This window comes from Grammomys surdaster, unplaced genomic scaffold, assembly GCF_004785775.1.
Source record: "Grammomys surdaster isolate TR1022 unplaced genomic scaffold, NIH_TR_1.0 126546, whole genome shotgun sequence".
In the NCBI taxonomy this organism is placed as follows: domain Eukaryota; kingdom Metazoa; phylum Chordata; class Mammalia; order Rodentia; family Muridae; genus Grammomys; species Grammomys surdaster.
The window spans coordinates 8,002,861-8,074,329 of NW_021621338.1; the positions used below are offsets into that span (position 1 = coordinate 8,002,861).

A 71,469-nucleotide genomic window follows, 5' to 3' on the forward strand; every position below is an offset into this window, starting at 1 on the left:
TGTCACAATTTCTAAATCAAAGGAAAAAACAAACATATTGGTCCGAATGAAGAACATGAAATATTGCTAGACTAAGCATTTCAGAAGACAGCAGGGACTTGGTTGCTTGCCCAATAGATATTTTCACCTTCATAGCTAGTGGCTAGGAATGGACCTTGATTTTTATTTGAGTTGGCACTGTGTGTTTGTGTTTTCCAGTTTCTTTAGATGTGCTAATATTCTAGTCAATGAGACTTAAGGCAAAGCCGGGGGAGAGAGGCCTCTAAGGGGGCTATTAGACACTGAGTCCCTATTGTATGTTTCTGTCCCCCCCTCCTCTCCATGCAGATATATTGGCTGGCTCTCCAGCAGCTATTGTATAACTCTGAGTATGATGTTGCACACTGAGAATGAAAAACCAGGAAGGAAGATATGTTTTAGGTTTCTGGTGATTCTGTGGTACTAGTCAACAGTTATGAATCTGGGATTCCTTTTGTGTGTCCCTCCGCTCCTTTTAAACCACTATTAATTTTAAACTTAATTACAGGCAGTCATAATATAGACATAAGTTTGCTATATATTTATATCTTCTCGTCTTCTTCTTTTTTTTTTTTTGTTTTTTTTTTGAGACAGGGTTTCTCTGTGTAGCCCTGGCTGTCCTGGAACTCACTCTGTAGAGCAGGCTGGCCTTGAACTCAGAAATCCGCCTGCCTCTGCCTCCCAAGTGCTGGGATTAAAGGCGTGCGCCACCACCGCCCGGCTATGTCTTCTCTTCTTTAATCAAATATATTAAATCTGCTCTAGAAAAGATTATTTTTTAAATAGGGTTTCTTGTAGATCAGGCTGGCCTCTAACTTGCTGTGTAGTTGAAGCTGACTTTGAACTTCTGATCTTCCTCCTTCCACCTGCCAAGGGCTAGAGTTACAGGTGTGCACTGCCATACCCACCTCAGAAGGTCTTAATAAGAAACTGAACTACGTTGGAGAGTTAACTGTAACTGCTTGAATACTGGGTTCCTTATATGAAACAGACTGTAGATTAAGAAGTTACAGAGAAGATAAAAAACAACCATGTTCTTAAAGACTCACAGGATCTCTGACAACTCTAAGTTGTAGTTCATGACTGATAATTGTCAAAGCAGGAACTTGAAGGCAGGACTGCTTGCTGTAGCACACAGCAGGACCTCCAACTAAGGAATTTACTTCGCTGCCAAGAAATACAGCAGCCATTAAGAGGATGTTGTTTGCTAGCTGGCTCACATGCTGGCTCATGCACAGCTAGCTTTCTTAGACAGGTCAGGAGTGTAGGGTTGGTGCTGCCCACAGTGGTTAACAATCAAACCATCCCCTCAGATAGGTCAAAGGTAGATGTAGCTTCTCAATTGAGATTCTCCTCTCAGATGACCCTAGGTTGTATTAAGATGACAATTAAAGCCACCCAGAATGGTTTTGTGTGTGGAACAAACTGGTTTGAACTTACAGCAGCAGGTAGATGCTCTGCCTTGGATTCCAAAGTTTTGGAACTGTTTGCCTGTATAATTATTTGTCCTTGCCCTGCCTTTTGAGACCTCCTTATGTCAGACCATAGTGGGTTTTTTAAAAATTTATTTTATTTATTTAGTTTTTTAGACAGGGTCTTGCTACACATAGCTCTGGCTGTCCTGGAACCTGCTATATAGACTAGGCTACCTTTGAACTCAGAGAGATCCACCTGCCTCTGTCTCCCAAGTGTAGAATTAAAGGCTTGGGCTGCCATGCCAGGCTGTATAAGTGACATTTTAAAGTTGCTTTTTGTTGAATTCTGCTCCTTGGAGTCAGAGCCTTCTTCATTCACACAGCATCATGTGCTATATTCACATCCACCCAAGCACCGGCAGTGAAACAAAAACATTCCTGTTAAAACACTAGATACCAACTGGTCCTGCTGTCGTATCATAACGGGAAATGTAGTTTCTGTGATATAGTTACAGTCTCTCTATATGATCCTTCACAGGAAAAAGACCATTACATGTTTATATCAATTATAGACAATTCCCCTTAATGTCACTGTAAATTGGAAACATATCAGAATGGCAAAAGAGACTGCCGTGCTCCTGTTCAAGATTTCATGCAGTTGACCCTCAACAGTCTCTGATGTGAAGTTTTACAAAAAAGAAGGAAAATGTAATCAAAATTCGATACCCCTCCAAGCTCTGAACACATACAGAAATTCATTCTAAGAGAAAAGCAAATGTGTCGTGTGTGTCCCCCCCCCCACCCCCCGCCCCCCGCCTGTTATTCTGAGAGAGAGTTTCACGCTGGCAACTCACTGTGTAGCCCAAGCTAGTGCCAATGTCACAGCAGCAGCCCTCTTGCCTCAGCATCTTTAGTGCTGGGATCACTGTGCCCAGTTGTGTTTTTGCTTTTTCTTCTTATTATATTCATTTTGTGTATGTGCACATGTATCCCATGGTGCTTTCAGGGGAGGTCAAAGGGCAGCTTTTCAGAGTCAGTGTTCTTTTTTTCTTTTTTTTTTTTTCTTTTTTTTGGTTTTTCGAGATAGGGTTTCTCTGTATAACCTGTGCTGTCCTGGAACTCACTCTGTAGACCAGGCTAGCCTCGAACTCAGAAATCCTTCTGCCTCTGCCTCCCAAGTGCTGGGACTAAAGGTGTGCACCACCACCGCCCGGCCAGAGTCAGTTTTCTTCTTTCACAATGTGAGTTCAGGAATTGAACTCAGGTTACCAAGCTTTGCACTAAGCCCATTTAACCCTCTGAGTCACCTTGCCATATATATATATATATATATATATATATATATATATATATATATTCTATCTATCTATCTATCTATCTATCTATCTATCTATCTATCTATCTATCTAGATGATTTCAAAAAAAGACCTTCTGGCTGTCCTGAACCTTACTAAGTAGGCCTCATTCCTAGAGATCTATCTGCCTTTGCCTTCCAAGTACTAAGATTAAAGTTGTGTGTCATCACACCCTGCTGTTTTTAAAACAACAACAACAATAATAAATAAACCTAGGTGAGGCAAGAAGATTGTCTGGAGTCCAAGGTTAGCCTGTGGGCATAGCATAAGGGCCTGATACCAGGCATAAACAAATCCCAAAGCGGTGTATCACGTCTGTAATCCTAGAATCACTTGCATTCTAGGCCACTCTGGTCTACACAGTAAAATCCAGGCCTGTCTGAGCTACATGAGGAGGTCTTGACTCCCACTCTCCCACAAAGAACTAAACAACCATACAAAGAAGCCCAGTGAATAGAAACACAACAACTTCTGTTTAACTAGTATTAAACAGCAAACAATATTCCAATTCAGCATTTGAATTTCAAGAGCATTTTTTGTTAAATATAAATACATGCCCACACAATATTGTTTAGCCTATAAAGAGATAAGGAAGAAAGATGTCCCTGGAATTCTACAGTGTTTTATGTCTGTTAACTGGGGAAGAAGGTTCAGTATTAGTTTTCCTGTCTTGAAGTTGTTTGGTTTTTCTCGAGGTCTGCAGTTCTGAATTACCACTTCTAAGGTATATATCCCTCTGTAGACTGGAAATTCTGCATTCCATTTATTGGCAGTGTTTCCTTGGGAAGATTAAGAGCCACAGAAATGTGGCATTCCTAGGAAGAACAGGGTGCCTGAGTCAAACACTGTCTGCTCTTTCAGGCAGTTAGACTGGCCAGTGGCCCAAGGTGAGTGAGTGAGCTGGCTTTGTAGGGTGCATCATGGCTCCACCTAGCTCAAGTTCTGGCGGCTTCCCGAGTGTTTTTATACTGTCTTGGGAAGTGAGCCTCTCTCTGCCTTAGCTTGAGGCTAGCTCACCTTTCACCTACTTAAAGAAAAGTTCACAGGCCAACTAAGTAATAGGTTGGGTTAAGAAAAAAAACAACTCTGCTAGGAACAATCTCTTTCTAATATTACACTGCAGTGGATGATTTAGTCATTTGTGTTTTGCTGGGTGTATGTTTTGTTTGAATGGGGTTGGGGGAGGCAGTTGTAAAATAAATGCCTACATCCTGGTGTAGTGTCCAAAAGGATATATACAATGGCAAACTAAACACACACACACAGACACACACACAGACACACACACTTCTCGTTCATAAGGAATAAGGATTATTTTTGAGTAAAGTTTCATCCTTTGGAAACATGAAACGTGGTGTATACTATGATTTAGGAGTAAACGGGATACAGGCTACATTAAACGAAGCCCATGCAAGAGAAATAATACAGGGCATGCTTTGAGCTTTTGAGCCTTTTCCCTCCACAAACATTTCCAAACGTCATTTTTTTTTCCTTGCAAGATTTTCTAGAAATTCGTGTTCAAACTAGGAGTTCAGTCTAGGGAAGAATGAAGAAAAAAAAAAAACCAAACAAGCAGGCTCTTTCTTGCTTTATATTGAGATTTATGCATCGCGGCAGTGAAGGCGGGTTTTGCAGTTCTCGGCGGGAGCACCCTGGACGCCTCTGGTCCTCCCGCGCAACGCCCCCAGCCCAGCTCCCCTCTGCAGCTGTGGTAGCCGCCGGTCTGTCCAGCCGCTCCCCTCCCCAAGGGCTCCATTCCCCGCCCTGCGCCGGCCCCAGCCGGGTCCAGCCGACGGCGGCTCCGCAGAATGACCCATAGTAACCTCGTCCCGCCCCTGCCGCCAGCGCCGCGCTCCCCAGGCCGGCATTTGATAGGCTGAACCCCGCACGCGCCACCGCCCGCGGGCCAATGGGCGGCGGTCTCTTTGCATATGCAACGAGTGCCAGCCCGGGGTGCGCGTCCTGGACTGCGGCTCAACAGACGCTGCTCAGCCGGCGCCTGCGGAACGTCTCTGCGGTTGTGGCTGCGGCCGCGGGCTCGGACGAGGAGGCGGCAGCAGAGCGGGAGGCTGAGCCGGCGGCGGGCGGTCGTCCCGGTCTCGCAGGGCAGCCCCGGCAGCTGCGTCAGGGTACTGAGGAGGTGGCGCTGAGTGGGAGTCGCTCCGGGGAGCAGCCAGGCCTGCGTGGGTCGGAGCCCGTGGTGAGTGTGCGCAGCGCCCGTTGTGAGGCGATGAGGGTCGCGGGATGGCGGCCAGGCCTTCCTCCCCCCCCACCTACTCAGCGTGCATGCGGCTCGCCGGTGCCTGAGGGGACGCCTGGGCCGCGGGGTGCTGGGCCGTGGCGGGGGTCGGGGAAGGGGAGTTGGTGGAAGGTGAGTGGTGAGTAGGGCGTCCACGCGGGTTCGGGGAAACCGCCGGCGTGGAGCTGTGGGCGCGGGAGGAAGGATGCACCGCGGCCTTCGCCGCGGGCGCGGGCACGTGGGTGGGGTCGTCCGGCTCCACACAGCCGCGCGGCGTCCGTGGGAGGAACCAGCACCCAGCGGGCCCCGAAAACTGCGGGCATGGGGCAGACTGCGGGTGCGGGGCGCTGGGACTGGCGCGGGGGAACCTCTTTTCCTTCTCTAAGTGCGTTTTAGTCTCATGTGAGGCACACACAGGCAGCCCTGGGGTGTGATTGAGTGAAGGGATGTCACAGATGAAGATCCAACTGTATGGTCCTTCTGGTTCTAGAACAGATATTCCGATCCCTTGTACATAGAGCCCCTCAAATTAGAAAGGGCAGGACAATTTTTTTTTTTTTATTTGAAATCCTGTAGAAATTAGAGAGAGGGCAGGCTTGATGATAGTAACTGCCTAGAATGACAGAGCTGGCTTTTATTGAGCTTTTGTTAAAGGCCACATACCAAGAACTTTGTGCATGGCTATGTTTACATTGTTAGTCCACCGGGACGAGTGCATATTCTCAATTTTACAGCGAGAGAACCTGCACTGTGAACACATTAACTTAGCCCAGATCTGAGTTAGTAGGAGAAGCTGGAGCCCCAGGAGGGCCTGTCTGAATCCAGAACACTTACATCTGATGGCTTTAGTAGCATGCATCTCTCTGTTTGCTGTTCCACCGTGGCTTTGGGTTTCTAGGTTCTTTTGGGTCTTAGGGACTCTGCAGAGCTGTAGGTGGGTGGTGTTTTAGCTGTTTGGTTTAGACTGTTTTGTATGCCTACGGTGGTCTGAAAGTTGTTGAAGGGTGCTGCTGAGTTGGCCCTATAAGCGCATGAAAAGCTTATTGCAGAAAGGGAAGTGTTAGGACTTCAGAGTGCACTTTCTGGTGACTCCCTGTGCATGCCTCACATGTAGAGTTGAAGACTGAAACTTAGGCTCTGATTCTTCTGTCAGAAAGTGCGTTGACCGCAGTGTGGCCACAGGAGAGGGTCACCTGGTGTCTTTGGAGTCCAGTTACTGGATTTGTAGGACATTTGGGCCGAGAGTGACAGGTACCTTGTGAGTCCCAAGATGTCCTCCTTGAAGAAGGCAAAGAAAGAAGGACACACTGAAGGACGTTGTGAGAGGGAGGGGGGGGGACACCACTAGCGCCTTCCTGATTCAGTTAATTAATTGTTCACTGAGAGCCTTCTCATTGAGTCATGTCAGGCATATTAGCAGGTGCTGGGAAACATAGGTTGATGTGTGCCTGTGCCCTTGGGCTGGAATTAGACAACATACTGTTGATCTTGTAGATAAATGGGTGATTGCAAGCTATGTTATATGCAATAAAGGTGAGGTATTGAATGATTGAAGATTATAATAAGTGTTACGACTTACATGGAAATCCAGGGAGCTGCTTTTTAAAAATGGATTATGTGAGATTTTTTCCCCCTAGATGTCAAATTTGTCTTCTGAGGCTGTAGTTAAATGTACATAGAACAAGAGCTTCAGAACTTTTTGAGCAACTATAATTTAATTTTTTTTTTTAAATTTCAATGTTTCCCACCAAATTGTTATTTCAGCTCAAGTTGCAAAGTATCTGAATGAGATAGGGAATATTCCCAAGCAGTCATTCTGCCTGCCTTTAGGGTACTTAAAGTTTAAATATTCCTGTAGAACTTGGATTTTTGCCTGATAAATAGTTCAGAAGCAAGAATCTTTTATATGTACCGTGGATTTGAAGGTATGATTTAGAAATTCCCACCTCACAAAACTCACCCCACCCCCAGCTTGACCCTCAGTGATAAGCTTTTCTGATTTTCAGTAGGTATCATTATTTTTTTAAGTATTCATTGTAGTTTATATTTTACTCAGTAACTTAACATAAAAAATTAAGCTCTAAGCCGAGTTTGGTGGCTCACCTTTTATCCCGGCACTTAGAAGCCAGAGGCAAATAGGTGGGTCTTTGAGTTCGAGGCCAGACTGTTTCACATAGTTCCAGGACAGTCAGAACCACATAATGAGACCCTGTCTCAAAAACCAAAAACTAAATAAACAACGTTCAGTTCTTAGGAAGCAAGAAAAACCATGCATGAATTGGGAAACTGTTAACTATATAACTATTTATTCAAACACTTATGAAGGCAATATAGCTAATTGTAATACTTTTATTGGATATTAGCTGTATGCAAATATTGTCCTTTTGTGCATACTATATACAATAAGTGCAAAGATGTGCTTAAGAGAGTCCCTGCTTTGAAAATTTCATATTAACACTGGTTTTTCTCGTAGCACTATCCTATGCTAGATTAGCTGAGCCTTTATTTAAAGAGATTAATATGATGAACAGAAATTCAAGAAAGTGGAGATGTTAAACGTACAGCTGTCATGGCATGTCGATGAGTATGAGCTGAGAAGAGAAGGTACTGTTTCAGACCCAGGCAACCGGAGGGCTGGCATGTACTGTTCTCTGAGCTGAGGCTCATTGTGAAGGAACTAGGTATTGAATGTGGGAGAAAAAGTTTCTAGGTTTAGAAGTGGGAGTGGCCTTCTTTTTAGGGTACTGGTTTAGTGTTCAGAAGTAGAGAATGCCATTTTGGGGCCTTTTTTTGTACAGATGACAGAATCTAAAACTGTGCATGTCAGGCTGCCTGTGGAGGAATAAGAGCAAAGGAGGTAGGAAGAGTGGCATATTAGTTACCTCAGTGTTATTGTGACAAAAATTCTTGATCAATGAAGGCAAGAAAAGATTTCTTTTGGCTCATAGTTTCCAAGATGTCATTCCGTTTTAGTGGGGGAAGGCTTGTTGAAAGAGCACTTCAGCTAGGCAGTGGTGGCGCATGCCTTTAATCCCAGCACTTGGGAGGCAGAGGCAGGTGGATTTCTGAGTTCGAGGGCAGCCTGGTCTACAGAGTGAGTTCCAGGACAGCCAGGACTACACAGAGAAACCCTGTCTTGAAAAACCGAAAGGAAGAAAGAGAGAGAGAGAGAGAGAGAGAGAGAGAGAGAGAGAGAGAAAGAATGCATTTCATTTCAAGGTGGCCAGGGAGTACGGAAAGGGAAATATAGGCAGGTTTTTAGGGTAAGATCAAACCCTAAGAATATCCCACTAGTGATTTACTTCCTCCAGAGACTCAACCTCCCAATAATGCTGTTCTGTGTATCTCAAGGGGTTAGCGCATGGATTAGGCTAGCACTCTGTGTTCTAATTGTCTCTGGAAATGCCTTCACAGACCCTTGCTTTACTAATGTCCTAGGCATTTATTAATCCAGGTAAGTTAACAATCTGGATTAACCATTTCAGGACACTGTGGAGATAGTCGGAAGTAGTCACTGCAGGGGAGGCAGTCAGTTCTGTGGAGTGGTCCTGTGAGAACTCTTTGATCCTTGCTGGTGTATGGTAGAATAGGTCAAGCCCAGAGGTGAGGAAATGGAGACATGTACATAGGAAGGACTTCCCAGAGGTTTTTTAAATTGTAGTTTTGAGGGAGGATCTTTCTATGTAGTCCTGGCTGATCTCCAGACTGGTCTTGCTTCCCTTCTCAGAGATCTTCCTGCCTCTGCATCTGGAGTGCTGGGATTAAAAGGATACACCACCATGCCCATTGTTAACAAGGTTTTGTTTATTTTTCAAGGTAGAGCTTCTCTGTGTAGCCCTGGTTGTTCTGTAACTTACTATGTAGACTATTCTGGCTTTGAACTCTGAGATCCACCTGCATCAGCCTCCCAAACACTATGGGATTAAAGGCTTATACTACCACTCAACTGCCCAGCTCCCCCTCTCCTAACAGAGGTTTGATCTTATATTTTTAATGTTGAAGGAGGCTTTGTAGAGAGGGTGTTGGAATACAGATGAGCAAGGGTTACTTACTTGATTAAGTTTCTGGGGCACGGGAAGGGTTGGTGATTTTGCCTTTATAATCAGTATAAAAATTCTGGTAGATACTTTTCCTTGAAGGCTCTTTTTTTTTTCTTTTCTTTTAATTAACATAGCTTCACTTTCTTTTTTTCTAGTTTTCAAAATCTTTAGTATTTTACGTTTGTGTATATCTTAATTATTTCACAAACACTGTAGGGAAAATTCACAAACACTCTTTCCCTTGAGTGATTTCTTCTTTGTGAGTACTAGTAGTCATTTCGCCAATTCTGTGCATTAGGACTTGCTTCTTGCAAGAATTTCCCTGTAAAGTGTAGCACCCCTATCCTGCCTATTGTGATTTGATGGTAGAAACATGAGTCTGGAACTAGGAGTGTTTGGGTTTGAATCTTTTTACCTGGATGACTCCTTTGGCAGCCTATTTGACTTTTCTGGGCCTCAGTTTCTTTACTGAATGGTGGTAATACTAGAACCAATTGTTCACTGTAGTGAGATTTTAAATAATGTCTGCAGTATTGTCAATAAACATGAGTCAAGAGCCAATTTATTTGTTTTTAGAGAATGTAGAAGGTTTTTCATATTTTACTGCCCTCCACTGTTTGGTTTTTCAAGACAGGGTCTCTGTATAGTGCTGACTATTTTAGAAAGTGCTCTGTAGACCATGCTGGCCTCAAACTCAATAGAGGTCTGCCTGTCTCTGCCTCCTGAGTGCTGGGATTAAAGGTGTACATCACCATTGCCTGGCTTTACCTTCTCTAATGAAGTAGTATCATCAGGTTTCTGTATACAGTCCCACCTTAAAGAAGTATCTTATGTATTAGGAACCTTTTTAGTAGAGTTTGAGATATTGTATGTAAATAGAAAACTGTAAATTGGGAAAATTAACTAGAATTTTTTTATTATTTAAAAAATTATGTGTGTGTTCGCTCGCTCGCTCGCTCGCTCGCTCACGCATGCCGTGTGTGCATTGGAGCCCTTGAGAGTCCTTCTGATTTCATGTCACAATATACAGGTGAAGGTCAGGACAGCATTGGAGTTAGTTCTTTTTTGACTTTATGTGGGTTCTGGGGATTGAACTCAGTTCACAGGCTTCAGTGGCAAGCCTTTACTCATTGACCCATCTTACTGACCACATCCCTTGGTTTTATTCTGTTTTAGTTAATATTAGTTAACTTGGACTTGGGCTTTAGATTTCTTGGGAAAATTGAATTTCTACATTAGCACATTGCAAGCAGGCTAACATTGTGGTGTTCTTATTCAGATAACAGGCATCTGCTTTTATTACTACTTAGACAAGGCTTATGTCATATGACATGAATTCAAGGTGCATTTTTTTTTTTTTTTTTGAAACAGGGTCTTACTGTTAACTCCAAGCTGACCTTGAACTTGCTGTGAGGCTCAGGTTGGCCTTGAACTTGAGATCCATCTGCCTTAGTCTTAGCCTCCTGAGTGGCATATCACCAACTTTGGGTTGCTGAGTGGATTGCCATCCGTGTATATAAAACTTGGTATGTAAATTGGGAGTCAGTCACTTATTTCTCAGACTTTGTTTTCTTTCTAAAAGTTTTTCTTATGGTGGGGTGGTGGCAGGCTTTTTTATTTTTATCTATCTCTATTTTTTTCTTTTTAATGTAACCCCATGCTTTTTTGTTGTTTGTTTTTATTTTTAATGTAACCCCATGCTGTCCTTGATTTTAAAATCCCCTCAGTCTCCTAGGTGCTGGGGATTCCAGGCATGCAACACTGAGCCTGTTAGCTTTTTATTTCAGTTTTTGTAACATGACAATTTAAATTCTTACCTCACAAGAGTTATGTGGGCCAAAGAAGCAAGCAGGTAGTTTAGGAGGACACAGCTGTGTGCTTCTTTCTTTGCCTCTCTGCCTTTCTTCTCTGTTTTAATTGGCTTTTCCTATTTTTTTCTCATCCTTTTTTCTTATTCTTCTATCTTTGTTTTTGTATTAAACAGGAACAAGCATTCTGAATTTGATAGGTTAACAAATTTACATGAAGGTTCAGCTATTGAGGACTAAGGGGATTAGAGTGTATCCTTTGGGGAGGCATAGAACAGAGGCTTGAGGCAGATCCAGTCAAGAACCTGCATGATTTCATTCAGTGACTCATCAACTCAGAAAGTAATTGTCGGATAGATTAAAATTTCCTACGGTATAGCAGGTAGAGAAGATGGGGGTGGTCTTTTCACTTGTCACATACAGGAAGTGTGTTGAGAAGCTTGTCTTGAGTTGCTTGCCATGATGCTACTAGGACTTGTGGTATGGCATTGTCCACAACCATTGGATTTCCTGTTGCACTTAAATTTCTGTCTGATCTCTAAGTTTTTATCATGATTCTTTCTTTTCACCTCCCTTTCCTTTGCTTTGGCTTGAGGTTTTGTTACCTGTGTCATAATTTTCAGGTGACAGACAGACACGCAGACACAGAGACTGAGAATTCTATAGCCTAGGCTGGCCTTGTATATCACCATCCTGGCTGGCTTGTACATTTTATGTGTTGACTACATGGAAATTACTGGGGTATTTATCTGGGTCTTTTCTTCTTTAGACATCTCAATAAATAAGATTCTCAGAAAACATCTATGTCAGAGACAGTGGGCAGTAAATAGATGAAGCCAAAGATGAGTGAGACCAGACACTTCTTCAAGAGCTTACAGGCCCTGTGAGAGGAAGCAGGCTCCTACCATGAACATGGCCAGGAATGTGGCAGATCTTCTGGCTTCGAGCCAGCAGGAAGAACTAGTGGATTTGCCAGACAACTACCCATTGAGTACAAGTGAAGATGAGGGGGACAGTGATGGAGAACGGAAATGTCAAAAGCTCCTGGAAGCAGTCAATTCCCTTGGTAGAAAGAATAAATGGAAGTTGGCAGAGCGATCTGAGGCTAGTCTAAGAGTGTCAGAGTTCAATGTTACTTCTGAAGGGTCAGGTGAAAAGCTGGTCCTTTCCGATTTGCTTGGGTCTGCTACAGCATTACCTTCGTTGGCTGCTGTGAAAAAACAACTGCATAGAGTCAAGTCAAAGACTCTGACCACACCCCTTAGCAAAGAAGAGGCTGACCGGACCCTCAGAGAAGCAGCATTCAGCAAAACCTCACAAATGCTCTCCAAGTGGGATCCTGTTGTTCTGAAGAACCGGCAAGCAGAGCAGTTGGTTTTTCCCATGGAGAAGGAGCCGCCAGCTGTTGCTCCCATTGAACATGTATTCACTGGCTGGAAAGCAAGAACCCCCCTGGAACAAGAAGTTTTTAACCTCCTTCATAAGAACAAGCAGCCAGTAACAGACCCTTTATTGACTCCCTTGGAGAAAGCCTCCATCAAAGCCATGAGCCTGGAAGAAGCCAAAATACACCGAGCAGAGCTTCAGAGGACGCGAGCTCTGCAGTCCTATTATGAGGCTAGAGCTCGAAGAGAGAAGAGAATCAAGAGTAAAAAGTACCACAGAGTTCTAAGGAAAGGGAAGGCCAAGAAAGCCTTAAAAGAGTTCGAGCAGCTGTGGAAGGACTGCCCAAGTGCTGCATTACAAGAACTGGAAAAAATGGAAAAAATCAGAATGACAGAACGGATGAGCCTTAAGCACCAGGGCAGTGGGAAATGGGCAAAGTCAAAGGCAATTATGGCCAAATATGACCAGGAGGCTCGAAAAGCTATGCAAGAACAATTGGCTAAGAACAGAGAACTGACACAGAAACTCCAGGTAGTTTCAGAGAGTGAGGAAGAGGATGGATGCACAGAAGAGGGAATAGTCCCTGTCTCTGATGGAATGGATGACCTACAGGTGAATGCAGATGCTGTAAATCCCTGGATGCTTAGCAGTTGCAACAGCAATGCAGAAAGAGGTGAGATCAAGACAGACCCTGAACAGATGCCTGAATTTGTGGCCCATGTGTCTTCTGAGAGTGAGGGAGATGAAAGACCAGCGGCAGAAGAACTTGTGTTGAAAAAAAGATCCTTTCAAGAAAGAGTTGATTCCAATAATGCTAAGCCAATGGGTGGCCAAGAAAGAGAAGATTCTAATAGCCAGGAGGTATTATCTGAATCGAGAATATTGCTTCAGAAACTCAACAAGGAAAATCATCAACTTGAGAATCAAAAAGTGAGTTCACTGGAAACTGTTCTTCATATCCAGGAAGAAGACCTTGCCTCAGAGAAGTTCTTGGTGCTTCAAAGGCTAGAGAGAGCACATGCTCTGGAACAACAAGGAGAGTTGGGCAAAGAGGGACATCCAAAAAAGGGGATTTCTAGACCTGTGTTGAAAGGGGTGTGGAGGGAAGTGAACCCACCCACCAAACCTGATGCCTCTGGAGAGAAGAAAAAGAAGGAACAAATGATTGATCTGCAGAACCTCCTAACTACTCCATCTCCTTCTGTGAAGTCTTTGGCAGTGCCCACAGTACAGGAGTTGGAAGATGAAGTGGAAACAGGCCACAAGCAGCTAATAAAGGAAGCTTTTGCTGGGGATGATGTCATAAGAGAGTTCTTAAAAGAGAAAAGGGAAGCTATAGAGGCAAATAAGCCAAAGGACTTGGACCTGTCATTGCCTGGATGGGGTGAGTGGGTTGGTATGGGCCTGAAGCCCAGTGCCAAGAAAAGACGTCGTTTTCTTATTAAAGCTCCTGAAAGTTCTCCAAGAAAAGACAAGAATTTGCCAAATGTGATTATCAGTGAGAAGCGCAACATCCATGCAGCTGCTCATCAGGTGCGGGTGGTTCCACACCCATTCACCCACCACCAGCAATTTGAAAGGACTATCCAGAACCCTATTGGGTACACATGGAACACCCAGAGGGCCTTCCAAAAGCTGACAGTTCCCAAGGTTGGCACCAAACTAGGCCATATCATTAAGCCCATAAAAGCAGAAAATGTAGGGTACCGCTCTTCCTCAAGGTCTGACCTTTCAGTCCTACAGAGCAATCGGAAGTGCCTCTCCAGAAAGCAGCAAAAACAGCTGAAGAAAAGCTCTGCAGATTGAGCTGCCATTGGAGTAGCATCTTTGTTCCTGGGACTAGGAACCGCTAGTGTTTGTCTTGGTTGCATCATTGTACATCAGGAGCATTTCCTAAATGGACAGAACACGGTATACTTAAGTCACATTGTAGAAATAAGGCATTTTTACCTAGCAAAGAGCTTACATTCATTCCATTTTGAGATATATGATAAATTTAGAAACGATTCATTCATGGGGAAAATATAGAGTGCCTATATAGGTCCCGGCTTAGGGAGGAATGAGTGGACAGTGGAGTTCAGACTGGGATTGGGCAGAGGAAGCATGGGCAGCAAAAAATGCCAACTAGTTTAGATATTAAGTTAATAGATACTGATATAGTGACTCATATATGTAATTCAGCATTCTGGGAGGCTGAGGATCATTTAGTTGGGCCACAGAATGAGATCTTGGCTCAAAAAAACAAAACAAGTCCAAAAGTATTCTAGGAAGAAAGGCGGAAAGAACAAATTTAGAGACTTGGAGAAGACAGTGAAGATAAAGGCGCATAGAATTTAAGAATAAAGTGTTGCACAGCGCTACTAAGGTTATAGTCCGCTATGCTCGGATAGCTTTCCTAGTGCAAAATGGAGGAATCCCTTTTCTTAGTGTGTTTCTTCTTTTCCTCCTGATATGGGGAACCTGACCCCCCAATCTTCTACCTGAGGAATGTCATGTAATCCTTGGAGGAAATTACAGATTCAATTTCCTGGAATGTCTTTCCATGCAAATGAGGTGTCCTCTGAACCTTAAACCTCAGCTAATGAAACTTCACCTTAAGAAGAACCCCTTTCTACTCTCCAGGATTAATACATATAGCCCTTGATTCACCCTGAATGAGGTATGTGCACACAAGCTGTTTCCTTGACTACTGTCTAAGAGAGCTGTTTTCTAAAAGTTATAACACTGAAATCTTCAGGCCCCCTTCCTCCAGCATTCACTGTCAGACCTGGATCCTGCTGACCCACCAGTTCTGGACTTCACTTCATCCTTTCCTGCCTGGTGTGTAAAGGAAGAATGAGACCGCAGAACTCGGCTTCAGTCCATCCTTCCCTGCCTGACATTCTATGGAATTCTGCTCCGCTCTGTCCTTCCTTCCCCTCTTGGTGTCCAGCAACCCCTGGACATCCCAAGGGAAGAAGCTGAAAAAAACGGAAGCACGAAGTGTGACAGAGAATCAGGAGTATTGAAAAATCAGTTATGGAGAGCCTTAAATGCTTTGCAGAGAAATGGATTATTCTTTTCAACTCTTTTCTCTTAGGCAATGTAGAGGAATTAAGACTTGGATAGGGGATTGTTGTGGCATTTATGTTAAAGAAGTGGGTGCCAAGCTGGCAGCATGCATGCAGGATGTATTAATGGAGGTAAGAGTTAAAAATGTCAGCTATAGAAGTTAGGGTAAGCATGGGCAGGAGGGCTGGATGACAGGAAGTAGAATAATCACCTGGCAACAGTTCTGGAGAATAAGGGAGGAAAGGGATTTTATTGGATACCTTGAAGTTTGAGCAAGGTTTTGAACCTGGAAGGATTTTGTTTCCCATTTTTACTTATTCTTAGAAAGATGGAAGGATAGTGGAAGGGAAATGCTTATATGGAAGTGGGATGAAGAATTCAGGGTTTAGAAAATTCTTGTATATTTTTAAAATGTAAAGCTATGCATGATCAGACATTCCTGTAATCCCAGCACTTGGGAGCAGGCAGAAGCAGAAGGATAGCTGAAAGTTAGAGGCCAGGAAAGGTCAACATAATTCCGGTTCTAAGTAAGAGTCAGTTAGAGGGGGGACTTGGAGATAGGTGAGAGCTAGATTGTGGAGCGAGGGAGTGGTAAGGTTGACTCCTTGAGTATGGGGTTAGAAACTCTTCATGTCTTATAATAATTGGTACTCAAGATTTTTATCAAGAATGTGGCTGCCAGAGAATCCATCTGCTAGTCTTTGGGACCAGATTACCCATGGAGTGAGGGGTCATGTCTAGAGTACAGGTCAGAGAGAGCAGATCAATAGATGAAGGACTTTGAAGTACCCAGAGACCAAAGTTGTTATCTAAGTTACTAATTTTTTTTCCTCTTTCCCTATTGTGCCTTCAGCCTTGGCCTCAGGAAGTCTAGGCAAGTGCTCTGCTACCGAGCTACGTCCTCAGCTTTGTTTTGTTTTGTTTTGTTTTGTTTTTTAGACAGGCTTCTTGCTGGGCGTCTTAGACTAGCCTTGACCTGTATAGGCCAGGCTGGCAGGCTGGATTGGCTTTGAGCTTTCTATTCTGTCTACCCAGTAATCCCCTGTGATTAGTAATAATTTTTTTTTTTATGGCACTGGGATTGAAGTCACAGACCTTATGTATGCTATTCATGAGCTCTGTCAACAAGCTATATCTTCAGCTGCCTCCCCACATTTAGATCTGTGCTCCTACCAGGGAATTTTCTTTTGTCTTTTTTTTTGTTTGTTTTAAAGACAATGTCTTTTTAAGTTGCTCAGGCCAGGCTTGAACTCACTATTTAGTTCAGATAGTCCTTGAACTTAGAATCTTATAGCCTAAGCTTCCCGAGTAGCCAGGTGTACAGACATGTATCACTGCTCAACAACTCATTATTTAACATTTGTAATTCACCTGTGTGTGTGTTCTTCAATGTTTTGTCTGCACATGTCCACCCACTCACCCACCCATATGATGTATGTTTCAGCAGGTTCTGTGATGATGGCCACTAGGGATTGAGTAATGAGTAAAAGACACTTTGTTCTTCATGTATAGAGAAGATGGGCAGTAAGCAGTTTTATAAGCAATTATTTAATTATAAGCACAGTAGGTACTACTAAGGCAAAACACAGAATGTGGTGAAAGTGGAAAACTTTAAGCGGTATTGGGCAAATCCAGTAGGAGAGGGATAGTAGCAGAGAGGTAGGGGAACTCGGAGGATGCTAGGCCAGAGACTTAGCAGTTGGGATGAGGTGGAGACCTGACATTGGGGATGGCACACAATGCTCAGAAGGTGAGTATTCTGTGGAGACTTTATACTGGACCTAAAGTTTAAGACATCAGATCAGAGAAAGGTAAAAGGTAAAACTCCTCTCATAAAGGCTATGAACTGGGGTGGGAAAATTAGGGAACTTGGAGATTGTGCTGTGCCAACTGACCAGCAGTGTCTCAAGTCAGTTTGTTGTTTTGGTCTCAATCACTACAAAATGGTTAGTTTTATTACTACAAGACATGGAAAGAGTTAACATTTGTCTTCTTGTTTGCATTATATGATTAGGGATGTTAAATTTACCAAAGTTATTTTTGAACAAAATACCTATAAAAACTTCAAACTCACAGTCTCAAAGTCTGCCACCATGCCTGGTTTAAGTTGTATGTTTGTTGTTTTGAGCAAGGTTCCACTGTGTAGCCCTGGCTTGCCTAAACTTGCTATGTAGACTAGACTATATTTGAACTTGTAGCTATTCTTCTGCTTCAGCACCCTCCCAAAACCCCTGGCCCCCTTTCCTCCTTCCTTTCCTCTGTCTCCCCTTCCCCTTCCTTTCTCTTCCCTACCCTCCCTTTCTCCCTTCTTCCCTTCCTTTTTTTTTTTTTTTTTTTTTTAACGACAAGGTCTCTGTGGAACTCTGGGTGTCCTGGAACTTGTTATATAGACCTGGCTGGCCTGGAGGTCACAGATTCACTTAAATGCTGGGATCATTATGAGCCATGTTTCAAGTCATATGTTTAGAACAGGTATATTTCAAATTAGTGTTTGGATTCTCCAGGTTCTGTTTAGTTTGCTTTTAAAAAAAGCCATACACTGGCTCAATGGTTTGTGATTTTTAATATATAAAGTTTGTTCCTGTCTGAATGTATGGAAATAATTTGTTCACATTTCCTTAAGAGTTTCCTTGATTATAACAGTATATGTTCTGTATGAAAAGTAGAAAATATGTAAGAACATAAGTTGGAAAATTAAAAATTAGTACTAATTTTGTAACCAAAATATGGCCACTGCTGATATTTTTTGTTTGCTCACAAGTGAAACTATATTGTGTATATTCAATATTCAACCTATTTTTTCTTGTTAATATGTCACAAGCAATTATAATGTTAACAGATGTTTGAAATATTTGTAGTGGCTATATAGTAATCTGATGAATATACATGTCACAGTGTATTTGATATTTCCCAGTTACTGTATATTTGCCTATTTTCTTTTGAATGCCTGTTAAAATGACTTATTAAAGATTCCTAGAACTGAAGGATAAAGGCTATGTGCTCTTAATAAAAACTGTAAACTTGCTTTCTAAGTGGTGCTTCGTTCTTGTGCCCTCATCACGAGGGTGGACTCAGGGCTAGAAGACACATTCATTTTAGTCTTTTTTTTGAGACAGAGTCTCTCTATTATATAACACTGGCTGCCTGGAACTCGTTATGGAGGTCTAGAACTCACAGAGATCCATCTGTTAGCCTTAATATTTTGTGTATATAAAAAACCAAAATGACCCTCCAAAGAACTTAGCCTCTTGAGTGTTTTGGTTAAACTAGAGAAATTCTGATTTAAACAATCACCCTACTTATCCATTACCTATATTCCACTGAAAGATTTGAAGAACAGGGCTAGTTATATGACGGCATAACTCCTCAATGTTTACTATTTGTCCAGTAAGTTGATAGAAAATCTAACCAGATTTTATATACCCTTGGGTTTTTAGGGGCAGGATTTACTCTTTTGGAAATAAATTCATAAAGCAACAAAAACAAAGGAAAACTACAGTTATCTAATACATGCTATGTAATGTTTTCTGTGTTGCTTGGGCTAAGTATTTCAGAGATGAGTCATGAATGTGCCCACCTACTTGAAGTATAGGTGGAAACCAGCAAAACCTGTAGAGGTATATTTAAAGCATTGAGTTCTTAGAGAAAACCCCCCCAAGCAGTTGCTAGAAGACTTCATAAAGAGGTGATATCAGAGTTGGAGTTTGGACAATTGGAACTGTATAAAAGCACTGGGATTAATGGGTGTGTGTGTGTGTGGGTAGAGAAAAATAGTGGGATTTGCAAGTCCTCAGAGTAGCTATGACTGTTACATTATCCATTGTGTGGGATATCTGTCAGCAGCCCTACCCCCAGTACTGGACACCACAAGGGCTAGGGTGTGCATTCTGTCACCGAGCAGCATGCCCAGTCCTCAACAGATGCTTTAACGTTAGCTAATAATTATTTCATGGATTTAAAATATTTTTCAGCCTAATGGCATGACTACATACAGAAGATAATATTTAAGAGAGAAGGCAGTAAGCAACAAAAAACTTCTCCATTCTCTAAAAACAAATAAATTGGCTCACATTTATTGACAACAGTTCTGATATACCTAAAATCTCACAGCAGTGAACAATAGGTTCTGTTATCACCACCATACAGTAAAAAAATAGAGGCCCAGAAAAGTTTAACTACTGAAGAACAGTCATCCAGTAAGAGGATTCCAACCCAAGCACCCCTAGTTCCAGACTCATATTTCTGTTCATCAAACTACACACAGTAGGCAGGATAGAGGTGCTACACTTTATAGGAAAATTTTTACAGGAAGCAAGCACTAATGCATAGAATTGGCAAAATGACTACTAGTACTTACACAGGAGAAACCACTCAAGGGGAAGGGTGTCTTTGTGAAATTTCCCTACAGTCTTGTGAAATAATTAAGATCTACACAAATGTAAAATACTAAAGAATTTGAAGACTAGAAACAAAGCTATGTTAATTAAAATAAAGATTGGTATAAAAGAGCCTTCAAGGAAAAGTATCTACCAGAATTTTTATACTGATTATAAAGGCAAAAGCACCAACCCTTCCCATGCTCCAGCAGCTCACTCAAATAAGTGTAACTATTTCTCATCCATAATCTAACACCCTCTCTTCTAAGCCTCCCTTAAAAGTTTGAGTTCAAAACCTCTGTTAATGGTGGCTGGGTGGTGTTGGTGTACACCATTAATCTCAGGCTGAGGCAGGATGGATCTCAAGGTTCAAGGCCGGCCTGGGCTTCACAGAGAAACCCTGTCTCAAACCAAATATTTATTTATTTATTTATTTATTTATTTATTTATTTTTGAGACAGAGTTTCTCTGTACAGCCCTGGCTGTCCTGGAACTCACTCTGTAGACCAGGCTGGCTTTGAACTCAGAAATCTGCTTGCCTCTGCCTCCCAAGTGCTGGGATTAAAGGTGTGTGCCACCACTGCTCCAAACCAAATGTTCTCATTAATTTCAAATTGAAAGTAAATGAGTAGAGAAGATAGTTCTTTGAAGGAGAGAGAGCGAATAAAAGGATGACCTGGTGCTTTAAAGTGGTGGTGATGTTAAATCATAAGGTTTACCAGAATGCTTGCCAGTAGAAGTGAGTGGAAGAAATTGTGAGGAAAGCGTTGGGTAGGAATCCACTGAAGGATGTGGTAGAAGAGGGACTATTACAGATAGAGGGACATGGAGGTACCATGGCAATGGAGATCATGTATAGGGGAGTTGGGAATTTGAGCAGAGAACATTTAGGCTGCAGTGATTAACTAGAGTCAGGTTAGGAAAGGCCTGGAAGGCACATGGGAGGTTTATTGGGAAGAAGCTATGTAGAGGCTGTGGCTGAATGGGGCAGAAGGGAAAGAGCAGGGGGAGGAGGCACTGGGCTTTTATATGAGGATATAGTGCATTGATGGGGAGGATAGGAGACTCATGGCAAAGGTGAAAATTGCCCTAGTTGGCACCTATCCTGCTGTTGCTAGGTCCTTGAGGGCAAGCCCATGGAAATGCCTGATTGCTAACAGAAAACGTAGGTATTCATGAAGTCAGAGAAGGGTGGAATAGAACCAGAATTGGACTACATTAAATGATTCTGTACTATTAAATCAATTTGTGTGCTTAGAAGGTAATACAGAAACATTAAAGCCTTTTATTTGTGTATGTGCACATATTGGTGCATGCTACTGCACTCTTGAGGAAATTAGGACAACTTCTGGGTGTTGGTTCTTTATTCCACCTTACAAGTCCCCAAGATGGAATCTGGGTTGATAGGTACTTGGTAGCAAGTACTTTTAGCCATCTCTGGTCTATGTGTTTTTTTTTTTTTTTTTTTTTTTAATGCCTACAAGGAAGTGCTGAGTGACCTAAACGGGCACCAGTGTGTGTGTCCAGCTCATCGAGAGTTTCCTTTTTCTGAAGAGCAGGTTTTTGGTTTGGATTTTTTTTTTTTTTAATTTGGAGTTTGAAAGGTTGAGCAGGCTGGGCGGTCGTGGCACACGCCTTTAATCCCAGCACTTGGGAGGCAGAGGCAGGCGGATTTCGGAGTTCAAAGCCAGCCTGGTCTACAGAGTGAGTTCCAGGACAGCCAGGGCTTATACAGAGAAACCCTGTCTCAACCCCCCCCCCCCCCAAAAAAAAAGGTTGAGCAGGTGCTAGCCCAAATGGGCAGATCTGTCTTCTATTAGGTGCTCCTTATGTAAATCTGAACTTTCCTATTGAGGTTAAAAATCAAAACATTTGCATATCCTAAGTATTTTTTAGCTGAGAAATCTCTGTATTGTTTTAATTATGAGTACTAACTACACAGATTCTTATTTGCCCTTTAAAAATGATCTTAGTTTTAAAATAACTTCATGGGGCAGCTTCCGTTCTTCCTCTTTCTTTCCCCACTTCCCACCCCAGTTCTGCATATATCTGCAGATTTTCATGATCTGCATTGAAGTTTCTTTGTTAAAGAATGGTTAGTAATATTTTTTTGTAAGTCCTTTTAACACAATTATTTTTTTAATTTTATTTACTTACTTTTGCTTTTATTCAGACTGTATTTCCATGTTGCTGGCTTTGTTACCATAAAAGTAAACATAAGACTAGAAATTCCACTCGTTCCTGTTGACTTGATCTCTGACCTGGATTCTTACTGTTTGAGGCAGGAGGATGTTGTAGAGTGTCTTCTAAAACGAAGCAGGAAGTTTTAGTTATCAAAAAACCCAAAACAAACCAGGATGAATAAATCTTAGCATGTAAGGTGAATTAAGATCGGCTTTCACTGTGTAACCCAGCTTAGTCTCCCTTGCTTTTAGACGTCTGCGCACAGCTTAGAACTGACAACACCAGACCAAACGGTTCCAAGGCGGGTGTGTGTGGGGTGGTTATTCAGGGCAAAGGTAGGGGGAGAGAAATAGAAGAAGATGGCTGAGGGAGAGGGAGAGGGATAGGGGTAGGAGGAGGGAGAGGGGGAGGGGGAGGGGGAGAGAGCGAGAGAGCGCGAGAGCGAGGAGAGAGAGAGAGAGAGGCGGGAAGTAGAGGCTGGCCATGACCACGTGGAGAGAGGGGGAAGGGAAGAGGGGAGGGGCAAGTGGACCAAGAGAAGCTAGAGGCAAGAGAGCAAGAGAGAGAGGAGGAGGCAAGCAGCCCCTTTTATAGTGGGGAGGAGCATACGTGGCTGTTGCCAGATAACTTTGGAGTGGAGTTTAGACAGAATACTAACACTTGCCATAGCCTGGTGAATGGTTGCCACCATGCCTGGTTCCTGTAGTGTTTTTTATTTTTAATTTTTCTCTTTTTCTTTTTTTGCCATTCTCAAATACAGTCTCATACATGCAAGTAAGCACTCAGTCACTGAGCTACTGTCAACCTAGTATGAAGTGTATGTAATTTTAATGTAAACATATGGAATCATTCTTATCTATATGGACAGTAATATGTGGAGTATTTATTTTTTTGTGTAATCACTGTTAGTATTTCCCTGTCATTTTCTTACCTTATTATATAACTTTACATTGCTAGGCTATTGTAGAACTTGTAGTCAACATTCACTCAAACTATACTTGACATGAGCACTGATGTCTTAGACTGTTAAAGATGTTTAGCTTGTATATTATTTTACAGGCATGGGAGAAAAAAAAAACTGTATGCTGGAGACCTGGGTGAGGCAGTGACTGCTGGGGTGACAAGAGGTCTGGGAGGTAGAGCAGAGTAGTATAGATACAGAGAGAATTAAGTGGGAGATGGATGTGGGTGAGTTTGACATCTGAGGCTGAGGCTGCAGTGCAGAACCACAGACCTGGTCATTTCAGTTTTATGACAATTGTAATTCACATAGCCACTCAGCTGCTGCTGCTGCTGCTTTCCTATTGACTCCTCAGTACAGGGATTTGTGTGTGTGTGTGTGTTATAACAGAGGATGACCTTGAACCTCTAAGTCTAGTTTGTAAATATATACATCCTTGTCTCAAAAACCCTCACAGAAAAACAAAAACCTCCAAAACTTTGAGCTGCTACAGCTTTTGCCTACAATGAACAGGCATTTAAAATCACCTCAAAACCAGTGATTAGAAACTATATTTCCTTTATATACTCACAGATGGAATATCCTCAAACAGTTGTCTGGACATGCCTACCTTACTTTTTCACATTGTATTTTGCCAACATTTTGTTTGAAATGTTTATATTTTGTCTCTGGTCTTTGGATCCCCCTCCCTTCCTCCTTCTTTCCCCTCCCTCTGCTGGTCCTTCCTTCTTTTGGAATTCCCCCCTCCTTCCCTCCCTCCCTCCCTCCCTCCTTCCCTCCCATTCCCCCCACACCCACACCCACACCCCCAAGACAGGGTCTCTGAGTAGCCTTGGTTTTCCTGGAACTCACTCTGTAGTCTAGGCTGGCCTTGAACTCAGAGAGCTGGCCTTGACCTCTCTGAGTGCTGGTATTAAAGGTGAGGTGTGTGCTACCACCTCCCAGCTCTTTTTTATTTTCTAGGGAAGAAAATTAAAGTTCAAAAGTTATTTTTCTGCTTTAAACAGCCTTCATCAAAAAGTTAGGCAGTTCACTTTAATGGATATGGGTTCATGGGATACTGAATGTATCACTTGCCTGGGCTTACCTAGAATTATTAAGGCACAAGCAGTTAGATTTTCATGTAATCTAGAAGCTAATATTCTAATAATATGTATGTATTTGGCTCTCACTTTCGGAAAATGATTAGCCTACATACAAAGGAGTATACAAAGTATACATAGTTCTAGTCATTATTGTCTTAATACACGTGACATTCAGTTACTGACTTGTTGACACATAACAATCACATCAGTTGCTGTTGGTAGGTTGGAGTACCTGGCTCCAGTCACTCTGCTTTTACACGTGAATTAATACAGAGATGGTTACATATGTCCATGCTGTTCTTCCCCATTCCCTGCCCCCTTTATTCAGACAAATTCTCATAAAATTATACCCTTGGATGGAAAACTTCAGACTAGTTTTGCATATAATATGAAGTGTGGATTGTAGCTTGAAAAGGTAAATTAGAAGAATAGGAATAGATTTTCTTGGGGTGAGCAAGTTGAAACAAGGTGATTCAGAACTCAGTATGTGAGTATAAGTATTTTTGTTGTTTGTTGATGTGTGTCTCTGTGTGTGTGTGTGTTTATGTTTATGTATGTCAGCAGTGGAGGACAACAGAGTAACCCATGGCACTTTGGAGGGTTCTGCTATGTCTTCTGGGCTCTAAGGAAGCAGCAACTGCTGCTGCTGCTGCTGCTGCTGCTGCTGCTGCTTGTTGTTGTTGTTTCTCAAGACAGGGTTTCTCTATATAGTCCTGGCTGTCCTGGAACTCACTCACTCTGTAGACTAGGCCGGCCTCAAACTCAGAAATCCTCCTGCCTCTGCCTCCCAAGTGCTGGGATTAAAGGCGTGCGCCACCACTGCCCGGCTCAACACGTTTTCATAGTGATGTGTTTTAAAATCTACTGATATTTAAACGTTCAGCATGAAGCACTAGACATATGAAAGATTACTAGGATGTGACTATATATTGTAACTAGGCATGGTCACTTGCATTCTACAGAAACTGGTGAAAGCTGAGGCAGAATTGCCTTGAGTTAGGGTGATTGTCTCACCGAAGCTCATGGAGAGAGCTCAAAGCAGAATAATACTAATTTTCATCCAAGACTAGTTAAGTCTCTTTTTTATTTACTTACAAATTATATTTTTGTAAAACTGAGCCCGATTGGTTGCTGAGAGTGGACTGCTGTGGGGCACCTTTGAGTATTAAGGCTCTGGTCTACCTGTGCTTTGCTGGCATCTGGGGCTTGCCTTGGTTGCACAGAATATGTTGCTGCTGCCTCAGGAACTATTGCTGGCTCTTATTTGAGTGAATGACTCCTTTTCTAGTGATTACTATTATTTCTTGTCATAAGGGACTTCATGGATAGAGACATAACTTCACTCTCTTATATGAACCTAAAAGAATGCCAAGCAAACTGATAGTGATGCAAAGCCTAGCTGTAATCAGCTTGTGGGATATGTTCAGCAGACTTGAAATATGCTAATGACTTAATCCTCCTAATGAGGTCATAGTACAAGAAGTCTCCAATTTCTGTAAATGACAAATAGGAACATAGTTTGGGTGGCATTTAGTAAATTGTTGAGAGTCAAACCTGGAATTTGGCTTTATGGCTTAAATGCTTAAGAGTGAGGTGGAGCTAGGGTGTGGTGGTGCACGCCTTTAATCCCAGTACTTGGGAGGCAGAGGCAGGCAGATCTCTGTGAGTTTGTGGCCAGCCTGGTCTACAGGGCAAGTTCCAGGATAGCCAAAGCTACAACAGAGAAACCTTGTCTTGAAAAATCCAGAAGAGTGAAGTTGAATGGACTTGAGTGTTTTCTAATTAACAAGTGTGAGAGGTGGTTAAGTGAAGGTAAGAGTATTGGTTAGTTTTATAGGCAAAAGTCAAGACCTGTTAGCAGATGTATTGCATTTTGCAGTTAACATAGGGATTGTCCCATGTTTTTCTTGTTTGTTCCTAGCAGGAGTTTTGTGGGGGCATCTGTCGTCTGTTTAGTCTTGCAGTTGAACTTGAAGCTTTAGGATTTTAGTCAGTTAACATATTCCATGATGAGTAAATGGGAGGGAGCCAGCATTAAACCATTGTTCTAAAAGGAACAAGTCTTGTGGCTGGAGAGAGAGCTCAGCGGCTGCACTTCCAGAGATTCTGCTTCAGTTCCCAGCACCCACACCGTGTCTGTAACTCCTGTTCCAGGGGATATGACTCTCTCACACCAATGCATTATACAGTTACATTAAAAAAAAAAAAAGGAACAAGTCTTTTGAAGTTTTGTTTTAAATTTTTGTCAAAGTAATATTGTCAGTAATAGTACTCAGTATGTCATGGGACATATCTAAATAAAACAAGCCCTTATATGGTTTAACTGTGCATGAAAGTGAACAGTTTTTATAATGCCTTTGTGCTTTCCCAGAGCTCTATTTATACCTACTGCATTTCACATTTATCCTCGCTTTAATTTTGTGCATTATGTAAGTGGTGACAGATGGGTGAAATCAGGTATAAAAAGTTATTTCTTGATAATCAAACTTAATTAGTGCTAGAGGTTAGGCTACTATTATTTTGCCAACTCTAGGAAATGATTAATTGTAGAGTAACCAACCTTCTCATCACTGCTTGCCTGAGATTTTTCCTCGTTTTCGGCAGTGAAGGTTCTACATCCTGGGAAATGCTATCATGACCAGCAAATCAGGGTGGTTGTCATCCTAATTAATTTTAGCACTTTGTGCTAGATTGGGGATGGGAGTACGGTTACCCTGTGATGTATAATGCATCTACTTCCAGAATGCAGATGACTGAGGAAAACCTCAGAGGTAGTAAAGGATCCAGCTTTTTAATTAAATAAAAATAATGTAAAATTAAGTTTAAAAGAGAATGGCTAGATATATTTGTCATTGCTCTGTTGCTGTGAGGGAGGTGACACCATGACCAATACAGCTTAATTTGGACCTTGCATATAGTTTTAGAGGTATAGTCTGTTGTCATCATGGTGGGGAGCATGACAGGAACATGGCAGCACTTAGGACGCAGGGGCAGCAGCTGAGAGCTGCATACATCCTGGTCTCAGGCCAGGAGAGGAAGAGGAAAGACACTGGGCCTGGTGTGGGCTTTTGAAACCTAAAAGCCACTTCTAGTGACACACTTCCTCTGTCAAGGCCACACCCCCTAATGCTACAGTTCTGGTATCTGGTGACTAATCATTCAAATACACTAGCCTGTGGGGCATTCTTTCTGAAACTACACTAGATAATACCACGTTATTAAGATATGTCTGTTTTCTGCTACTCTGATGGTCTTGGACTACCAAGACCATTTGTTTCCAGACTCCCATTTATCTGTATAGAAGCTTTCAGTCCCCACCTACCCACAAAAATTCATGTTCTATGGACTGGTCTTCCTAATACTTCATACTAAGACAAACTGTCAGACAGCAACAAAACAAACACCAGCCTGGGATGGTGAAGAGTCCAGGCTCAGTCTGGCTTCCTACTAGTGCTGTATAGCAGCTTTGGCTCTCCTTCTTACTATGTAAGTTAGGCTGGTTGGCTGGCTCCTTACTATAAATGATTTGAGAACTTAATATGTAAATACTGTATTTACATCATTTTCCCCCTTAAAATACCTACTGTCTTTCCCCACTTAAATTTATGATCTCTTAAATTATTGTTACACAAACAAAGAGGGCGAGGGGAAGGGGAAGAAAGAGCGCACACTCTAGCCTGCTGAGTCCACTTAGTGTTGTTGGCATATGTATTTGTTTAGGATTGGATAATCCTATGTATAGGATCCTATGTATATGTATTTGTTGGGATTGGATAATCTATCAAGGTCCTCATCCCTGGAGAAGACTTACTCTGTCCCGCTCAGCAGTCATTGATTGTCTGCAGATCTTCAGGTAGGGCCTTTTGAGGTTTTCACCATTTACATTGGCATGTCAGTTGCTGTTGAGATGGTACAGGTCTTGTTTAATCAGATGTACTTTTAAGATTTCGTGGGTGCAGTGTTCTTGTCATGTATAGAAGGCATCTCACAGATGATATCCGGGTGTCCAGGGGGCTCTTACAGTCTTTCTGTCTCCCTTTACATGACGTTCTCTAAGTCTCAGGTGTAGAGCTTGTGCTGTAGATGTATCAGTTGGGCTGGGTACTGTTCTCTGCATTTTGACTAGTTGTAATGGTATCCCTCTGTACAAAAAGAAACATTCTTTGATGGAAGGTGAGAGCTACACGTACTGTGGGTACAAGGATGAGTATTTAGGATGCAGTTAGAAACGGTACTGATCTAGGAAAGTAGCAGTTGTAGGCTCTCCTTCAGGGTTCATAACCCTTCCAGCCACAGGTACTTGAGTAGGTTTATAGCCAATCATGAGTTCCTTCCTGAGTAGGCTTTAAATTCAGTTAGACAGCTGTGGTTGCCCCAGGTTTAAGTGCCACCATTTTACCCTTGAGGCTCTATCGCTATGCTTGTCTGTGTGGATTTTTTATTTTTTTATTTTTTTTGGTTTTTCGACAGGGTTTCTCTATGTAGCCCTGGCTGTCCTGGAACTCACTCTGTAGACCAGGCTGGCCTCGAACTCAGAAATCCACCTGCCTCTGCCTCCCAAGTGTTGGGATTAAAGGCATGCACCACCACTGCCCGGCACATATTCTCTTACTTATGGATTCTATCTCTGAATCTTTAGACATGAGTATCTAACTTGGAGTAATCACAGAAACCAAGAAGTAAAGAGACCAAGGGAAATGGTAGGACACAAACGCTATTACGGGAGAAATGGGAAAGCTGGGAGGGGGGCAGTTTACCTGGAAGGCGAAGTGGAGGGCAATAAAAAGGGAGAAAGGATGGATAAATGACACACTAAGGATGCTTGACAGCCATAGGAAAACATTTTAAGTTAGAAATGCATTCATAGACATGCAAATATATGTATATAGTATGTGTATAGATATGTACTCATATATACTTTGAATGAGGTTATGCCACTTGCATAAGTGAGATAAGAGAGAAAGAGAGAGAGAGAGAGAGAGAGAGAGAGAGAGAGAGAGAGAGAGAGAGAGAATATGTGATTGTCTTTCTGAATCTAGGTCCCTCCTCAGTATGTTTTCTAGTTCCATCCATTTACCCGAGAATTTTGTAATATGGCTGAATAGAATCCCATTGTGTATATGTACCACACATTATCCATTCACCAGTTAAAGTGAAGTTATTTTCATTTTCTAGTTACAGTGATTAGGGCAGGAGTGAGCATACTGAGCCCAGTGTCTGGAGCAGGAACTTGAGTCACTTGGGCATATACCAAAGACTGCTATATCTGGGTCATATGGCAGTTCTTTTAGCCTGTTGAGGATTCTCCACATTGATTTTTTTTTTTTTTTAAATAATGGCTGTACCAGTGAAGATCAGGAAATGGGTGAGTGCTAAGGATACAAGAGACCATCCATCATCCATTATTGTCTTGCTTCTTAATTTGATCTGTAAAAATTGACCAATATGTGGAACCACCAAAGAAAATGCAGTGTACATGTTTGCCGTTCAGTCCTTGCTACTGCATAGAGTACACATGGGGCTCACTGGGAAATCTGCACTTGTGTTTACAGTGGCTGATGCTAGTGCAACAGAAGAACGGGAAATAGGCAAGTTTGTGGTTTTCTTCTGGTTGTCCTCACTCCCTGAAGTATTGTGGATACTTAAGGTTAGGTTGGAAAGGCTACTTTTTTTGATAACAGTATGTAGAATAATTGCACTGTTAGTAGATACCATACAAAATACGTTTCTTAAATTTAGGATATTATAGAGGGCCTGTATACTATCTCTGACCCGAAGAAACTCTAGTTGCCTAGCTAATATAAAGAGTTTTTCTTTTAATGTGATTTTAAACTGATCTATTTCTTTTTCTTTTTTCTAGATTCTCGTTGAAATCTGTTAATTCTATTTTTTGAACACTTATGAATAACCACGTATCTTCAGCACCATCTACCATGAAGCTAAAACAAACCATCAACCCCATACTTTTATATTTCATACATTTTATAATATCACTCTATACTATTTTAACATACATCCCATTTTATTTTTTGTGTGAGTCAAAACAAGAGAAACCAAACCAAATTAAAGCAAAGCCTGTCAGTTCAAAACCGGACTCTGCATACAGGTCTATCAACAGTGTGGACGGCTTGGCTTCAGTATTGTGTCCTGGCTGTGATACACTTGATAAAGTTTTTATGTATGCAAAAAACAAATTTAAGGACAAAAGACTATTGGGAACACGTGAGATATTGAATGAGGAAGATGAAATACAACCAAATGGAAAAATTTTTAAAAAGGTAAGATGATCCCTACTGCTTTGGATTCTTCCCTATTTGCACCCACGAGTCTTCTGTCTTTGTATACTTAGCATTGTGGAAAGTGTGGTCTCCTGAGAACTGCTGGTGTTGATAGAGAAAGTCTCTCCAGGACTTTAGATTGCTTTCTTCCATCTGTCCTTACTGACTTGACCTATTTTCAGAAAGGCACAGAATGTGCCCTGAGATCTCCAGGGCTTGAGGTAGAGTGCCTAGGTAGTTTGCAGTGGGGAACCCTCTTTGAGAGTGTTTGGCACCATGTGACTGGTTTTGATTTTCATGCAGCTCACAGTGGGTGTTAGTATCTTGGTATTTTGGATATGGTACTTGCATGTCTTAATTTTTGTTTTACTGTTATAGAGAATCTTGCTATTGGCTTGAAACAGAGACAGGCTGTCTTTAAAGGCAGAAATACTGTGGTTAAGAGCTTGGCCTTTAGACCTAGATCTGAAAGTTTGAATTTTGGTTTTGCCATTTACTAGTCTTGTGGCTTTTGAAAGTTACTTTATGAGTGTGGAATTAGTATTAATTAATTAATCTTAATTTCTATCAAATTCTTTTAAAACTGAAAGTGATCTTCTTTTCTTTCTTTCTTTCTTTCTTTCTTTTTTTTTTTTTTTTTTTTTTTGGTTTTTCGAGACAGGGTTTCTCTGTGTAGCCCTGGCTGTCCTGGAACTCACTCTGTAGACCAGGCTGGCCTCAAACTCAGAAATCCGCCTGTCTCTGCCTCCCAAATGCTGGGATTAAAGGCGTGCCCGGCCACTACCTCCCAGCGAAAACTGAAAGTAATCTTAAGGGTTAGATGCTATCTCTGCTTCAAAGATTAGAACACTGAAGCCCAGATAAGTTGGGTACTTACCTGAGGATCCTAAAGCTACCAAGTGACAAAGGTGAGATTTGATTGAACTTAGGCATTTCAACTCCAAAAGCTCATACTTTGTAGCTAACTACAGATTGTAAGAGAGGAGAAAAAACACTAGTTATGTTATTTTCCTATTATTTATTTTGAAGTTAGGTTTCTCTCTGTATAGTTCTGGCTGACTTGGAGCTCCCTAAGTAGATCAGACTGTCCTCAAAAATCATGTATCTGCCGGCCTCTAAGGAATGTGCTTTTAATTCTTTATGTCAGAGGATATGATGCCTATTAGTACTTTGTGTTAAACATTTGTGGTTTATCAGTTTCTTCAGAAGACTATATATAGATTGACAAAACCATTGTACTTTCCTTGTCTAGGATTAGATACTTTGGGAATGTAGAATTATTTTTAGGTTTTGTAGGTAACAAATGAAACATACTGTTCTCTGTACCTGAGTGTGCTTTGCTGTCAGTTAGCCAAGACCTGTGTTGTCTGTTAGGCTATGGGAATGGGCTGCAAGCTTGAGAGTTAGTTATCAAGCTGGCCCTGCACAAGCTCACAAGCTCTTGGTTCTTTTTATAGCCTTTGTATGGTGGCAGGAACAGCATCTATCTTGGCAGGGTATCAAGTGACATAGCTTAGTGCTTGCTTACTCACCAAACAGCCCAGGGAGGTCAGAAGACTTTAATGTTTTTAAGGTCTCTTGCAGCCTATGTTGCTAATCAGTCAAACTCTTGATCCTCCTGCCTCCATGGGACTTCTGTGGTGCTGGGACTGTATATGACATCACAGCAGATAGAAAGACATATTTTTGGTAGCTTGTTTTCATTAAAATAGTTACCATATTTGAAGAGAACCGTCAGTTTGACAAGGAAGCTTATGTGCATTAATATCTGAAACTTTCCTCCTTATTTTGAGAAGCAGCAACATAGAATATAATATGGTTAAAGCAAAGTTATGCAAACCTCATTTCAGATTAATCCTCATGTGTGTGTGTGTGTGTGTCTGTGTGTCTGTGTGTGTTGTGTGTCTGTCTTTGTCTGTGCGTGTGTGCCTGCCTGCCTGCCATATTAAAAATGTGGCTTTCTTGGGCTGGGATCTGTGGCCTTGTTTTTCTTCACTCTCCTATGGGTCTTCCTCTCATGCTTGCTCTCTCTATTTCCTGTTTGTTAACAGCATGTCACAAAATCACACAAGCCCCAAACTCAGGATTCTGATTTACTTAACAAACCACAGAGGGAAAGTTAAGCTAGGCATTATTTGTTGAAGAAGACAGGAAATATGTAGTTCTGAAATAGTTGTAGATGGTAAATGGGGAAAACAGCAACAGCCTAGTACTTAAAGAGGTTTAAATCGGGCTGGAGGGATGGCTCAGTGGTTAAGAGCACTGATTGCTCTTCCAGAGGTCCTGAGTTCAATTCCCAGAACCCACATGGTGGCTCAAAACCATCTGTAATGGGATCTGATGCCCTCTTCTGGTGTGTCTGAAGACAGTGACAGTGTACTCACATACATAAAATAAATAAATCTTTAAAAAAAAAAGAGGTTTAAATCAACTACCTGAAAACTTGTTTTCTTTTAGACTGTCACATCCCATCAACTGGAGGTCCGAATGATTGAATGTTGGTGTGCTTTTTTATTTTAAAATAAGTTCTGTATGCTAGCACCATTGTATTTTCCATTTGAAGTATAAGACACTGTCCTCAGAGCATTACATTTTTATGTTCCTGGAAAAGCTTTAAAGCACCATTTGTATATTTCAGGCAGTTACACTTTTTTTAGACTAAGTTATTCTCTGAGTGCTAACATGGATATTTATAACTGTGTGTGTTACACCTCAGGTGTGAAAGAGCAAAGTGACCTCTCCCAGGTTACCGTTGGGACTAGGGATGGATATATATATATATATATATATATATATATATATATATATATATATGATATTTAATCCATATATATATACACACATACACATATATGAATGCTTATCTAAAAAAGAGAAAGTGCTGTGTCAGGAATACCGAACTTGTTTCCATGTGTAACAAAAGTCTGACTGAATGATGATGAGATCAAGAGTTGTCAGGGCTCCAATGTTCCACACACTGAACAAATTGTACCAAGTTCTTTTTTTAAAAAAAAAAATATTTATTTTATGTATATGAGTACACTGTAGCTGTCTTCAGACACACCAGAAGAGGACATCAGATTCCATTACAGATGGTTGTGAGCCACCATGTGGTTGCTGGGAATTGAACTCAGGACCTCTTAACCACTGAGCCATCTCTCCAGCCCAAACTTTTTTTTGTTTTTTTTGTTTTTTTTGTTTTTTGAGACAGGGTTTCTCTGTGTAGCCCTGGCTGTCCTGGAACTCACTCTGTAGACCAGGCTGGCCTTGAACTCAGAAATCTGCCTGCCTCTGCCTCCCAAGTGATGGGATTAAAGGTGTGCGCCAACACGCCCGGCTTGTCCCAAGTTCTTTTTTTTTTTTTTAAAGGTTTATTTGGGCTTGTCCCAAGTTCTTTTTTTTTTTTTTTTAAAGGTTTATTCGGGCTGGGCAGTGGTGGCACACGCCCACTACACAGAGAAACCCTGTCTCGAAAAACCAAATAAATAAATAAATAAATAAATAAATAACAATAAAAAAGGTTTATTTTTTATATATGAGTACACTGTAGCTGTTTTCAGACACACCAGAAGAGAGCATCAGATCTTATTACAGATGGTTGTGAGCCACCATGTGGTTGCTGGGATTTGAACTCAGGACCTCTGGAAGTGCAGTCAGTGCTCCTAACCACTGAGCCATCTCTCCAGCCCTTGTCCCAAGTTCTTACAGCAATAAAGAGACACAGGTTAATTTTGACATGGATTTTTACACAAGAGGAAAAGAGATCATATAGTTAGTGTGAAAAGTAAAGCAGGTTGGTGTTTGAATGCCTGCCTGAATAGGTCTTGGTTAATATGAGACCTGAACAAGATCTAGCAAACTTGGATAAAGAACCTTCTGGGCAAGAAGACAGAGTAGTGGGTCCCAGACAAGATTGAGCTCAGTTGAGGGTAGTGCTTGGGGTGGATACTTTAAGATCCTGGAGAGAGCATCTTCTGGTCCTGTTTTAGCCTCCCTGAAGAATAGGAAGGATGGGGTTTATAGGAAGCAGGTTTGCGGTTTGCAAGGGTCACAGCTTATGGCTTCCAGTCCCCCAAGGCCTAAGTGCTACTGCAAAGGTAGAAGCCTGCAGTCTGAAGTTAGGGAATGACCTTGTCTATATGGTTGTAGGGATTAATAGTGATACATGTTATGGAGAAGATGCCTGTGATGACAGTAATGGAAGTGAAAGAAATAGCTGGGGTCAGGCTATATTTTGTAGATAGACTCTGGATAGACTTAGAAATGAGATTAAAGATGAGTGTAAGTTAGAATAACTTCAGCTACTGTGTTAAGCAGTTGGGCGTGCTGTCCTCTGCTTACATAGAAATGATGAAGGGACAGGTAGGGAAAAGAGGGTGAACAAGAGGTTTTTTTTGATATACCTGTTAGAAATCTTGTTGAACACATGGTTGTGTTGAAGAGCTTTTGGAAGCAGTCCTTGAAAGTCTGGCCTTTGTCAGGGACATTCAGCCCTATGGACTGTAGAATGAGTGCAGGTATACATAGGTTACTGAATTCGGTAGCAGAGGGTTTGAGTGTTCTGTTTAATATGTAATGGCTTAGTGACATAAGCAACGGTCATCATCTCCAGGTAGAGAGGGAGGATATTTAAAAAGATAAAAAGCTTACAGCTATCAGCATGAGAAAATGAATGACAGGGAAGTACATCCGACTGTGGATATTAAAACATGTGGGGGTGCATTTAGTGAGGTGTGTGTCTCTGCAGCAGTGTTTAAGAGCATAGTAGAGGGTTAAGTTAAATGAGTCTAGTTTGGGTTAGCCATAGAGACGGGATTAGAAACTGCTGTGTGAGTCAGATATGATGATGGGTAAATAGTGTCCACAAATGTAACCTTTATGAGAAAGATAATTAGCTAGAACACTCAGTGACTTAAATAGTGAAACTCAGGTTTCCCATATATTTTGTCTTTTTCTTACCCCCACAGACAGGGTTTCCTTATGTAGCCTTGACTGTTCTGGAACTTGCAGTGTAGACCAGGCTGGTCTTGAATTCAGAGAGATCCACCTGCACTCTCCTGAGTGCTTGGATTACAGGTGTGTGCCACCAGACCTGGCTAGTGCCCTTCTCCTTCTCCTTCTTCTTCTCCCTTTCCTCCTCTGCTTCTTCTTCCTCTTCCTCTTCTTCCTCCTTTCCCTCCCTGCCTCCCTCCCTGCCTCCCTCCCTCTCTCCCTCCCTTTTTTTCTAGTTTTTGTTTCTGTTTTGAGACAGGGTTTAACAGGCCTAGGCTGGCCTGAATCCTCATATAGCCTGGGCTAGCCTAAGACTCAAGACAATCCTTTTGCCTCAGCTGAGTACTTGGATTATAGGCATGGGCTATATATGATTATTAATTTTAGAATTTTTTTGTCAGACAGTGCCATCATCAGAGTTTATATATTCGGGTAGTATATTGGTTGATTTTTTTTTCCATGTAACACCTGCCATTTAGGTTTAGAATCTAGCAAGTGCCCCATTCTTATCTTTGGAGTTTATAGACCTAGGAACAATAATATGGTTCCTGCACATTTAGGCCAAACTCTCACCTGTCTTCTCAGTCATACAGAGCTCCTTTAGAAGTCAGTGGAGCTCCCATGTTGAGTATTTCCTTGGGGTGCAGAGCAAGGTGAGAGTTTGGGCCCTGTAGTTAGGGCAGTGTGATCTTGTCTGTATTGAGTGGGACACCGGAGGGCAGTGTGATCTTATGTCTATCCTGAGTAGGACACCAGGGGACAGTGTGATCTTATGTCTATCCTGAGTAGGACACCAGAGGGCAGTGTGATCTTGTGTCTATCCTGAGTAGGACACCAGGGGGCAGCATTGATCTCTTCTCCATCTAACTGCTTACAGAAAGAACTCTCTTGAATGTTGTTACATTTTTAGAAATAACGTGGTCAGATGGTTTTGTTTTTTAGTTTTATATGTATGAGTGATTTGCCTGCATGCATATCTGTGTACTACTTCTGTGCCAGGACCTGTGGAGGCCAGGACTGTTGGTTCCTCTTGGAACTGGAATGATGTGAGCTGGAACTGGATGATTGTGAGCTGCCACATGGGTCCTGGGAATTGAATCTTGGTCCTCCAAAAAAGGAGTCCCCGGCCATCTCTAGTCTCTGGTCAGATGACTTTTAAGATGAGTGAAATATAAATGATCATGGCTGTGCTTAGAAGCCAGCTGTATGTATTTGTAGTTTGCTTTTTGTTCAGTTTTTGTACGTAATAGAGAATTCCTGATTGAGTTTTAGTTGAAAATCCCTGAAGAAAAATATGCTAAGCAGCTTTAAAAGGAGCTTATTAATAAGTAAAATTTGAGGTTATCTGTACTTTTGATAAATCCAAATAAAATACTGTAGGTTAGTTAAGTATTGGAGGCTTAAACAGGGGAACATTGAATACTATAACTTAGACTCCACCTGGTTGTAGAGAGACTTTTTACTTTGCTTATCATGATAGGATAATTAATTCAGGTTACATGGCCATAAATAATTTTGTGAGCTTGGGTAGTAGGGTCACTTTCTGTTTATCACATACTGTCTGTTTCTGAAATCCACAAAGTAAACTTCTGCTTGAAATGAATGATTAGTTTAGGGCTATTTATCTAAGAAATAATTCAGTCAAACATACTCTGTGCTCCAGGTCCCCTGTCTTACATAACTTCAGACTCATGTGAGCTCTTTTGGTTTCTTGAAATAGGGCCTCAGTGTATGACTAAGCTGGTCTTGAATGGTATAGATCCTCATGTTTTAGCTCGATCCTAAGTAATTTAAACCAAAAGTAAAGCCAGCCTCCTCCTGTCATAGTTAAATGCTTACCATAGTATTTGGATGGTCATTGACAATGTCACAAAGCTAATTTTTAAGGTCCATCTTCACTTGAAACTAACATGTTTTATATTCACATAACTTTCTGACTATAAAGTTTGAAATTTGTTCTGATTTCTTTTGATCACAATAAAAGATAATTGTTTTTTATACTTTGCTGTATCAGGTTATTCTGGGGCACTATAATTGGCTTTCTTATGAAGATGTCTTCATTCGAGCCCTTGACTTTGGAAATGGGTTACAAATGTTGGGTCAGAAACCGAAGACCAACATCGCCATCTTCTGTGAGACCAGGGCTGAATGGATGATTGCTGCGCAGGCGTGTTTTATGTATAACTTCCAGCGTACGTATGGATGGCACTTTTAAAATCTTTCTCTTTTTCTTGTTTTGTTTTTTAAGACAAGTTCTCTATATAGCCCTGGCTATCCTAGGACTCAACTATATATACTGACCTCAAACTCAGAGACCCACTTGCCTCTTCTGACCGAGTGCTGGGATTAGAGATGTTCACCACTACACTGGGATTACTATTTCTTAGGAGGTTAGCATTCTGATACTGAGTTTTGCCTTTGTGCATTTACTGGAAGAGTGTTTTTTAGGGCTTAGATATTCCCTTGTTTACTGAGTGGTGACTGAGATGGGCTAACCTTGTAAACAGTTCTGGAAATGTGCCAAAGGTCATGGTAAATGAATGTGAAACAAAAATGATGGTTTCAGCAGATGTTTGTTATAAACTTCTGATTTTCTTTCCATTTCTTTTTTTTTAAGAGTTATTTTATATGATGAGTGTTTTGCACATGTGTATGTGTGCACCAGGTGCACATATTGTTCACAGAGGCCAGAAGAGAGCATGGATTCACTTGGAACTGAAGTTACAGATAGTTGTTAGCCACCATGTAGGTGCTGGGAATTGAACTTGGTCTTGACCAGCAAGTGCTTTAACCATTGAGCCATCTCTCCAGCTGCCCCTCTTTTACTGTTGTTGAGACTGGGTGCCACTGTTTATCCCTGGCTGGCCTGGAGACCATGGTAGCTTGAACTCTGCTTGGAATCAAAGATAAGCACTACCACACCTTCTACTTCCACTTTTTAAAATAGGCACTGCCTTTCTGTCTTCAGGGGTTGGGTTTGCATTACTGTTGAGGATATTTAAAAAGGATTATTTATTGTTTGTCATTTTACTTCTGATCCATGTTGTATATATAATATGACCTCAGTGTTCCTAAATTGCTTTTTCTTTTTAATTTTTCTACTTTAGAATAAGCTGGTGAATGCTATCTTTTTCCTTAGTTGTTCTTTTGAGCCAGGGTTTCAGTGTAGCTGGATCAAACTGGTGTGATGGAGGATGACCTCCTTTTACTCCCCAAGTGTTAGGATTATAGGCCTCATCACTACTGTTTTGTTGACATGTGATACCAGATCTGACATTCAATGTGTTGTCTTACTGGCTTATCCAGTGGTTCGCAACCTGTGGGTTGTGGCCGCTTGAGGGGTAGAACAACTCGATCACAGGGCTTGCCTAAGATCATTGGAAACAGATATTTACATTATAATTCATAAGAGTAGCAAAATTACAGTTATGAAGTAGCAACAAAAATAATTTTATGGTTGAGGTCACCACACATGGTTGAGAACTACTAGGCGTGTCCCTTTTCACATTTTAGTTCCAAAGCAGCCAACAAGGAAGATTTTAACATTCTAGGGTAGATATTCCTTTATGTTTATTAGTCCTAGAGTATAGTGAAGGTGAAAAACATTAGGAATCTTCATTTAAAGCCGGGCGGTGGTGGCACACGCCTTTAATCCCAGCATTTGGGAGGCAGAGGCAGGCGGATTTCTGAGTTTGAGGCCAGCCTGGTCTACAGAGTGAGTTCCAGGACACAGAGAAACCCTGTCTCGAAAATACAAAAAAAAAAAAAAAAAAAAAGAATCTTCATTTAAAATACTTTAGAGAAAAGTGAGTAGATAGGATATTGATTAGAACCTTATGTACACAGCTACAGTAGTTCTCCCAGGCTGTCCATGAGAAACAACACTCCTTTACGATGTATGTGTACTTCCAGAGGAGGTGCTGCTGTATGATAGCTGTCTGTGTCCTTTTCTTCTATGTGACCTGTGTTCTTTTCCTTGTAGTTGTTACACTGTATGCTACTCTGGGAGGTCCAGCCATTGTTCATGGACTGAATGAGACAGAGGTGACCAACATCATTACTAGCAAAGAACTCTTGCAAACTAAGCTGAAGGTGAGGACCACAGTTACCTTTAAGAGTCTGATGCTTTGACTTTTCCTGTGATTAAGTCATACTGACCCTCAATTATGTTTGTGAGATTTTGTGATTTTTTTTCTTTAGAACATAAAAGTGCATTTTTTTTTGATAGACCATAGGTAAAAATTGTTAATATGCCAATGTCGAAATGATGACAACTTTTTATTGTATATTGTGTATATGAAGTAAATTAATAGTTTTGCATGTCTATAATCATTTTTGAGTCTGTGTTTTTGTGTGCATCTGCATGCAGATATGTGGTTACATGTGTAGAATACACCTGTGAAAAGTCTGCACAATCTGTGGGAGTTAACACAGTGACAAGTGAATGTACCTCCTGAGCCATTTTGCTGGTCTCTCAACATTTTATATTTATATCATGTGTATATGTGTTTTGCCTGCATGCATGTCTATGCACCATGTAGGTAAAGTGAAATGCTTGCCTTTGTAAGCACTAGAACCTGGGTTTGATTTCCAGAACTTATATTTAAAAAGTCAGCTGTGGTCATACCTGCTCATAATCCCAGTACCAGTGCTAGCAGAACATGTGGATCCCTGGGGCTTACAGTTTGTCATGGCTCAGGCCAGAGGACCCCGTGGAGGAGGGTTTGGAGAGAACTAAGGAACAACACCAAAAGTTGTCTTATGTTCTCCTATGCAATTGCACAGACAGACAGACTTACTGACACAGAGACGCACACATGCACACATGCACGCGTGTGCATGTCTCTGTGCATAGGCACCCATACATGTACAAACAAAAGCAAGAGGTAGTACATGCCTGTAATCTCTGCACTTGGGAGATGGCAGTAGAAAGATCAGTAGTCCAAAGTCATCTTCAGCTATATAGTAAGTTTGAGGGCAACCTAAGTTGCAAGAGATCTTCCAAAAGACAGACACCAAAAGAGGTGACACTCAGAGAGGGAAGGAGGGAGAGAGAAAGGGAGGAAAGAAAGAAGGAAGGAGGGGGGAGGGAGGGAGGAGAGAGAGACACACAGACAGAAGAAGAGAGAAAAAAGAAGTAGGGAAAGAAAGGATGGGAGGGTGATGGGTGTTGGATTCCCTGGAACTGGAATTATACACAAGTGTAAGCTGCCAAATGGATGTTCTTAACCACCGAGCCACCTTTCCAGACTGCTGAATATTTTAAATATTCATTTATGAATCATTAAGTAATGATTTGCTTGAATATTTTAAGTACTAAAATGGGAGAGATTTTATGAAATAATAGGAAAAGGGTTCTTACAATTCCTAGGCAACTTCCCCTGAAAACATTACAATCTCAGGCATTCTTTTGTTTTTCTTTTTTAGAAAATTTCCAAGTAGATTTTCTTTCTATCCCTGATATATTCTTTTGTATTCTCTTGAAAATACGAGGGTCTTTGGGCTTCTCTATAAGTAGTTCAGGTATTCTGTGCGTATATCTCCATTCTGTGGAGCAGTAACTTTGCTGATGAGGATTTTATCAAAGAAGATTGTACACACAGTGGTATAGAATATTGATTCCAACCCTCCCCCTCCCTCCTACTTCATTCCTTTCCTCCAGCCTGTCTCCCTAGCCCCACCACTTACTTAACTTTTGGGCAAGAACTCAGTTGGTGGCTCAGTGTGTGGTGGACTGTGCTTTTGTGTCCCAAGTCACTCAGCTGTTGTTGGCTAACAGATCATGATTGTTACTGTGTTTCTTCAGGATATAGTCTCTTTGGTCCCACGTCTGCGGCATATCATTACTGTTGATGGGAAGCCTCCAACCTGGTCTGAGTTCCCCAAGGGCGTCATTGTACACACCATGGCTGCAGTGCAGGCTCTAGGAGTGAAGGCTGACGTGGGTATGTTGTGATCATTCCAGATGTGCACTTTCTGCTCACCTTGTTTTCTAGAACTCACTAGAGGTTAGATCCCAAGACAGGAGTTTTCTAGACTGTAACTGTGGAAATGTGTTCTTCTCTAATACTTTGACTTAGCCTTTAAAGAAAGACGTAAGGAAAATGCTAACACTTATTTATGACTCTTAGAGTATGGGCTGGAAATGTAGCTCAGTATGCAGAGTGTTTGACCAGCATGCTTTAAGTCCTGGGTTTGACACCCCCCCCCAGCTTTGCATAACACTGGACATGATGGCACATGCCTGCTGTCTCAGTACCAGGAGGTGGAAGCAGAAGGTATCAGAAATTGATGATCATTGACCTGGCAGCTAGTGCAAAGCCAGAGTGGGCTACATGAGACGCTATCTGTATAGCTTCAAAGTCATTTTTGCCACAGATGATGGTAGGTTGGAAAGGGCCTTTCTTCTGATCCTACAGTGTGAGACGCAGTCATCCTCAGTGTCTTCTGAGGCTGCCTGTGGTTCTGGGTGCTTCTCCACGGGGACTTAGGTTTCCTCTAGGACCACCATAGTGCTAGTGTTTATAGATGCCAAGCACATTGCTACTTTAAGCCTTTGTACCTCATCTCCTTACATTCACTCAGGGGCCCCTTTACTCCCCACAGGGCTCTTTGGAAACAAGGTTCAGTTTATATGTATTCATGGTTTACTTGACAATTAGAGCTCTATCTATCTATCTATCTATCTATCTATCTATCTATCTATCTATCTATCTATCTATCTAATCTACAAAATGGAACATGATCTGTGTAAACTGGCCCAGAGCTTACCATGCAGCCTAGGCTGGCTTTGACCTTAAGATCTCATTTTAGCTTCCTGAGTGCTGGATTTGCAGACAGCTACTGCCATGTCCACTGCTTTTACTTCTACTTGAACTGCTGGCTTCCCAGGACTTTGTGGCTTTTTTGCTCACTTTATTTAGGTCTTTGAAATTACAGAGACCCTTTGCCAGATGCTGATCTAAGCAGCATTATCTGACTCTGTCTTTGTTTCCTCTGTGGCTTTAATTACATTATGGACTTAACCTGTTTGTCCCAGTATTATTGTTTATGCCTCCTTATGTGTTGACTGTTGTTTGAGTGTTAGAAGAAAATTGCTGATACAGCTGAGTTTCTTTTTTGTTTCCCTTTTCTTTTCTCCAATGTAGAAAAGAAAGCTCACAGCAAACCACTGCCTTCAGATATTGCAGTAATCATGTATACAAGTGGGTCCACAGGAATTCCAAAGGGAGTGATGATCTCACACAGTAACATCATTGCGTCTATAACGGGGATGGCGAGAAGGATTCCAAGACTGGGGTATGTCATGGTAAAACTCAGAGTGACTGCATATGTGTTGCTGTTAAGAGTTCAAACATTTGTGCCATTTTAGTAGATGGCTAAGGTATTCCGCAGGTGTCTATGAAGGCAGAAATTTTAGAGAATGTTAATTTTAAAAGTCAACATTTTAAAATTTATTTTATTGTGTGTGTGTGTGTATGTCTGTCTATACACACGTGTGTTTGCATGTGAGTACCCATGAACCTGTGGAGGCTGGAGTATCAGATGTCCTTGAAGTTACAGATAGCTATGAGTGGCTAGCTGAGAACCAAATTAGAGTAGCTTGTTTAACTGCATTGTTAACTGCTGAGCTAGCTCTTCAGAGTCCCAAAATAGTTACATTCATGTGACTTAAAATAATAGTTTAATTATTTAATATTTGAAAGATGAAAATTTTAGCTGACTTTGTAGTTTTAAATCCCTTGAATTTAGATTATTTCAATCACTATTGCTTCTTTACAAACATAGTCATTTTTATATGTAAATATCATCCAGGTACACAGTTGAGGTAACCCTTGTCAACTGATTTGGTTTTAAGTTGTACTCTTGTGGAATTAGGGGAGAGTGTAATGGAGTAGGCAAAATAAATAAATAAAAAAAAAAAATTAAAAGTGACAGAAGAAAGCAGATGGGGTTAGAGGAGTCCAGATAGTGCTTCAGAGATAAAGTCAGCATCAGATGACTGAGGTAGTACAGTTACCCTTGTGTAGAGACATTAGATACTCATTTAGACATAAGCTGTGGAACTGAGTTTGAGAACAGAGCTAGGATATGTGAGCTGTGCTTTCCCTTGGGATGCTCCTCAGTTTCTCTTCATGTTGTAGATACAGGGTCATTTCTTAAACAATACACGGATATAACACACATTTTCTTACTATCTCCAGATCCTACAACAAGTGTGTCTGTTCTGTGAGAGACACCAGATACCAACTAACTCTTATCTCCCCTTGTGCCTTAGCACTTGGCTTCTGCAACAGACCATGTTCTGAAAGTGCCTGCCTCCTTGGTGCTTTGGGTTGGGCTGTAGTTGTTTTTTCTGTCTGTCTTCTCTATCAGCAGGGATGCAGGTGCTCCCTGTGTCTGTAAGCTTGCTTGTACTCATTTTTGGCAGAAAGCTCTCATGACCTTTTGTAAGCATTAATTTTTTTTGCAACCTACTTTTAATAAGGATTCAACCCTTCCTCTCGCCCACCACCCAGCAGAGGTAGTGGAAGAGAAAAGTTATTAGGATATGGGGGATGTGGACCTGTTCAGCAATAGTTCTTTGGGGGCGAGCTCGATCTTCTGTCTTAGCAGTTCAGTCCTGTAGCAGACACCAAATACGATTCAGTAACTGCAGACCCATCCTCTAGGCAGGCAGGCAGCACACAGGAACTGGCAGCTGCAGTCCAGTCCTCTCAGCAGGCAGACACCAGGCACGAATCAGCAGCTGTAGTTGAATCCTGAAGAAACCGCAAGGCTCGCCAACCGGCCAGCCTGAGGTGAGGATGCTGAAGTGGAAGGCTGCTGCTGCAAGAACCTCACAAGCAGTTCTCAGGCCAGCTTCTCTCAACAGGAGCCTAAGCATTAGTTGAGCTCAACAACACTATGTAAGGTGAACCAATACATGCGTGTCATTAGGAAGAAGAGCGAGGAGGAGCAAACCAAACCAAAGTTCTGTGCTCACCACCTACTGTCTGTGGAGTCATATTTATACTCCTTCATCCTGGGTCCTTTCACATGTTTGCTATATCAAAACATCCTTTCACCTGTGTCTGCTTCATGAAAATATTCTTTCACATGTTTGTTTTAGAAAGAATCCTTTCACCTGAGCCGGGCAGTGATGGCACACGCCTTTAATCCCAGCACTTGGGAGGCAGAGGCAGGCGGATTTCTGAGTTCGAGGCTAGCCTGGTCTAAAGAGTGAGTTCCAGGACAGCCCGGGCTATAAAGAGAAACCCTGTCTCAAAACAAATAAGCAAACAAACAAAAAAACAAACAAACAAAAGAACAAAAAAAAATCCTTTCACCTGTGTGCCCCAGCAAAGCATCATTTGACAGAACTGACTTTCCTAAGATAATAGAAATTTCCACTTTAACCTCTGCTTTTATCTGCCTTTCTTTCAGAGAGGAAGATGTGTATATTGGATATTTGCCCCTGGCACATGTTCTAGAATTAAGTGCTGAGCTTGTGTGTCTTTCTCATGGATGCCGAATCGGCTACTCTTCACCACAGACATTAGCAGATCAGGTAAATCACATATCTTTGGTTCAAATACTAAATGTGTTTTTAACATATTTTCTCTATCAGCTTTCATTGTATTTTCAATTATTTTTAAATAAACGTTTGCTTTGAATGTCTAGAATATAAATACACTGAAAAGGTAAATATACCATGCTTTTGAGCTAAGAATGCCATTACCTGTTTAAGTTAAAGATCTTTATGTAGACTATTTTTTCGGTTCTGTAGTCTTCAAAAATAAAAAAAGGAAGCAAAGGAGACACATCCATGTTGAAGCCAACACTGATGGCAGCTGTTCCGGTAAGAATTGCTCATTAAAGAAGTGCTATCAGCCACAGGTGATGGGGTGGTAATGCCACTTGTTGTTATCTTACCTAAGATTTTTAGTTCTGATAACATATATCTATAAAATGATTTCATATCTTGGCAATGAGGTAGCTAAGTGGGTAAGTACTTGCTATACAAGTCTGAGGACCTGAGTTCAATTCCTAGAACCCACATAAAGGTGGAAGGAGAGACTCAAACCCATATAATTGTCCTCCAGCCTCCACATATACACGCTGCAGAGGCATGCATTCATTGTCCTACATCATACATACAGTAATTAGAAGAATTCATCGTATGGGTATGGTTTGAATGTGAAGATTGCTCACACAGTTAATGAACTCACTTATGCATCTAGGAAATCATGGATCGGATCTACAAAAATGTCATGAATAAAGTGAATGAAATGAGTGCTTTTCAACGAAACTTGTTTATTTTGGCATATAATTATAAGATGGAACAGATTTCAAAAGGGTGTAGTACTCCACTGTGTGACCGGTGAGTAAAGCCACTTCTCTAAGTCAACAACTTAGTTCACATCAACAGCTCAGGGAAGGGAGGCATTATAAGTAGTACATGTACTTTAAGATGGGTGTGGTGGCACAGGCCTGTAATGCCTGCATTTGGGAAGTAAGGGGAGGAGGATCCAGACTTCAAAGCTGGAGGCCGGAGAGCTGGGTCATTGTTACAGCAAAAGGATGGGTGGAGGGAGAGCCATAGTCGGGCACTAGTGCCTTCTGGCCTTTGTGTACGCTCATCCCCCCTCCCCCCCATACCCCCCCCCCCCCCCACATACAATCTTAAGACAGAGTTTCTCTGCCTAGAACTCAGAGGTTCACCTGTCTCTGACTTCTGAGTGCTAAGATTGAGAGTCTGGATAGCTTAGTTGGCAAAGTGTCAGATTGAAGGGGCACACGCTACCACATCAGCCTCAATACAGCTTCTAAAAATGGTTGCCCTTGAGTCTTAATCCCTTTCAAAATGTTTAACAATTTTTCATTTCCATGGTGTCCGGCATTAAACCTAGGCTGTGTTTCTTGGTAAGCAAGCACTACCAACCACTAAGCTACATTCCCAGCCTTACTCCTTGCTTTTGAGTTATAAGCAATCTTCAGAAACATATCAAATAGATACTTGTTTTCGTTTTAAAATTTCTCTCATATAATTTACCATATTTTAAAACCTATAATAAATGCATATTAGACTTTAAAGAGTGCTGTACATAAATATGCATAAATTTCTAGTGAACAAATAAAAGCAGAAAATTAGTTAGCTTTTTACAAATTATGTGAAGATTGAAGATGTGGATATTTTTATGATAATGAATTCTCTGGTCATAAACAGGGATTTATGTTCGTATAAACTCATACTCTGTAGAACCAGGGGTTCTGTGGGTCTCTGGTTTGGCCAGAGATATCCAAAGTATTACAGCTTTCAGAAGGGAAGCCCGTGGAGGGCAGGTAGCTGGGGTCCCAGGTCTTACCCTCTATCATGGCAGCACCAATGCCAGTGGCAGAAATAGGGACAGCAGGCATTGATGGGTGGTAGCAGTGGCAGGGACGGCAGGGACAGCAGGGACATCCTTCCAACAGCTGGTAACCAAACGTTGAAGCTGTGAACCTGTGGGGCCCATTCAGTCAAACCACCACACTGCTTTAAAAGTTTTGAATTTTCTGTTACTACTTTCAGCTTTGTTTTCCGGAATGTCCGAAGGCTCCTGGGTGGAAATATTCGCCTTTTATTGTGTGGTGGTGCTCCACTTTCTGCAACAACCCAGCGATTCATGAATATCTGTTTCTGCTGTCCTGTTGGTCAGGGGTATGGACTCACAGAATCTACTGGGGCTGGAACGATTACAGAAGGTAGGTGCCATTGTCTGAGAACCAGCCAGCCACTCACATGTATGGACTGGTATTAATGTGAGGGTATGTAGTAGGCAGACTCTGGGGAGTTGGAGTAGGCGTGCCTGATTTCCCAGGGACTCTGAGGCACTAATGTGGACTGCACATTACTTGTAACTTTGTCCCCAGTGTCAAAAAAGACTAAGTAAGAGAAAGCCATGATCATCTTCCTGAGTGTGTCTTATGTCTTCGGGGGGCTGGGGGGGGGGTGGGGTGGGGGGGGGTGGGGGTAGGAGTGCTCTCTTTCTCTTAACCCTTTTGCTGAAAATGTTTTAAAATATCTTTAATAAACCCCAAAATATGCCTTGTAAACATAACAAGTACTACTTGTACAGTCAGTTTCTGTAATAATTTAGGCTGTTAGGAAAGTTCTGACCAAGCAGTGTACCTGTGCCAAGGAGAGCACATACCCATGGCTCATGCTTGTTTCTAAGATACTCTTGCAGATGGGGACCCTATCTAAGGTTTAGGAATAGTTATTTTGAATCATCTAGGAAAATGAAGCAAGGGATTGATTTTTTTTTTTTTTTAACTATAGCCTTCAAATATTTTTCTTCCTTTGCCTCTTAGTGTGGGACTACAATACCGGCAGAGTGGGAGCACCATTAGTTTGCTGTGAAATCAAATTAAAGAACTGGGAGGAAGGTAACAGCCTATTATTAGATTGAAGTGGGAATTGTATTCTAGTTTCTTTGGTTCCATATTTTAGAATGTAAGATTCTAAGTGCTCATTTTGTTCATTATATTGTTTGTGTTTTGTCTAGAGCCGAACAGGTATACTTAGCTTGCCTGCTTCAGAAATGATTCTAAAGATTAGGATTATTTTTGTTTACGTGTGTGTTTGTGTGTGTTCCTTCCTGTATGTTGAGGCCAGATACAGATATCATCATTCCTCAAGAGCCATGTTCACCTTGTTTTCTGAGTCAGAGGCTTGTGGGTTAAACTAGGGTGGCTGGATAGCGAGCCCAGGACTCTCCCTGTCACTACTTCCCCAGTGTGGAGATGGAAAGCCTGTGCGGCAGGCATGGCTTTTGTGTATGGTTTTTGCCAATTAAACTCATGTCTCCTTCTTGCACAGCAAGCTCTTTACTGACTGAACAGTCTCTTGCTTATCATTTTCTTACATAAATTCAAGTAAAAATGATAGCAAAAACTTGTGTTATTAAGTTAGGAGGGACAGCAAGATAGCTCATGGGGTAAAGCACTTGTCTGTGATCCTCAAGATCTTAGAACCCACATGGTTGTCAGATAGAATTGACCTTTACACATATGTTGTAGTTTACATGCACATGAATACGCTCACTCATATATATGTGTGTGTGTGTGTATGTGTGAACACACACATACACACACACACACACACACACGGAGAGAGATGGGGGAGGAGGGAGAATAGATGTGATAAAAGAGTAGTCATAATTTTATTTTTCAGAAGAAAGAAAAATCACATTTGCTCCATGTGTATTTATATATTTTTTTCTTTTCCTTGAGAGTTTTAAGAAGATTTCGGAAGGAAAATTTTTCATAATAATTCTATTAAAAAGTTTATTGTTTATTTGATTTTGAAATAAAAATTATTGTAAAATACTTGTTATAGTAATACATATAGGGTATCTGTGATTTATTGGGACATAACTTTCTAAAGGTTCTAAGGTTTTGATAAAATTTCTCAACAGTTTTTAGCAGAAGTCAGAAATATACTCAATAAATTTAAGTCCAGAGTTAATCTGAAATTATCTGAGAGAACAAACTTCTAACTATATAATACTGTGATTTTATGAAGGGGTTTGTTGTATTATTTAATATGTGACAGTACTTTTATCATTTTGCTAGCATGATATATGGACAGAGTAGAAACTTTATTTTATGTAATAGGTGGAGGATGCTGGGTTTTAGGCTGGAATAGTAGCTTAAAAGCATGGAAGTTTATTTAACAACTGAGATTTTTGTCTCTAGTTTATTGATAATGTTTAGCCACAGGGTCTAGTTTGTTTCCCTTTGATACTCTAATTGTTTAAAATAAGATATCTAGCTGGGTGGTGGTGGCGCATGCCTTTAATCCCAGCACTTGGGAGGCAGAGGCAGGCAGATTTCTGAGTTCAAGGCCAGCCTGGTCTACAGAGTGAGTTCCAGGACAGCCAGGGCTACACAGAGAAACCCTGTCTCAAAAAACCAAAAAAAAAAAAAAAAGATATCTATACGTAGAAACTAATAGTTTTGAATATTTATATAATGCCTATATGCTTTATTTTGTGTTTATTAGGTGGCTATTTTAATACGGACAAACCACATCCCAGAGGTGAGATTCTTATTGGTGGCCGAAATGTGACAATGGGATACTACAAAAATGAAGCAAAAACAAAGACGGATTTCTTTGAAGATGAAAATGGACAGCGGTGGCTGTGCACTGGAGATATTGGAGAGTTTGACCCTGATGGCTGTCTGAAGATCATTGGTGAGTGTTGAGTCCTTTTTAAAAAAAGAGTATATTATGTGTATGACTGTTTTGCCTACATGTATGTATGTGCACTGCATGTGCGCATGATGTTCTTGGAGGTCAGAAGAGGGTTCCAAATCCTTTGGAACTGGAGTTACAGATGGTTGTGAGCCACCATGTGGGTGCTGGGAACTGAACTTGGGTCCTCTGCCAGAGTACTACATGGTCTTAAAAGCTGGGTCATCTCTTCAGCCTCTGAATTCTTTCTTGAAAGTGTTTTCCCAGATGACTTTACAAAGCGATGCCTGTGTTTACAGAGACTGTTTGTCAGTGAGAGAGCTTATCTATGTAATATTGAGGAGGGCTTTTATATCATCCCTGGAATATAACAGTTTAAAGAGCCACTCAAGTGTTCTTGAAGTTTGGCATGTTATGAATAAGGTTGCAAAAGCTGTTCAGCCACAGATTTGTAGTCATTGTTAATTAACCATAGTCATTCTCTACTGTTTGTGTAGCGAATGCTTGTTTTTCTTGGTTGCCTGACATGTATAGGTTATTGTGCAGTGCTTTCTGGTCTGAACTTAGTAGTCCTGGCTTTGCCCAGGAAAACCAAGGAAAGCCCAGTAAGTCAAGTACTGTGACCTCTACAAGGCAAACCACCTTTCATGTCTTCTCCTAAAGTTTGTCCACCTTAACTAGTGCCAGATCTATCCTGGAGTTATGCAAGGCTTCCTGGGAGACACAAGCAAACATCTACTTACCTCAGATAGGGAACAGATGACAGACTAACGCTGGTGTCACCAAAGTCCAACTTGGTGAACTAATGAGTGTTGTTGGAGTTCCTTATGGAGTTCTGTAAGGGATTATTTATCGAAGCAGGAATGACTAGAGACAAAGGCAGCAGCAAAAGTCCACCCCAGCATGGGTGATAGCTCGAAAAAGCGGCGTCCTGGAGCTCCCTGCTTGACCTTGGTGGCAGCTTGACAAGTTGAAGCGGTCTTGGCAGCCCAGTTGGTCTGAGCCTCTTCTGGGCAGCTTGGCTTATCTGAGAGTGTCTCTTAGTACTCTTTCCTGCTTGTGCAAGCTTGAGGAGGGAGGAGTCGAGTGCATCTGCTGAGTTTCAGGGACTTGTAGTGTACTGGTTCTCAACCTTCCTAATGCTGCTAACCCTTTAATGCAGTCCCTCATGTTGTGGCGACCCCCAACCATAAAATTATTTTTGTTGCTTCTTCATAACTATAATTCTGCTACTATTATGAATCATATTGCAAATATGCTTTCTGATGGTCTTGGGTGACCCCGTGAAAGGGTCAGTTGACCCCCCCCAAAGGGATCCTGACCTACAAGTTGAGAACTGCTGTCTTAGGGCTTTTGAGTCATTTCCTAAGTGAGCCTCCTACCTCTATAACACCTGAGTCTTGAGGGGCTTCTCTGCAGGTTGGAAAGTTTCATTGAGAATTTTGTCTTATAGGAAATTGTTGACATCTGGTCTTGATACCCTGAAGGCCAGAAGGACCCCGAGGCTGGCCTTCCTCAGCTCCACCCCTAGCTCACTAATAGAAGCGGATGAGCCTCCTTTCAAAGCTTCTGCCTCTCTCTATATATCTGTAGGTCAGGCCTGTGCTTTCTGTCACCCTATCACAGGGATGGATTTCCTCTCTGCTGCTACACACCTCTCCAAGCCTTTTCACTTACAATGTGATGTGGAAACCTTACTGTTCTAAGAAACCTTTAATTAATGGCTGCTAGAGGTTGTATTCAGGGGTCCTCTATCACCCAGCTGCCATTCACCTCCCGCCTCTTGAATTGTTTCCTTCCTCTTTATGCTTCAGTGTTAGAGTTGATACAGCTTTTGCTGATGCTGTTCCGCCTGGATACTTCTTAATCTTGTCAGCAAAACTCACTTCAGGCCCCACTTGCAAGGATTCCTTCCCAACCCACAAGTTGGCTGTGTTGTGTGGATGCTGTTTTTGTGTTACTCTTCTCCAGCTCGTGTGACTTTGCCCATTGCAGTGCAGAACTGCTCTTCCTCTGTGTACTAGTGAGTGCCAGGAGCTTATCAACTCAGCAGAATACACTGAAGTCATAAGGATGATGTCCCTTAGGTAAAATTTTTTCCACAAAAGAATTTATTTAACTGTAGAAGATTAAGGTCTGACTTTATTGTATAATCTCAACTTGAGGGCAACCATCAATGCTTGATTGAGAAAAGTTTTAAATAACTTGGTGAGAGTATTTTTATGTGCTGAAGGTGTTAACCACTGTTCTCAATGTTTCTGCCTTTGTTCCATGCAGATCGTAAAAAAGACCTTGTGAAACTACAGGCAGGAGAGTATGTTTCTCTTGGCAAAGTAGAGGCAGCTTTGAAGAACCTCCCACTGATAGATAACATTTGTGCATATGCAAACAGGTAAGCTCATGGAGTCTGTGGTAAATGTATAGACGTTGTGGATGTGCCATGAGCAGTTGTAGCCCATATGGGCCACTGTGAAATCGTTCTTGGACTTCTTATCTGATTTATGGGGCCACCACCTCCTCTTTACAGCGAGTAGCCGGTACTTCCTGGGATGCTCTCCTCTTCTTCTTCTGTGTTTGTGCTGCTTTACATTTCTCTGTAAGTGTCCTGAGTGACAGAGTTGAGGAAAATAAGTCTGCTGCCTCAATACCCCTGCACAGGGAGGCTTTGCAGACCTAGTCAGATGGAAGGGGAATAAGTAGTATCTTCCTACGGTCCTCTCTTCTGGTCCTTCTGACCTGCAGCTTGAGTATGCTTACTGCTGGCCCTGGCTTACCACAGCCTCAGTCTATGGTAACATAGGCAGTAGGGAATGGAAGTGTTGGAAGTGTACATTTAGAAGTCTAGAGGTGTATTGGGAACTGATGGAATCTGAAATTAGACCTGACTGCATTTCTGTAATACTAAGTGAAGTGACTCAGTCATGTGACCAGTAATCACAATCACATGTCTGTGCATGAGCCTAGTAACCTGACTATAGCAGCTGACATAGTCGTGAGTGTCATAGGAAAATCAACTTAGAAGTGGACTTTGGGCTGTACCCCAGGTGGTAGAACTTCCGGTAGAATAGTTGTCTTCTGAAATAATTAGAACCAGAAGTGTTTCAGATTTTGGAGACTGGATTTTGTTGTTTTGTGAGAAGATCTTACTATATAGCCCTGGGTGTCCTGGAACTCACTCTGGAATGGGCCACCTGCCTCTGGCTCCCAAGTGCTGCTGGAATTAAAGGCATGCAGCCACCATATCCCTTCCAAGATGGTGGGATTTTAAAAATATTTGCTTAGAGTCAGACAGTTAGCACCTGTACAGGGCTCATCATGACTCTGTGCTTTAAAAAGCCGTTTGTTTTCTTCAGCATTGCTCCAGAGATGGGTTTTATTTATTTAAGAATAACTCCAAGTATCCTTTTCTTGTCATGATACTGTCATTTCCTCAGGGTCAGGCTGGCCCTGAATTCATGGCAGTCCTCCTGCCTTAGCCTGTCTATTGTGGGGACCACAGGCTTTCTGCCCAGCAATCATGCTGTTTTGCATTTCTCAAAATAGTACCAGTCTTTGTACACACCAAGTTCCTTTGATGATACAGAGTCTTCCGATAATAGAAAAAAATGAGCACTGTCACAGGCGACCCTTGAACTCAGGACATCCACTTGCCTTTGCCTTCTGAGTGCTGGGATTAAACCTGGCTCATCACGTGTTTTTAACATGCTGCTACATTTCTGTAGCAAGATAATTTACAGGTTTTACTTTTCTTACCTTGTTTCCATGAATTTACTAATCATTTCAAAGATGAATAAAAAAATGAAAAATTTCTTTTAAAGTGTATATTGCTACTTATAGTAGTTAGACACTTAGAATTTCCAGGTTGAGGTTTACTTTCAGTGAACTCTGCCAGAGCTCTCAGATGTACTGTGTGTAATGGTCAGAGGTGTTGCATGAGGTAAGTGTGACGTGTGATTTTATGGATGACTGGGTTTCCCAGTAGTAAAGAGTTGGCTGTGGAGTGCTAAGGCGATCAGTTACATTAGTATGCACAGTACGTGTTACTTTGGTCCTTGACTAAGTTATCCTTTTGTGTTTCAGTTACCATTCTTACGTAATTGGATTTGTTGTGCCAAATCAAAAGGAACTTACGGAGCTAGCTAAAACAAAAGGATTTAAAGGAAGTTGGGAGGAACTGTGTAACAGCAGTGAGATGGAGAATGAGGTCCTTAAAGTGCTCTCTGAAGCTGCTATTTCAGGTGAGGATGCTGGAAAACGGTCCTTAGAACTGAGATGGGAAAATGTACCTTCTATTGAACTGTTAGCTTATAGGGCTGGAGTACATCCATTCCTGCCTGGAAACTGTTTCCACCATTCAAGCTCCTCTGTAGAACAGGCAGTATCTACTAAATGATTTTTTAAAACAGAATTTTAAAAATTTGAGATTTTCTTTTAAAATGTGTACATGGCACTATTATAATAGTTATATAATATGGAATTTATCAGTGTCTTAGTTGCTTTACCAATCTCCTGCTAAAAGCAGTTGAACTTAAAGGAGAGGGAGTTTCTTTTGGCTCACAGTTTAGGTTACAGTCCTTAATGGTGGGGAGTTCACAGTGGCAGAAAGCCTGAGGAAGCTGGTCACATTTATCCATTTTCCTGCAAATATCATTTTACTCTCCTTGAAATAAAATTTACCTTCTCCTTCCTCTGGGATCCCAGTCCCTGGAAGGCATGGTGTAGTGTAGTGTGTGTCCTGTCCAGTGAGTCTGTGTTCTCTTGCCTGTCTGTCTAGTGCTGCATGCTGCCCTTTTATAGCTTGGTCATGGGTTGGATATCTATGTAAATGCAGTTGTTTTAATGACAGAACTGCTTTCTGTATATTTTATACCTATATCATTTATTTAATTTAGTCTCTTAGATAAATTATTTGCTTTTTTTTTTTTTTGCTATTATAGTTCTCATACTTAAAACATATCTTTGAATCTGAGGAGTGGGACTGGTGCTGATGGGGTTGTTTGTTCTGTTGGGTATTTGGTGGGTGTGCCTCGAAGAGCACCCGCTTACTGAGAACTTGGACTTCATCCCTTGTGGGTGTGGTTTTTAGTGTTGTATTTTCTTCATTTTAGCAAGTCTGGAAAAGTTTGAAATTCCACTGAAAATTCGTTTGAGCCCTGACCCATGGACTCCTGAAACTGGTCTGGTGACAGATGCCTTCAAGTTGAAACGTAAAGAGCTTAAAACACACTACCAGGCAGACATTGAACGGATGTATGGAAGAAAATAATTAGTTTTGGCATTGGTTTGCTGCAGTGAGCTCAGATCAAATAGGAAAATACTTGAAATGTATGTCTCAGGCCGAGGCAAACTCCATTCCTCATGTTAAACCCCAGCTGTTACTTCTCACTACATCACCATTTTTAACTGACAGGATTAGTAAACTATTAAGACAGCAAACTCGTGTCTGTCTCTGTTTCTTCCCCTCCTCCAGTTTGCTTTGGCATCTGACTGTGTTTGTCCATAGGAGACTTTTTCAGAATCATACTGGGGAAGCAGTGATTTTAAAACCTCAAGTTTTTAAACATGATTTATATGTTCTGTACAATTGTTCAGTTTGTAACTTTTTAAAGTTTGGATGTATAGAAGGATAAATAGGAAATATAAAAAATTGGTTATTTGGGGGGCTTTTTTACTTACTGTATTTAAAAATAAAAGGGTATCAATGTGAAATTATGTAAATTTTAAATGCTTATGAATCAAGTCATTGTTGAACAAAAAAGATTTGTTGCTGTGTAATTATTGTCTTGTATGCATTTGAGAAAAATAAATATACTCAGACTTACATTTTAAGAAATTGAAACCTTGCGAATATATGCCTGACACTGTTGGTTTTTTATACTTACTTTTTCTACTGGGGAAAACAGTTTTGCTTGGCACTGCATGAAGTAAAATAGCAAGTAGGGATACATACAGTTCAATGACAAAGTAGTTCACCACAAAGTGGCAGCGTTGGTGGTTGGTGTGGTGGTCGTTGGTGTGGTGGTGGTGGTGATGGTGGTTGTGGTTGGTGTGGTGGTTGGTGTGGTAGTGGTGGTGGTTGGTGTGGTGGTGGTGGTGGTTGGTGTGGTGGTAGTGGTGGTTGGAATGGTGTTTGGTGTGATGGTGGTGGTGGTTGGTGTGGTGGTGGTTGGTGTGGTGGTGGTGGTTGGTGTGGTGGTGGTTGTGGTTGGTGTGGTGGTTGATGTAGTGGTGGTGGTTGGTATGATGGTGGTGGTAGTTGGTGTGGTAGTGGTGGTGGTTGGAATGGTGTTTGGTGTGATGGTGGTGGTGGTTGGTATGGTGTTTGGTGTGATGGTGGTGTGGTTGGTGTGGTGGTAGTGTTTGGTGTGGTGGTGGTGGTGGTTGGTGTGGTGGTGGTGTTTGGTGTGGTGGTTGGTGTTGTGGTTGGTGTGGTGGTTGGTGTTGTGGTTGATGTGGTGGTGGTGGTGATGGTAGTGAGAGGAACCAGGGCTTTGGAGTTTCAATCACATCACAAACTACTTATTTGGAGACATCCTAGGACAGTGTTTTGTGTTCTTGTATGTTGTGTTTTGGACAGCTTTTTCCTTGTTGAAATTTAACTCTTTAGAAAAACTTTCTAAAGGAGAGAAAGTATGGAAAGAAAGGAAACGGAGCTTCTCTGTGTCAATACAGGAAGCTGAAAATTCACCCATGGTCGGTGGAGAACATTTGTGTCTGATGTCTTGCCTTCAGAATAACTGTTAAAATATTTTTATAAAAATGATTTATTTTTAGTTATGTGTGTATGTGTGCATGAGACTAAAGATTCCAGAAGGGGGCGGGGCATCTGATCCTCTGAAATGAGTTAAAGGCTGTGGTGAGCTGCCTGTGGATGAGGAACCAAATTCCACTTTCTGTAAGACTGGTTGGTACATTCTCTTAAATGCTGAGCCATCTTTCCAGCACTTGTTCAAAGGATTTTTTTTTTTCTTTTTTTAAAGATAGAATGTAAGTAAGCTTCAATGCTTTTGGAAAGATACTAACAGTCGTGACTTGAAATGTCAGATTAAAAAAAGGTAGTAAGCCGGGCGGTGGTGGTGCACACCTTTAATCCCAGCACTTGGGAGGCAGAGGCAGGCAGATTTCTGAGTTCAAGGCCAGCCTGTTCTACAGTGAGTTCCAGGACAGCCAGGACTTCCCAGAGAAACCCTGTCTCAAAAAAACCAAAATAAAATAAATAAAAAAATAAAAATAAAAAAAGGTAGTATCTCACCAGGACAGATTGAACAGCAAATGAAGCTGGTTTAGTCTATATCAGATTCTATTCATAGTCTTGTATAATTTATGTTTAGAATTACACTTAGTTCTAAGATATTAGAAGGCAAGTATTAAGTGCCACAGTAAAACATAATAATGACCCTTTCAAATAAACCATTTTCTAGCCCAATCAAGTTGACCTGAAAAATTCTTCAACATTTTTCTGTTTCAAGAAAAAAATAACCTTTCAGTTTTAAAGAGACATGAGACCTTGTGGTGGTTTGAATATGCTTGATCCAGGGAGTGGCACTATTAGGAGCTGTGGCCTTGTTGGAGGAAGTATGTCACTGTACGGTTGAGCTTAGAGACCCGCCTAGCTGCCTAGAAGATAGTTGTATGCTCCTGGCGTTCTCTGGATGAAGATGTAGAACTCTCAGCTCCTCCTGCATTATCCCTGCCTGGATGCTGCTATGCTCCCACCTTGATGATGATGGACTGAACCTCTGAATCTAAGCCAGCCCCAATTAAATGTCCCAATATAAAAGTTGCCTTGGTCATGGTATCTTTCATAGCAATGAAACCCTAAGACCTTATCCCCCAACCCAAATTAAACATAAAAAAAAAGCCCCATGTATTATTAAACTTCTGTTTAATTAGGACAAAAACTAAATTTCAAAGTAAGCTCTTTTAATATGTACAAGTGTAGACCATGGGTTCTAAAAGAATGGTTCTTTAAAACTTTTTTTTTTTTCAGAAACAAGCTGAATGGGGGAATAAGCATCAGTGAAGAGTTGTTTCTAGCATGTCTTTGGTAACTACCTCATGCTCACACTCATCGTGCCTGAAGGTTTGTGTGTGCGTGTGTGTTGGTGAAAGTTCAGTTTAACAGGATTTGCTGGTGATGTTCCATAAAGTTTGTAATTTTTCAGCATTGCTCAAAAATAGGTGAGTCTGGAATAACAACTGCTGATAAAATACTCGGTGTTTTACAGTTTTAAAACAAATAGTCCATGTCATACAAAGTTGTAAGACATTTAGGGAAAAAAAAATCTGATATGTGAGTTCCTGTTGTAGGAAGATTGTGTCCATTGGCAGTGCCCTAAAGAGGAAGCATTGTTATGTGATGCACGCAGGAACACGCTGTAAGGGATGATGCATCCTCATCGGCTGGCTGCTTGCCTGCTGTGAGCTTATTGCCAGTGTGTTCTTGGTTATTGTCGTTTTCTGCTTGAGAAAGTATGCATCCTAAACAAGTTCTTTGCACTGACATGAAATTTGAAGAATAAAGATGTGTAAGAGTTTTTGCTAAATAAAATGATGTTTTGCCTAAAGAAGGAACAGCCTTATAAAAGTCAAATTTTGACATTTGTGAAATACTGTTGAAAAAAAGAGTTTGAAGTATTCTCATTCGTGGTCTGGCAAAATTGTGTTTCTAATAATTTTCTAGGACTTGAGCTCTGACATCTCCCTAGTTCACCCTTAGTTTCTCTTTTACTCCTATTGGTTTTGGCTGCACAGAGCTATGTTACAGTACAATAAAGATTGTAAATTTACCATTAAACTTTGTTGGGTTAAAAGTAATGTCTATTTTTTTTCTCAACGTCTATTTTTTCCCCCAACTTTTAATCCCATGCTTATGGTAGGAAGAATGTATCAAGCCAAATATCTCAGAAGTTAACTCCACCTTTTCAGTCTTTGTTTATTTCTGGTAAAACTGGGTACATGTAACAATAGTAACTTATGATTTTTATGTTTCTTTAAAATTTAAAATTTTTATGTGTATAGGTGCTTTTAATGCATATATGTATGCATACCATACACAAAAGTACATTGCTTACAGAGGCCAGAAGAGGATGCTTTATGTCGGACCTGGAGTTAATAGACAGTTGTGAACCACTATATAGGTGTTAGGAATTGAACCCAGCTCCTCTGGAAGAGTAGCCAGTGCTCTTAACAGTGGAGCCATCTCAGCAGCCCCAACTTACCATGTTCTATAAAAGTATTTTTTATGTTATCCTGTAGTAACCTCAAGGTATTTTCATGTAGTATGTGGAAGCTTCAGTCTCTTTGTTATTTGCATCAACAAAACACTGGCATCTCATTTTAAAAAATGATTGCTACCACATCAAATTCATTTATGATTTTAGCATAAGGCAGTATTATCATGGGATGATTCTGTTAGCTTTCCAGTGCTCTGACAAAACACTTCCGAAAGAAAGCCAGGGTCGGGGAAAGTTTGATTTGGCTCAAGATTTCAGAAGTTTCAGTTCATGATTAGTTGGCTTTGTTATGTCTGGTCCTGAGGTAGGGCAACATGAAATTACCCTGTGGTGGTCAGGGAGTATCTTAGTTTGGAACACATGACCAAGGCAACTCTTAGAAAGGAAAACATTTAATTGGGTATGGCTTACTGGCTCTGAGGCTTACTGGTCCATTATGGTGGAAAAGGTGGTAGTATCCAGGAAGGCATGGTGGAGGAGCTGAGAGTTTTACATCTTGTTCTAAAAACAAACAGGAGAAGATTAACTTCTAGGCAGCTAGAGGAGGGTCTCATTGCCCAGTCCCACAGTAACACACTTTTTTTCAACAAGACCATTATCTCCTAATAGTGTCACTCCCTGGACTAAGCATATTCAAACCACCATAGGAAGGAAAACATGGGAAGGTTTTTCCACACCTTCAGGTAAATGTCTCCAGCAGCCAAATATGTTCCCATAAAGCCTTAACTCCTTAGAATTCTATCACCTCCTCGTAGTGCCACCAGCTGGGATCTAACCCTTCAAAACCTATGAGAGACACCTAAGGATCCAAACTATGAATAGATGAAGACATACTGTATAAAATGTGTGTGCCTATGCGAGCACACACACACTGTATATGTATAATTTATATATACATTATATGGCTTGGTTTCTTCTCCCAGATGCATCCTTTCCTTGCTGTTTCCTTATAAATGTAAATTAAATTCCCATACATTCAGATTTAGCTCAGTAAACCCAGTGCCTCAACATGACATGCAGCCTCCAGAGAATGTGCATGGAGCTGGCGAGTGAGTTCCCATAGAGTGAGTATATGTCTTCATTCAGTGCTGTGTGAGCTTCTCACTCAGCCCTTATCCATCTAGTGTTCTTATCTAGTGACACTGTGGGAATGACACTTTAGGGCACATTCAAAGGCCACTTCTCCTGTTGGTAGTTCCTTTTCATATCAGTCCTCATTCCCTTGTGAAGAAAGGAAGAATTTTTCTCCCATGTGGGTTTTGTTATCAAATAAAAGCAGGATCCTAGCTTGAAGCCTTCCTCAAGCATGCACCTCATAGAAGTTTTCTTTTTAGTATATTTCTGTGGCTGTTGCAAAAGTGCAAGAACAGATTTTCATTCTGGAGAGTTTCCTCAGATGGAAAAGGGGACAATCCACAGCTTTTCCCTTTGCCTTCACAGTTTCTTCTTACTGTGAATTCTTTTATACTCAGCCAAGGGCAAGCTAAAGGGAAGGTCTCTGAACACTGACCACCTTCTCCAGTTTGGACTCCTGTTGTTTACTAAGGATGTGATGCAGATTTCTCTACTTTTTTTTTTCACATTTGCAGGTTTTAGGGTTTTGTTGCTTTCCTTATATTAATTCTTGTTAACTAAGGGAAGGACAGTTGGAGGGAAGAAACAGTATAATGATAGGAAGAAACACGGAAGCTTCAAAGGGCAGTGGGCCAAAGTCACCGTGTGTTACACATTCTTGGATGAAACATTTTTTTAAAAAGATTAATTTTATGTATATGAGCACATGGTTGCTGTCTTCAGACACCAGAAGAGGATATCAGATTCCATTACAGATGGTTGTGAGCCACCGTGTGGTTGCTGGGAATTGAACTAATGACAGCTGAGAGAGCAATCAGTGCTCTTAACCTCTGAGCCAACTCTCCAGCCCAGAAGAAACATTTTTTTAAAATGATCAGTCTGTCTGTATACGAGGCTGAGTAAAATCTGAACCAAGTGTCAGGAAGGCGAAAGGGGACAGACATAACATGAAGAAAGAAAGACTTTGGACCCTGTTTTAATCATCCATCAGACATTTGTCAGCTCTAATGAGGAGCTCTTAGCAAAAGTTACATGCAAGTTTCTGTGAGGTAACCTAGGCAATGGCTATCATAACTCACATCAAAGGTGTTACCTCTAGGAAGCTCATGGGAAGCTGATCACATATTGCTCAGACTTCCAAATTTATTGATTTTTAAGTCAGCTAAGCTAATATGGTTTTACCCTAATGAGTTGGCATCCGCGTTGATTCTAGGATGAGGTATTTCCTTGGTAGGCATCCCCACTTGCTTTGCTGGTCTAGTCTCGAGGATCCTAGATGTAACCATTGTGCGTGCGAGTGTGTGTGTGTGTGTGTGTGTGTGTGTGTGTGTAATCAGACTCAAAGGCCTCACCTCTAGTTCTTAACCTTATTCCTTCATTCCCTGAAAGTGTGGCTTATGGCCCCATCTCTCTAAGGAGGCAGGGACACTATGTAAATGGATCTAAGTTTTGAAGTTGGCTTGTCTCCATTGAGTTGGTTCTCTGCTTAAGACACCACTTTTTATGTGAGATGTATATATAATGATATATATTATCATCGTCTATATACATATACATCTATATCATTAAATATACATCTATATATTCCTTGTTTTCTCAAGTCTTGGCTTTTTCTCCAGCATTTCCCATGGTGCTTGTCTTTTTTTGGCCATCTATCAAAACTTGGAATCTCGGTCTCAGCTCCAAACTGCCCTTTCCTCAAAACAAGCTTGGCCTCCTTGCTTTCTGCCCCAGTATAAGTAATGAAGCCTCATACCCACCCTGTGACCACTCAGGAGCTTTGTTGGTGTCATGCTGCACCCATGCCCAAGAGCCAACCAGGCACACTAAGAACTGGGTGTGACGCCTTGGTCTTCCTCAAATAGTTCCCTCCTTCCACACCTCTTTGGCCCAGTCTGGCCCTCCTTGCTGTTCCTTCTGTGTTCCCTTTGCTTTTTTTTTTTTTTTTTTTTTAATATTGCTCAAACTTTTCCCACACTACCACCGGAGTGACCTTTCCAAAACATAAATTGGATTATGCCTTATAAAAAACATTTTTACTGAGATATAATTCACCCACTTAAAGCTTAAAGTTCATGCTTAACATTAATGGATTTGCAAATAGTATGCTATCTAATTTTAACGTCTCCCTGAACTCATTAGCACTCATTTCCTGTTCCCTTCCCTCATCCCTAGGAGACTCTGATTTACTTTCTATTTCTATGGATTTCCCTATTCTTGACATTTTATATAAATATATAATATGTGGTCATTTATAATAGGCTTCTTCTTAAAAAGAGTTTTCACACATCTGTTTAGAAAATATAACTTTATTTCCAAACTTTTTTAGTGGGAAGTTTTTTACCTTTTGGTTAGCATATGAAGAAATAGGTTTCATCTTCACACACACACACACACACTCACACTATACATATACATATACATATACATATACATATACATATACATATACATATATATATTTAAATATTATATATATATAAAACATTTTATTAATATATCAATTATATGTAACAATGGGTGCCATTATGGCATTGCATGCTTGTGCATAATGTATTTCGGTTATATTTCCCACCCTTGTACTCTCAGCTCACTATCATTTCCACTAAGCCCCTTATTCCCAATAGGCATTGTTCATGACCAAACTACCTCCAATGCTCTTTCTTTCTATTTGGTTCTTTCCAAATAAGCCCCTCTCTACATTAATGATACATATATTCCATTACTCTCCTTGTTCCCCTCGTTCTTTAGTTCTCTTCCTACCCATCATTGTCCCTTTCTTTCTTATATGTCACACACACACACATGTACACACACACACACACACACACACACACACAGATCTGTTGGTGGATGTCTGTAGGAGAAAGTGCAGGTATGACCTTGCAGTCAGCCTACCAGGCACACTATGGCTCTAAATGAGAAGCATGTTCTTGAGTTATCTCAAGATTCTGAAGTAGTGTGAGTAGCTAGTCGGCACTAGTCTGCTGAAGTCTGCACCCTCCACGTCTCCTTTTACATGCTTCTTCTACATACTCTGGTGGTATGAACACTCACTGTCCAGTACAAGGTAACATGCTAACCAATCACAGCTAATAGGCTTCCATTAGATAAGCAGTTGTTTACACGCAGTAAAGCAGAAGCCATCCCCTGAAACTGTCTCCAGAGCGGTTCTTCTCCGTGGGTATTGCTGTCTTCTTGGGGAAACATCCCGTATTGTCGGCAGATGTCTGGGTAAGAATGACTATCATCCCTCTCCCCATTCCAAAGATTCACACATTCTTATATGCTATAGGCTTGGTCCCTAGTGTGGTGTGTACAGAGGTTGTGTTTTCAAGAAGTAACTTGAACATGAGGATGCTGACCTAATCAATGGATTAATTAAGCAATGGCTTTATAATCGATTACTTGTAATGGTGGAAAGGGTGGAGAGTGGAGCCTGAATGGAGGAAGTGACTCATTGTCATGTACTTTCTGAAGGATACATCCTTTTCTTCTTGAGAGGGTTTTTTACTGTGTAGCTTTGGCTACACTTGCTGTGTAGACCAGACTTGCATTGGATTAATAAAAGATCCACTTGCCTTTGCCTCTCAATTGCTGGGATTAAAGGTGTACCCCTCCTGTATCCAACCTATTTTTTAATTTTATTTTTGAGGCATAAACGGTCTTTATTGGGCTCACACAAGAGTCCATTGGCTTCGAAGACCTCTGTGAATTTGCTTTTTTTTTTCTGACTTCTGTAGCCCCATGAGCAGCAGATTCTTCTGGTAGTGTATATGTTATCCTTAGCCTCTTCCTCTCTGTGTGTCTCTGCTTCTGGGTAGTACCATGATGTAAGTAGCCTCCTCCACCATGACAGGACTTGCCTCAGGAAAAAGCAATGGGGCCAAGAGGACCATGAGACCAGTACACCTTCTATCCTCTTAAGTTGCTTCCCTCAAAATTTTATCCCATTGATGAAACAATGCCTCTCAGTTATTTCAGTTAGAACATGCCACAAATAGGAATGACAAAATAGTACATACAAGCACCTCAGTGGAATTCTGCTAGTGGGAGGTGACTTTTCAACAGTAGATGTACTCATGAGGTTTATGGGAAAGTAAGCTCATCAGGAATAAGAATTCAATTTCCCACGGAGCAGAGAACTCTAGGATATACCACTTAGCTAAATTGCTCTAGGATGCAGAGCCTTAGGAACATCCTGGTGCATTTTGGGACACCTCTATAGACTTCCTGTCTGATCCCTGAATGTGCCTCAGAGGGCTATAACTTAATTAGATTAAACTGTAAGCTGAGCCTCTCTTTTCTCCCCTTCAGTTGAAACAAGAGGAAAGAGAAAAAAAAGGACCATCCTGCCCCAAGTGTGCTTTGGGAAATTTGAAGGATATAAATGATTGGGAGCAATTGTCAGGCTACCCTCTGGAATTTGCAGCTCCTTTTAGCTTTGTGTGAATCTTGGGACAGGAAACCCCTTCAAGGTATGGTGGTTAAGAGCAGTTTTGCAACCTACTCAGAGAAGTCCCCGTGGAAGAGTGATGCAGGAGGCCAGTTCCCAGACCTCCTGCCCTCTTGATGTTTTAAGACCCCTGGTAACAGCATCCCATCTCAAATTTCAGTAAAAGGTGTCCATGGAGGCTTAGATGTACCCACATCCCTTGGAGGCTTCTGTGCCAGCAACCATGGCCTTAAGATGCTCACATCACACTTGGCCTGACCACCTCCACCCTCTCCTTCTTCATTCTCTCCTCTTTCTCCCTTGTCTCAGGTTAGAGACCTCAAATATAGACACTGAGATGGAGACTTGTGTGCAAGGGATATATGAAGGAGAGTGCTCCCAGAAACACACGGTCAGAGAAACTGAGACAGAAGAGGCAGCAGGACCCACTAGGCAAAGCCTTAGAAAGAAGCTTCTACTCAACTCTACAAAGGCTCTGAAGGGTAGACCCCGCTTCAGAGATGCCCCACACCAGGCCATAGAGAGGACAGGTATAGTCATGTCCCATCTAACATGGGTAAGGACCTGTGAGATTGGAGGTCAGGGAATCTCACTTTCCTTTCCTTGCTTTTAGACACAAACCCACCTCAGGATCAGGAAGCCTTGCTTCTGAAGAAAAGCCTCAAGTGCTGCCATTAGAACCAAAGTGCAACAAACTAGTGAGACATGCACGCACGTGCATGTGTGCATGCCTGTGTGTGTGTGTTAAAAGTGTGTTAAAAATTAATTCCAGGGGAAGATCATGGACGGTGTGGTTCATTAATCATCTGGGATTGTATATTATGGTTAAAAGGCAAAAATGGATGAACTCTGTGTACCTAGTCCCTACTGAGATATCTTTGGGTCCACAACCACGTGGGGACCTGCTTCAGAGGACCCCTTTTTTATTATTAATTATTTATTTACTTATTTTCCCCAGACTTCCCAGGCATTGTCAGCTCAGCCTTCCATAACACTCTTTCACTCCGCCATTTCTTTTTCACAAGCTTCGTATGGCTTCCCATTGCCTTGATGATACACCTAACACTCCATTACATAATAGTTGCTGCTTTAAAGAAAAGACTTATTTTCATTCTATGTGTGTGGGTGTCTTGCCTACAGTGTCCTCTGAGGAGACTCTTCCTCTTCCTGCTCTTCCTCCTTATTTGCTTTAATCCTACTCACCTTGCCTTCTGGTTATTTGTTATTCATGTATATTTCTGTGTACCACATGCATGCAGTGCTCACTCAGGCCAGAAGAGAATGTTGGATTTCCCGGAACTGGAGTTACAAATGGTTGTTAGCACCATGTAGGTATTAGGAATTGAACCTGGGTTCTCTGCAAGAGCAGTAAATGCCATTAACTTCTGATTTCTGAGTTGTTTCTCTAATCCTCTTTTTGAATCTCTGAACTCATAACCTCAGCTTAGTTGTCTAGTCAGAGTTCTCCTTTTTCTCATGAGGACCTTCAGTACTAGTCAGATGAATAAGTCAAGGACATAGAATCTGAAGCTATCATGGACATGGATTCTGCTCCAGACCAGCTGGCTATGGGATACATCAATGCATCTCCTTTCCCTCTCCTTCCGAGTTGAGGGCCCTGGTCCGTAGATGAGAATTGTGAGGTGGTGGAGAATTGCGTATAGTATGAGGGGCTCAGATTAGTGGCAGCAGAAGCTAATGCTAGGAAACTGGTATTTACATCCAAGAGTGTGCCATTTTCATGGAATAAACAATGCCGTTTCCTGGTCCAGATCCTGGACCTGTTGCTGTGTTGTGTACCTGGATAGTATTGTCTTTTCCCATTGGTCAGAATCTTGTGCATTCTTCACGGCTGGGTAGAAAGATGTCCTCCTTTGTGCTGACTTCCTCATGACCTGATGTGTCCAGACACACCTCTGAGTTCTCACAGTCCTGTATTATGTCTTTGATAACTTCACTGCCTTTCCTTTTCTAAGTTCTGCAAGACTCCTACTGAGTCTGCAGAACAGTCTTCTAGGTCTTCTGTCTTTTCTGTCTCTTGCCCTTTTTTTCCTATCTATGTTTTGGATAATTTGGATTCTATTTTAATTTAACTATTTAAATAACATCTCTGGTAGCATTTGAACATTTCTGATAGCTGTTTTACGAGAGAGGTGCTTGCTTTTGTTTGCTCCCTTGATATAACATCTTACTTTTGTTTTATGGGCATGGTTGATTGTTAGAGGTTTTCTAAAAAGAATTTTAAACATGCCTCAATCTATTCTAAAATGATTGGTTGTCCTTGCACAGGTATGCCACAGTGAGAAAGTCATGTGTAGGGATGAGGGCTGTTGGCTATGTGGCCTTGCCTTTGTGTGTGTGTTTGTGGGGCGGCAATCCTGGATGATAGAAAGTGGAGGTATTCCCAGTGGGTCTACCTGATTTGAGGAGAACACTCAGAGGAGAGACTGAGGCATAGGGATGAGTGTTTTCTGGGAGCTTTGAAAAGGTTCAGGTGGAGAACAGGCAAAGTCTAGGGTTCCATTTCAATGTCACCACCACCCAAAGTGTTCCTGAGAGCCGAGTCTCATTGGGGTTTAGCAGAGCAGGCAGGCTTTCCTGAAATTTCCTAGAGACCCCAGACTACAATGTCCTCTGAGGAAACTCTTCCTCCTTCTCTCTTTTTTCTTCCCCTCCTTCCCACTCTTTTTCATCCCCTCTTCTCCTATTTTCTTGCTTTAATACGTCTGTCCACCACACCTTCTGGTTATTTATTGGATATACATGAGTGGTAGTCTCCAAATCCTTATTTTCTTTTAGAGGGTTTATGTCTTTATTAAAATTCCTTCTTGTCATTTTATTGAAAACTCAAGTGAGAGTGGAATTAGGCATGCATATCCAACCTTTCCAACCTTCTGTTTGGAGCTATACTTAATACTTTAAAAAAAATGACATCTTACTTACAGTGCATAGATGTATGTGCCTTTAACCTCAGCTCTTGGGAGGCAAAAACACGTGGCCTTCTGTGAGTTTGAGGCCAGCCTGGTCTACAAAGCTAGTTCCTGAATAGCCATACACACACACACACACACACACACACACACACACACACACTATATGTATGTATGTATGTATGTATGTATGTATGTATGTATGTATGTATAAAAGATGTCTCATTTTTACTGAGCTGGCCTTTAACTTGCTATGTAGCCAAGGATAGCCTTAAACTTATGACTCTCCTGCTTGTATGTACGTAGTGCTGACTTTATAGGAATGTGTTATCATGCCTAGTTTATGTAATGCTGGGAATCCAACCTAGGGCCTCATCTATACTTGATGAGAATTCTATCAACTGAGCTATATTCTCAGTTCCCTAGAATACCCACTCTCTACATTACTTATTGACCTAGCTATTCAACTCAGCTCCCTGTTTGGGATTAAATTCTTTAAAATGCTCAAATATATTATGGTGTGCAATGAAGAAAGACCCCGTTTTGTTTTCACTGAGCTTCGTGTGGAAAGCACATGATTACGGGCAGGAGGGAGATGGCTTCTTCACTGAGCATCGCTGCCTTACTTACTGTTTCTTATCATCAGTCTTCACAGATGTAGTTTCTCACAGAAGGGACTCACATCTGGAGAGGCATCTGGATCACTACTATGGCCTTCCATAGTCTCAACATAGATCATGCACGTCTACAGGTCTTGGATGTGGTATGAAAGCACAGCGCAGGCTCTGAGTGCAGACATGCATGTCAGCTCCTTTAAAGCTAGAGCCCTCTTGATTTCCTTTCCTTCTACAAAAGCCAGAGCTTGGGAGTCTTACTCTCTGTTATCTCTTGGATTTGTTTGTTTTGGTTTGCTAGGGCAAGTAGGCTACTTCCTCCGGGAATTTCCAGTTTTTTTTTTTTTTTTTTAAGTTGGAGAATTCTCCCCTTCCTTCTTCTATAGGCAGTGCCTTCTTTCCTGTCCTCTCCTTCACTCATGTCCAACATAGCTAGATTTTTGTTTTGTTTTTCCAAAGAGAAAAAAGTGGTTGATTCCAGCACACCCAAATAAAAGCTGCGAGCTTAGCACCATGACATGGTTCTCAGCCTCCAGGTCACAGTTTTGGCAAATGGCTGTGTCCTCTTAACTGTCACCCCCATGGCACTCTTCCTTGTCTTTCATCAGACACTTGACATTTCCTGGCTTTGGAATAGCCTGCGTTGATTAAAATGGGAAGAAAACCAGTCATTCTTCTACACTGAACTTGGAGGGGGCACATTTTAGAGTCTGTACACAGGAGAAGGAAGTTGCCATCTCTGCAGGGATTTCTCAGGAGAGGTAAGCTGGTCTAGGATAGAGATGACTCAGGAGGAAAGCTATGAGATTCCCTTTGGAGTCAACTCATTATGGCGATTTCCCCTTTTGGGCTACAACAAAACAATCCCAATTTAGCTTACAAAGTCTGCTGAACTCAAGTGTTGGACATAGTGAACGAACCTTCAGTTAAACATCACCGTAGATAATACAGGCACAGGGTGTTTTGGAGAGGAGGCTGAATAACAGTCTGTAGCTGTGTAATAAACATGGATCAAAAGCAACTAAGGGAGGAAAAGGTTTATTCCAGCAAAAAGGTTACATTTCATCATTGAGGGACGCCAAGGTAGGAATGGAGTTCAAGGCAGGGGACTTGAAGCAAAATCCTACCTACTGCTTTGTTCCTAGGCTCATGTCCATCTGCCCTTCTTCCACATGTATGTATGTCCACATACACAGAGATGCCACTATCCACAGTGGGCTGTGCCTTCCTATGCTAATTAGTGACCAAGAAAATGTCTCACAGACTTGACTGCCATCCAATCTGATGAAGACAATTGAAGTTTCCTCTTCCCAAGTGTGTCAAGTATACAAGAAAGGTTAGCCACCACAAAGAATGACTGGGTATATATAACTTTCCACCTGTCTCTGTCTTTCCTACTCCCTCTCTCTGCCTACGTATTTGTCTATAAACTCTCTATGCATTCTCTCTCCACCTTTCACCTGTCTGTCATCTTCTGTTATGCTGCTGTTTTCCATTTTCTCAGTTTCCCTGTTGGAGCAATACAGCACTCTGACCAAAGTAACTTAAGGACAAAATGTCTTTCCTCTTATAGGCTCATCTTACTAATTAATAACTCTCTGGCTTGTAGTTTCAGACATAGTCCATCATGGTGGGGATGTCAAGGCAACAGGAGATTGAAGCAGCTGGTTGCATTATGTGCTCTGTCAGAGGGAGAGAGCTATGAGAAGTCATGCTCAACGGACTCTATTTTCTACAAGCAGGATTGCTAGCCCAGAGAATGGTGTCACTCACAGTTAAGATGGGCCACCCCATATCAATGAACACAAGACAGTCCTCCACAGGTATGCCTATAGACCAACTTCTAGGTGAGTTTAGACACTATCAAGTTGATAATTAACACCAATCTTCATACCAGTTTATCTATTTGATCTATAGGTTTGCTTCTTATTGTGATAACATTGCCTTTTCTTTCATTCTCTCTCTCTCTCTTTGATTCTTTCTTTCTTTCTTTCTTTCTTTCTTTCTTTCTTTCTTTCTTTCTTTCTTTCTTTCTTTCTTTCTTTCTTTCTTTCCTTCTGAAACAAGGTTTCTCTGTGTAGCCCTGGCTGTCCTGGAACTTACTCTATAGACCAGGCTAGTCTCAAAGTCAGAGACTCACCTCCTGCCTGTGCCTCCCGAGTACTGGGATTAAAAGCGCACACCACCACTGCCCAGATAATCCACCACACACACCATATTTTGTATATTCAGTCCCTTGGTGATGGGTGTTGGGGTGTCTGCACCTTCATCAGTGCTTAAGTTCCTACCTTCACATTGAGGCACGCATCCAGAATCAGGAGCCAGGCTCACATGAGAGTTATATGTTGAGCTTTTTGAGGCATTGCCAAACTGCTTATCACAGTTCACCATTACATTTCACAGGGAGGGACATGGCACCCAGAGAGGCTAAGCCCAAGGTCACACAGAGCTGGCTACTGAAGAGAGCTATTCAGATTAGGTCCTTGTGTCTGGGTTGCGCTTCTGCCAGCTGTCCATTACTACGGACTTTCTCCCCCACCCGCAACGGTGATTCAGATATTCCAGCTTGGAGTTGAGAACTTAAGACTCTGTAGTCTATTTCATTTCTTCTACAGATATTGCAAAAGCAGTTTCCAAAATCTTAGCTAACCCGATTCCTTCCCATAAGTCAGAAATGGGGGTCGTTTTAAATGGTTTGTCTCATGACAACAACCATTCGGTCACCAAACTTTTCCCAGCAGCTTTTGGTGGCTGTTGTCAAGACAGGCTGAGCTGAGGTGACTCAGCTACTTTCTGGCCCCCTTTCCTTCCTTATTCTGTGCGGTCACATACAGCTAGATGGGCAGAGCAAAAGATATTTCCTATGCCTGTGAAGTTGAATTTGGACCCCCCCACCCCCACCCCCCTGCTATATCACAGACCTGACCCTTCATGTCCATCTGCCTCAACAACTTGCCTTCTAGGGGACCAGTAGCCATTTACCTCTGCCCTCTAAACAAGGACCTGAAGGTCAGCTGTTGATCACGATAGTCAGAATGACTGAACCACCAACTCTCTCCTAAGAGTGTTTATACATAGCGCCTGGCTTCTGACACTGGAATGGAAGACATAAGGTAGGACGCCCCAAGCTGGCGCATCAGGCTTGAATTGGGAAGGCTGCCAGCCTCCCACATTGCTCCTGGAGTTATGCCTCTTCCCCACAGGGCTTCCGGATTTGGCAGTAGCTGAGAGGATGGAGTCCTGCTTGTTGGGCCAGGAGGAAATTAGTTTTTCATGGGAGTGAGAATCACTAACTTAAAACACTTCTAGCCAAGGGACGCTTGGAAACCGAGGCCTAGTGAGGGGATGAGGTGGGGTGTTTCTGGGGATGGGGAAGGGACCTCAATAAACAGGCATTCCTCAAGCGCATGCGTGGAAGCAGGAAGCCTTCTTCGTAGTTGTAGTTCCACAGTTGTCCACTAGATGACGGGGGAACTCCGCTCATGGCGTTTCAGCGCTGCAGAGCCTCTAGGCTGGAAGCAGCTGGATTGGTTTGATGAAGCCTTTACAGTCTTCACAAGATAGCTGACATTTAAAGCATTCTGCATGAATATGCAGTGAAAAGTTGAGGTCCTAATAAACTGAATGGAATGTGTAGGAAAGCCCCAAGGACTCTTTCTGGCCTGTACAAGAGATCAGTGTCAGGGTGTTGAAAATGGGGTATGTTGGGGGCGTGTGCTAACTCCTGTTCAAAGGCAGTCTTCAGGTCTA

At 41.6% G+C, this 71,469-nt stretch overlaps 2 protein-coding genes across 4 annotated transcripts; both read left to right on the top strand.

Annotated features, from left to right (window-relative positions):
* The first annotated feature begins 4,883 nt into the window (after positions 1 to 4,883).
* Positions 4,884 to 55,248, top strand: Acsl3 (acyl-CoA synthetase long chain family member 3). 3 transcript variants are annotated; one of them, XM_028760592.1, is made up of 15 exons: positions 4,884 to 4,988; positions 29,779 to 30,196; positions 37,203 to 37,380; positions 39,171 to 39,280; positions 40,995 to 41,133; positions 42,337 to 42,487; positions 44,615 to 44,738; positions 44,958 to 45,029; positions 45,412 to 45,551; positions 46,743 to 46,915; positions 47,525 to 47,599; positions 49,218 to 49,409; positions 51,687 to 51,801; positions 53,490 to 53,647; positions 54,518 to 55,248. In XM_028760592.1, exons 2-15 carry the CDS (start codon positions 29,819 to 29,821, stop codon positions 54,673 to 54,675), a joined length of 2,163 nt encoding a protein of 720 aa, XP_028616425.1. In that variant the 5' UTR covers positions 4,884 to 4,988; positions 29,779 to 29,818; the 3' UTR covers positions 54,676 to 55,248. The 3 variants fall into 3 exon arrangements, with proteins under 3 accessions (XP_028616425.1, XP_028616427.1, XP_028616426.1); XM_028760593.1 differs by lacking the exon at positions 4,884 to 4,988 and adding an exon at positions 10,476 to 10,593; XM_028760594.1 differs by lacking the exon at positions 47,525 to 47,599.
* Positions 10,439 to 18,344, top strand: LOC114614968 (U3 small nucleolar RNA-associated protein 14 homolog B). Its single transcript, XM_028760591.1, has 2 exons — positions 10,439 to 10,593; positions 11,645 to 18,344. The coding sequence occupies exon 2, from the start codon at positions 11,782 to 11,784 to the stop codon at positions 14,065 to 14,067; it is 2,286 nt and encodes a 761-aa protein (XP_028616424.1). The 5' UTR covers positions 10,439 to 10,593; positions 11,645 to 11,781; the 3' UTR covers positions 14,068 to 18,344.
* Positions 55,249 to 71,469: the final 16,221 nt, after the last annotated feature.

Bases quoted from the DNA above. Each gene is read 5' to 3' on its own strand.
- Acsl3 (XM_028760592.1), top strand. From the start codon at position 29,819: ATGAATAACCACGTATCTTCAGCACCATCTACCATGAAGCTAAAACAA. The intron at 45,030-45,411 runs GTAAGAATTGCT...TTATGCATCTAG, and splicing joins CACTGATGGCAGCTGTTCCG to GAAATCATGGATCGGATCTA. The intron at 53,648-54,517 runs GTGAGGATGCTG...TCTTCATTTTAG, and splicing joins CTCTGAAGCTGCTATTTCAG to CAAGTCTGGAAAAGTTTGAA.
- LOC114614968 (XM_028760591.1), top strand. From the start codon at position 11,782: ATGAACATGGCCAGGAATGTGGCAGATCTTCTGGCTTCGAGCCAGCAG.